The 72,089-nt window shown below is 37.0% G+C and overlaps 1 long non-coding RNA gene across 1 annotated transcript; it reads right to left on the bottom strand.

Annotated features, from left to right (window-relative positions):
* Positions 1-12,564: 12,564 nt before the first annotated feature.
* LOC140515348 (uncharacterized) lies at positions 12,565-38,166 on the bottom strand. The gene is made up of 3 exons (XR_011970985.1): positions 38,081-38,166; positions 31,479-32,173; positions 12,565-19,603 (listed from the first exon to the last, which is right to left on the bottom strand). It is a non-coding gene; the product is annotated as an uncharacterized lncRNA (long non-coding RNA).
* Positions 38,167-72,089: the final 33,923 nt, after the last annotated feature.

The following is a 72,089-nucleotide window of genomic DNA, read 5'->3' as shown; positions in this document are numbered from 1 at the left end:
TAACAAAACTAGAGATCATAGAAATAAATGGAGTCTTCCTTCTAGTGATATGTAGCATCTATTTAAATCCATCAGCAAGCATTACATATAATGAGGATAAGATAGAAGTATTTCCAGTAAGATCAAGGATGAAACAAGTAGGTCCATTATCATCACAGTTATTCAATATTGTGCTAGAAATGTCAGCTTTAGCAATAAGAGAAGAAAAAGAAATTGAAAGAATTATAATAACGAAAGAAGAAACAAAGTTATCACTCTTTGCAGATGAGATTATGATTTACTTACAGAACCCTAGAGAATCAAGTTAGAAGTTATGTGAAATAATAACCAACTTTAGCAAATTTGCAAGATATAAAATGAAGCCATATAAATCACCGGCATTTCTATCTGTTACAAATAAAACCCAACACCAAGAGATAGAGAAATTCCATTTAAAGTTCCTGTAGACACTATGAAACATTTGGGAGTCAACACATCAAGAAAAACCCAAGAATTATACGAACGCTATTACAAAACACTTTTTACACAAATAACTTCAGATCTAAATAACTGGAAAAATATCAGTTGCTCAAGGTTAGGCTGAGGTAATGCAATAAAAATTATAATTCCACCTAACCTAATTTACTTATGTGATGCCATTCCAATCAGATTATCAAAAATTATTTTATAGAGCTAGAAAAAATAATAATAGAATTTATCTTGAAGAACAAAAGGTGCAGAATACCAGGGGAATTAGTGAAAAGAAAGGCAAAGGAAGATGTCCTAGCCATACCATATCATATATTGTATAATAAAGCAGCAATCATCACAACTACATGGTATTAGGTAAGAAACAGAGTGGTGGGTGAGTGGAATAAGTTAGGTACACAAGATGCAGTAGTTAATAACTATAGAAACTTACTGTTTGATTAGCCCAAAGACTTTAGCTTCTGGAATAAGAACTCACTATTTAACAAAAACTACTTGGAAAACTGGAAAATAGTATGGCGGAAATTAGGTATAAAACAATATCTTGCACCTCATACCATGACAAAGTCAAAATGGAACATGATATAGATATAAAGGTTGATACTACAAGTAAATTAGGAGAGCAAAGGATAGTTTGTCTGTCAGATCTATGGAGAAGGGAAGAATTTATGACCAAACAAGAGATAGAGAATATTATGAAGTGCAAAATGGATAATTTTGATTAAATTAAATTGAAAAGTTTTTGCACAAACAAAGCCATTGCAAAGAAAATTAGAAAGGAAGCAGAAAGCTGGGAAACAATTTTTACAGCCAGTGTCCCTGATAAAGGACCTGTTTCTAAAATATATCGGTAATTGAGTCAAATTTATAAGAATACAAATCATTCCCCAATTCTCTAATTAATAAATGCTCAAAAGATATGAAGAAATTAAAGGTATCTATAGTCAATTGAAAAAAGGCTCTCAATCGCTGTTGATTGGAAAAATGCAAATCAAAACAACTCTGAAGTATCACATCACACCTATCAGATTGGCTAACATGACAAAACAGGAAAATGACAAATGTTGGAGATGTAGGATAATTGGAACACTAATGCATTGTTGGTAGAGCTGTGAAATGATCCAACCATTCTGGAGATCAATTTGGAACTATGTCCAAAGGTCTATAAAACTTCATACCCATTTATCCAGCAATACCACTTGTAAGTCTTTATCTCAAAGAGATCATAAGAATGGGAAAAGGATCCTCATGTACAAAAATATTTATAGTAACTGTTTTTATGTTGGCAAACAATTGGATATTGGGGGATGCCCATCAAATGGGAAATGGCCAAACAAGTTATGTTTTATGAATGTAATGGAATATTTACTACGCTGTAAGAAATGTTGAGCTGGCAGATTTCAGAGGAACCTGGAAAGACTTCCATGAACTGATGCTGAATGAAGTGAGCAGAACCAGGAGAACATTGTATACCGTTACACTAATCTTGTGCCATGATTAAGTTTGATAGACTTGGTTTTTCTCAGCAAGGTAAGGATCTAAGACAATTCCAAAAGACTCATGATGGAAATTGCTATCCATGTCCTAAAAAAAAAGAACTATTGAATCTGAATGCAGATCAAAGCATACTATTTCCTCTCTCTCTTTTTCTGTTTTGTTTCTTTTTTCTTGTAGTTTTTTCTCATTGGTTCTAACTTTTTTTTAGAACATGACTGGGCAGCTAGGTGGTTCAGTGGATAGAGCACTAGTGAAGGAGTCAGGAGGACCTGAGTTCAAACTTCACCTCAGACACTTGAAACTCACTAGTTGTGTGGCCTTGAGCAAGTCACTTAACCCTGATCGCCTCATGCTGGGTCATTTCCAATCATCTTGATGAATACCTGCTCACTGAATTCAGATGGCTCTGGAGAAGAAGTGAGACTGGTGACTTGCACAGCCCTCCCTCCCTCAAAACAAAGTCAAGTGCAAGTCATGTCATCATTGTTCTGATGACATGGTCTTCTTTGGCAACAAAGAACGAACACACAGAACATGACTAATGTGAAAATACATTTCAAATGAATGTGTATGTTTAACCTACATTCAATTTAACATCATCTTGGGGAGGGAGGACTGGAGAGATGAGGAGAAAATTTAGAACTCAAAACCTTATGGAAGTGAATGTCGAAAATGGGAAATAAATAATAAATAAAATGGTGCTTTATTATGTATTATATATTAGTTCAAATGATATAACACATAAAGTTGTTGGCAATCGTTTAAAAAAAAGATGCATTGGAAGATTTACTGAAAAACCAAGTGTTATAGGGCCTGAAAAGTCAGAAACCCCTGCTCTGAACCAACCATCTGAGCCACTGAACAGAGGAGGAGGGACATGCAGCCCAGCCCTGACTCAAAACACTTTCTGCTACACTCAGCTCAGGCGAGATGCCCGTTTACTTCTCACTTCCTACAGGAAAACACAGCCTGGTATACTCCACCACTTTGACACTCTGTTCTCCTAGCACACACAATCAGGCACATTTCTAGCAAGACACAACCAAGGGAAGCCACACAATTTCTCCTGAGATTCAAACCACATGGCAACTCCCACAAAGGTCCAAATCCCTAGAGAGAATCTAATCTGGGCATTTCTTTCCTCTATCATGTCTTTTTTTGTCTTCATTAATTAAAAAAGGATGGTATTTTTGAAGAGAGAGATGAGAGAGCTGGTTCAAAATGTGAAAGAATTCACTTAGACCTTCTCTGTAGCCATTGAGAACTTTATTGATGCAAAAGTAGTGGGCCTGAGATTTAGCAAGGAGCTAAACAAAGGCAGTGATATAGGAAAAGGGTCAAACTTATATCGGATGACTTTAGGGTTTCCTTGTGGGGATTGGACATCTAGGGTAAGTCTGGCAAGATAAAGAAATCTTGCAAGATAAAGGCACAAAATGAGAAGTATGAATGACACAGGATAAGGAAATCCCATTCCCCAGGATGAGGGATGGGGGCAGGGAATTTTTTGTTCCCCCCTGGATGAGGGGAGGGGACAGGGAATTTTATGGTTCAGAATAAAGGAAAATTGTGGAAAGGGGAGACTTTAGGGCACCAAGGGCTTCTCAAAGTCAACCAATATTATTTTAACTCTCAAGGCACTGTTTCTATCCACATCATTCCCCCACTCAACCACGATGTAGGAGAATTCTTTTGGAAAAAAGATGCAGAGGTCATTGTCTTCGGTAACTGCTTCCTGCTGAACCGGGACCAAGGGTCCACTTCAGGGACCAGAATCGATTGGGGAGGAGTGATCAGTGTGGGGTGCAGAATGCAGTATCAACTCTCTCCAGCGTGGTGACAGGCAAGTCACTTGGTGGCATCAAGGGCGGAGGTTGACATCCTAAAATTTGTTTGGCATAGGGTGAGAATCAGGAATCAGGTAAGCTAGAAACAGAAGTGGCTCAAGGTGGGGTCCAGAACACAAGTCCCCAAAGTGAGGGGCTTCAATGCATAGTCTTCTTTGATCACCTTTCTGTATAGTCACTCCCTGCATCTCATCTAACATCCTGCCTCCTACTTGCTTCTCTGCCTCAGCGTTACTGTCTGCTTCACCATCCAACTCAAATGCTTTTGGGAGAGGGCAAAGGCACTGTCCCTGCCTGAGTGGGGGTGGGGAGGAGAGTAAAATTAGACTGAAACAGAGTCCAGGGGATGAAGAGAGTGTAGAACAGGTATCCTTGTTGCATGACCATCTGCACGTGGACAGCATAGTCTAGGAGACACAAATCTGACAAACAAGTTCAATATGCAGGCCCCAGATAGAAGGAGCATTAAAAGTGATGCCAGAAAAGAGGAAAAGCAAAGAAACTAAGAGCCCCGTTATATTATTATTTACTTTTGATATACAGGATTTTCTGATCTTGTTGTTTTCTCAAATGTTTCCAGTCCGATTCCAATTCCTTTTGGAGGATCAGGAGCCAACTCTATACTCTAAACAACACTTTACAGGTAGAAGCTTTCTACCCTTGAACTTAATAGTTATACAGACGAATTTACTTACAAGAGACTGACGTACTCCATGGTTACCAAAAAAGACTTGGGAGGATTAAGTAATTGATTCCAAAACAGTGCGTAGCAATAAGTTGCATATAAAAGAACATGTTTGTACCACAGACCATAGGACACACAGTATAAACAGGTATTAATTTCACAATAGTAACAAACTTTGAATGAAGACTTTTCCATTGACACAAAAATATTCCGTGTTACCTCCCTCTAAGAAAACTGCACTGAAGTTCTTTTCCTCAAACTGAAGATGTTTATGATCTAGTTTCAGTAATTAATATAATAGCAGGTGTGTCCTTCATTCAGTTGTACCAGTGCCCAGTTATTCTAACATCATTTTAAAACATTTAAGGACCTTATTCCATACAGACATAGATCTAGTAGCAGGCAGATGGCTATGTCAAATAACCATTTACTAAGTTGTTTAACATATAAAAAGGAATATATTCTTAGGCTGAATAGCTCACATCTTAAACACACAGTTTAATGTAATAGTTCAAATGTATCCCAGCCTTAGTCTACGGGATAATGATTCAACATTGTGTTTGTACCTTCGTTTCACAAGTTTCTTTTCCCTTTGTCTGTTTCCCTATCATTCAGAAAAAAAAAAATTCTCTTCCAGGGATTTAATCTTTCACATGGCTGTGCAGGAGTACTAATTTGCCCAACTGGGTTATAGAATAACTACCCATTCAGATTGACCACTTGTTTTGACTACAGAAAATTGCCATAAAAAGGAAAAACAAGGACATTACTAGATAGATCATCACAGTTCTGAGAGCATATAATATCAATTCTACCTCACTGCCAGACTCAGGAAGACTCAGGTGGGAAACATTCCTTTTTAAAGGAACACAATGGGGAAGCTGAGCCAGGAAGATCCCACCCTAGGCAGAAGCTAGAATTGTCCTCTCAGCTGTTCCAGAGGAAGATCTCCACCTGTAACAGTCACATTTTATCTGAGTAGCTTGTGGCATTTCTCTCAGATGGTTTATTATTGACTACTGATGGATTTTTATGACCCATCAGATAACTCAAAACATAGTTCATTATAGTCCCAAGAGTTTGTACCTCAGACGGCAATTTTCACTAATCAAAAATTTACCGGGATTCACATCTCTAATTTTAAATTTGTCCTGCTGCAAAGGTCAATTACTAGTGATCATTTGTATATATATTTCCAAATTCTCACCAAAACAAGTTCCTTCTTTAGAAACTCCATGACTACTCAGTAGGAATTCTGCTACACAGAAGACTATACAGGCCAGATAAGAATTTATGACTACATGGTTCCAAAAATCCTTGTTTTAGTTAACAGCCTCATAATCTGAGAGTAGAATTCTTAATCTAACAACATCTAGATTATAAGAGAAATTGCTTTCATAATAACAAAGGTAAGCAAAATTACACAATATAAGAAAATTCAGAAATATAATTATACCACAAGCAAATAACATATATTTAAAACTTGAAACAGAACCAATTCATTACCCTTCAGGTGACCATAACTTAGTTGAATGAGCAAATCAAAATCTGAATTCATAATCACTAGTGGTAACATTTTAATTTCTAAGGCCCAATAGTCTTAGCACTTTAAAAGAAACAATTATTACCCATAAATTCAGGGATTTTTGCTAACCTAGAGGCAACTTGCAGGGAAGTCCTGCTGAGTCCAGCTGCAAGAATCTGGTGGCGAATAGGCCAGGAGAAAAGGGTGATCCTGTAGGCATGGGCATGGGGACAGGGAGTATTGGGGTGCAGAGGAAAGGGAGCACCCGCAGAGTACCCAGTTCCATAGTGATGAGAGAAATGAGGGAATTAGACTTACCCTTCTAGATAGGGCTTTGGAAGGTGTGCCCAGGTTCATGACCTCCAACCCCTGAACCGAGAGCCTTCCAGTCTTGGCTGGAGAGGAGCTGTAGTTCTTTATCTCTTTTATCTTTGAGGCTTAGCAGACTAGAAAATGCATATCCCACAGCAGAGGGGAAGAACAGGATAAGGACAGAGAGAAGGCTTACATCTAGGCAGTTTTTCCAGGCTCAAAGGCCCACTGACCCATCTCCCCCAAGTGTCCCAGGGGAGGGGAACAACACAGGGCACAGAGATCCTGAAAGTGGGGCACAGGGGCTCCCAAAGAAAAATGGATGCGGAGGTCAACAGGGCACAGAGGACCTGAAATCAGGGTGCAGGTACTCCCAAAGAAAACCAGGTACAGAGGCCCACTTACCCACACCTCCCCCCCACCCCCACAACGTCCCACAGGGGAGAGGAAGGAACAACACAGGGTAAACCAAGGTGCAGGGGGAACAGCAGAGCAAAAAGTCTTTTCAAGCAGAGTAAGGTGCCTTTTCCTTAGGTTTTGGAGACCAAATTTTTTACTAAGCATATTTTGTTCAGAAATTCCCTTCACAAATTACTTTTCTAGATTATACTGAGGTCAGGCTGTGTCACAATGGAACACTAGCTGCTTTTCCTTAAGATCTCCTCCCCGAATTCCCCTCCTAAAAGTCTCCAAGTAGCCTCTCACCCTGCGCAAACACATTCCTTTATACGAGGGTCCACAGTATAACTGACCGCCCAGAAATCAGTGGGGCTGCAGACATCGCTGGCAGTGTCTGGGCACTCCAGAGGTCTCACTGCTTAGGGAGACTGTAGGAGCTGAAAGATCTGAGGAAGAGAAAAAAGAAAAGGGCACTTACCTCTTATCCCAGTGGCTAGGAGAAGATCATAGGAGTCCAATTAATAATGGGACTCCCAGGTTTCTGCACTATAATGTTGAAGAGAGAGATGGGAGGGCTGGTTCAAAATGTAAATGAATCCACTTAGACCTTCTCTGTAGCTATTGGGAGCTTTATTGATGAAAAAGCAGTGGGCCTGAGATTTAGCAAGGAGCTAAACAAAGGCAGTGATATAGGAAAAGGGTCAAACTTATATAGGATAATTTTAGGATTTCCTTATGGGGGTTGGACATCTAGTGCAAGTCTTGCAAGAGAAAGAAATCTTGCAAGATAAAGGCACAGAGTGAGGACCATGAATGACACAAGATAGGGAAATCCCATTCTTTAGGGTGAGGAGTGGGGAAAGGGAATTTTATGTTCCTCCCAGGATGAGGGATGGGGACAGGGAATCTTATGGTCGAGAATAAGAGGAAGTTGTGGTAAGGGGAGACTTTAGGGCAGCAAGGGCTTCACAAAGTCAATCAATATTGTTGTTAGAGATGAACCTGACCCACAAAAAAAGGTATCAAGAAAAATTTATTTAAAATAGGGTTCAGAGGAGGGAAGGCCTTCTACCTCCCTTCCCCTGAAGGAAAAGGGTAGCTTCCAGCATGGCCACCAGAAGTACTATGACCAGGTCAGGGTGAGGCAGGACCCTTATAGAATTCTGAACTTTGAATTTCTGTGATACCTTCCCCTGGCCATGTGACTTCATGTTCTCCCTGATAGGCTTTCCCTCAAACAACCTATTGAGCATGAGCAGCAGTTTTCTGACCTTCACCTCATTGTATTAGGTCACACACCCCCATCCACATGCGGAAATAAAACGTACATCCGGTTTTCCCACATGATTTTAACTCTTAGGGCACTGTTTCTATCCACATCAGTATTATTTAATTATTGTAAGCATTCTTTTGTTTTAGATTTTGAATTTCAAATTCTCTTCCTCCACCCACTGATAGGCAAGCAATATGATGTTAATCATAAATATGAAATCATGAAAACCTATTTCCGTAATATCCATATCCAAAAAAAGAAAGAAAAATAAAGTGAAAAGTTATACTTCAATCTTCATTCTGATTTCATCAATTCTCTCTCTGCAGGAGGATAACATTTTTTCATCATGACTCCTTTGCATTCTCTTGATCCATTACATTGATCAAAGCAGCTAAGTCTTTCATAGTTGATCATCATTACAACACTGTTGTTACTGTGCGAAAGAATCTCCTGTTTCTCATCATCTCATTTTGCATGAGTTCATAAAGTATCTATGTTTTTCTGAAAGTATCTTCCCTGGATCATTTTTTTAAGTTTCTGAAAAGAATGTTTAATTAATTTGAATTAACCCTTCACCCCCACACAAGTAACATTTCTTGTACATTACATTGTCAATGTTTTATAACTAATCCCTAGTTAAGTCCAAAATCAAAAACAATTACATCCAAGCTGACACCTAACAAAATGGTAATCAATAAAGCAAAATACACAAAAGCTTTCAGAGTTCACAAATGTTATAACAGTGAGACTAGTGATTGAAGAACAGTGCTATTTTAAAAGTTATTCCAACAAGAAGTATGGGAGCATGCTGTGCTTCATAATTGTTTGCTTTGGATCAATACGTTGGAAAATCAGTAGCAGTTTATCACTAGACAATAAATTATGGGGTTGCTGACTAATTGCACTTGAATATCAAAACAAGGAAAACAAAAACAACAAACCCATGAACTGCTTTGTTTTCTCAAAACATGCCCCTTACAAAGTCATCTAAAACACTTAATTTAAGTGAGTCATACACTCATTCTCCATTAGTTTTTACATTTAAAAAAAAAACAGTACTTTTCTTCACGGGATATCATTTTTTTTTATGTCTGAACTTTTGTTTTTCTTTTAACACTCTTAGAATGTCTACCCCTGAATCACATAGTGAAACGTTATCAGTGATTTCTTTTGATTTGTGCATAAATTGGATTCAAGTGAGGCAGAGTTGCACGAAGTCGTTAACCTCACTCTCTCCTCCTATGTGATTGTAAGGAGAAGAGACAGACAAGATGTGAGAGTGACAAAGGCAATGTGTGGTTCAGAGCGCTAGACCTATCCTTTCCAAGCTAAATATTCACATTCGTCAAAAGCATCACCCCCAAGGCAAAATGACTCCCCCCAAAATTAATATCAACAAATTAGAGCTCTTCTCTAAACATGAACAGTTTGTTGCTAATTTGGAGGGAAAATTGAGTCAACACACAGATGGCAGCAATGGAGCAGAAAAGAAGTGAGAAGCTTTCAGAAATTTGTTGTACAGCACTGTATTTGGTCATCTGGGTCACAACACTCGCAAACACCTAGACTGGTTTAATGAAAATGATGGGGAAATTCAGAAGCTACTAAATGAAAAACGAGTACTTCACAGGATTTACCAGCAAAATAGTTCACCCACCTCTAAGAAGGCAGCATTTAATTCCATCAAAAGCAAAGTACAAGTAAAGCTTAGAGAGATGCAGTATTCCTAACCTAGTAAGAAGGCAGATTAAATTCAGTTTCATGCTGATAGTAACAATCCAAAACACTTTTATGATTCCCTGAAAGATATTTATGGACCAAAAACCTATGGTGCATCAGAACGACTCAGTGCTGATGGAGCCACATTGTTAAGTGACAAGGACATGATCCTAGAGAGATGGACTGAACACTTCCATAGTGTTCTCAACAGACCATAATCAATCAATGCTGAGTCCATTGACCGTTTACCTCAGGATGAAGTCAATCCCTCCTTAGCTGAACTTCTAACTAAAGAAGAGGTTTTGAGGGCTATTAGGCTCCTTTCATGTGGCAAAGCACTTGGTGTTAATTCTATTTCAGCTATGATTTACAAGGTAGGGGGACCATTGCTCACATAGAAGCTGACTGAAATTTTCCAGGTTATATGGCAAGAAGAGGTTATCCCCCAAGAGTTCAAGGATGCCTCCATTGTCCATCTCTATAAAGGTAAAGGGAATAGATTGTCCTGCGACAATCATAAGGGGTTTCTTTCTTAGTCATTGCTGGCAAAATTCTTCCTAGAGTCCTCCTTAACAGGCTGATCCTTCACCTGGAAGATGGCCACATACCTGAGAGCCAGTGTGGCTGCAGAAAGGGCCAAGGAACAGTCGATATGGTGTTTGCTGCCCAACAACTCCAGGAGAAATGCTAGGAGCAGTACAGAGGTCTGTACGCAATGTTTTTAGATCTGACCAAGGCCTTTGACACTGTTAGTCGTGAGGGCTTATGGAAAATTATGTCAAGATTTGGTTACCCAGAGAAGTTCATCAATATTGTACGTCAATTTCATGAAGACATGTTTGTCCATGGACAATACTCTCGTGCCTTCCCAGTCACCAATGGAGTGAAACAGAGCTGTGTGCTTGCTCCCACGCTTTTTAGCATGATGTTTTCAGCCATGCTGACAAATGCTTTCAATGAGGATGAACATGGCATCAAGGTCAACTATCGTACTAATGGTAAGTTCTTCAATTTGAAAATGCTACAAGCCAAGACCAAAGAGGAGGGAGTGTTGGTGCATGATTTTCTGTTTGCAGATGATTGTGCACCCAATGCAGCCTCTGAATCTGACATGCAACAAAGTATGGATCAATTCTCTGCTGCCTGTGCTAATTTTGGCCTGATAATTAACACCAAGAAAACACAGGTGCTCCATCAGTCACCACCATTGAAATCATTGGTTACAACAAATGGAGAAGTTTTGAATGCTGTAGATAAGTTCACTTACCTTGGTAGTGTACTTTTCAGGGATGTACATATTGACAATGAGGTTGATGCACACATTGCCAAAGCTAGCTCAGTGTTTGGGAAGCTCTGAAGAAAAGTTTGGGAGAAAAGAGGTATTAGAATGACTACCAAACTGAAGATCTACAAAGGTGTTGTGCTGACCTCATTCTTATATGCTTGTGAAACATGCACAGTCTATGAGCGCCATGCCAGGATACTGAATCGTTTCCATTTGAACCTTCTTAGGAAGATTCTGAGGATCACCTGGCACTATAAGTTACCAGACACTGAAGTCCTTGTTCTAGCTGAACTGCCAAGTATTCAAACTATACTTCAGAGAATGTAACTCCGATAGGCTGGCCACATTGTTCGAATGCAAAATGTACACTTGCCAAAAAGACTATTGTATGGAGAAATCAAATGGGGCAGGTGATCACATGGTGGCCAGAAGAAGTGATACAAGCACACTCTCAAGGTCTGTCTCAAGAACTTTGAATTTGACTGTGCAATAAGGGAGACACTGGCAGAGGACCACTCAGCATGGCAGCCCACATCAGAAAGGATGCTGTGTTCTTTGAGCAAAGCAGAATTGAGACAGCACAAAGTAAACTCAGGATGCACAGATTTGGGATATCCACCCCAAATATTCACATGGACTGTCTGTGCCCAACCTGTGGTAGAGCATTCTGCGCTCATATTGGTCTGATCAGCTACAATTGGACACACTGAAATTTCACTTTATCATGGTGATATCATTTTGGTCCTCTTCAAAGACGAAGAACAACAACCAACTCCTGAACATTTTGATCTTCTAGGCACTACACAATGAAGTTGCCTTTAAAAATCACAGAAGTGATTTAGGGATGGCTAAGATCTCTTTTAAATCCTCTGTTGCATTCCGGTTTAAAATGCAGAAGTTATTTGTTATTTATGGGCCTAAAGCAAATTACATCCAAATGCATTTTCCAAAAAAGCCAACGTTCACAACAGCATTTTTTAAAATAAAAGAACTTGTAAAGATTAAAAGGGGAAGATTTAAAGAAAATTTGAACCTATAAACCTTCTAAATTCTTTTTCAAGTTATAAATGTTAATAGGAATTGCATTAACATTGTAATTACACAGTTACAGTAGAGTTTGTCCATGTTTAATATATGTAATTTACATTTAAAAGAAGTTAAATAACTTTAGAAATATATTCTCTAATTTAATTGGCCCCTAAATGCTTTCCCTCCCTTAAACATTAGTTGAACTTTGCCTTTTTCTGTATCACGGATTCATTTTGACTCTTCCCTCCATCCCCTTCAATGAATTACTTTAAAACTGTAACTATTGTAATATTTAAAGTTTCATTTTTCTAAAGTGGAATCCAATATTCTTTGCATATATATTACTTTTTAGAGTTGGAGGTAGTGGAGGGAAAAACTCGAAGTTCATAAATTGGAAAGAATGTTACGAACAGAAAGAAATAAAATTTTAAGGTTTAATGAAAAGTTTAAAGTTAAAGAAGGTTAAAATGATTTTGAATACATATAATACTATCTACAATAAAAAGGCAGAAAACACAGGGGAAATTGAAAGCTATAATTCTGAACTCTTCTTAAAAAATCAAAAATCTTTAGAATTCATGATATGAAAATAAAAATAAAATGAAAAAAGGGGCAATAATATGACCCTAATAAGAAACTTCTTTTTAATAAAGAATCCCAAATCAAACAAAGTTTCACAAAATTTCATCTTTAACAAACACCCACTACATATCAAACACACATCCTACCATTTCTGTCTTTTAGGTCATTAGACTGCCAAAGATTCACACAACGTACATTTTACTTCTCCATGGCCTCTAGGTCTAGCAGACTTAGTTGGAAGTCAGAAGTATTATAGAATCTGTAGTCACTGGAATGATTTCTGTTCTCATCTGTAGCAAATGACTTAGAGCTAAGCCAGTCAGTTTTTACTTATATACATATATTTCCATCATAAAAAAACTTAACATGCTACTATGCTCTCTGCTTTTACTGCAGTGTGTTTGGTGAAGCTTCTGTATGGTTCAACATATTAAAAAACATCTTGATTTTGGAATGATCCTTTTTTTTTTACTGTTGCGTGATGGATTTAACATCAAATCAATTTAAGCATAAAACGGCAACTACTTTGTATTGTATAAACTAATTCACAGCTATTAGGAACATTTTCTTAATCTAAACCAATACAAAGCTGCAGGAATGATAAATAGCAGTGCCATAGAAGGGAAAAAAATGAACAAGTCAATCAAATGACTTTTGATCGGTGGCCCTTCATTATTTGTCTTTCTCGCACACCGAAGAGATTATGTTCTTTGAGCTTCCCGTGTTCCGCTGCAACCAGCTGTCTCTTAGCTCTTTCCGTTATCATCTTGAATTGTGGAAATAAGGGCATCAGCTGAACTAAAGGTTTCTTCCGGTCTGATGTACCAGTGATGACCACACTGAGGACAGATTTCCCCACAGAAGTTCTCTCTGAAGGTGGCACAATGGGAGTTCCCACAGATTTTGAGGGATCTTGTAGCATGGCTTCCCTCCTGTGCTTAAAGCCATCTTGGGGACATCTCCCTGTTCCAAAGAGGCCCAAGCACAACCAATCCCAGGAGAGAATTTCCACGGCAGATTCTCTACTGCTTGGCCAAGACAGTGAGCTGTGGGCATGCCGAGCTGTTCGGAGCCCCATCCAGAGCCCCTCACCACTTTATCTCTTCAGAAATATGGCAGGGGCTCTGTCCCACTGTTTGCTCAGGGCTCTGGGAAAGCTGAGCCCAAGGAAAGACTCCGGGAAAGCCACCAACAAACTCAGGGTAACAGTTCCCCCTGGCCAGCCGAGAGTGGGGGGCAGAGTGTTCAGAAGGTCGCGAGGTGGGGGAGAGACCAGGGGCGCGTTTAACTCCCGCCCATTGGCCCCTCCAGAGCACTGCAGGTGAATGGCATGAGACAGAACCTCTGCATGCCTCTGCCCCAACAGAAGCCACTATAGCACCCCCTGTCATTTCTTATAGTACAGTAGTGCTCCGTCACTACCACGTGCCTCAACTTGTTCAGTTATTCCCCAGGTGAAGAATATCCCCACAATGTCCAATTCTTGGCCCCCACAAAAAGAGCTGCTATCAACTCTTTTGTACCTATTGGTCCTTTTCCTTTTCCCTTGGTCTTTCCTGGACACAGAATTGGTAGCCTTATTGGTGGGTCACAGGGTATAGGACTTTTTCACAATTCTTTAATTTTCTGACCAGCCTCAAATTCTTCTGAACTCTAGGGTGTCTGCCATTGTTGTGACAGGATGTTGACAAGCTTTGGTATTCATGAAACAGTGTGGGAAACCGGAAATTTCACTAGACCTGAAGTCAGAAGAAAGGTGTGTCTGAATCCCACCTCAGACACTTTGTCCTTTGACCTCTCTGGGCTGCAGTTTCCTCACTTATGAGTATTTTATCTTACAAGATGGAGCTCATAATATAGTAACAGCTACCTTGGTGTGTTTTTGTGAGGCCCCAATGAGACAAATCTGTGCATAGTTTAAATAGATAACCCCTAGTGAAATAGGATCTTTTATTGTTTTTGTTTTAGTGTAATCCAAAAGTATAATGCCTCTATTTGAATGTGAGAGGATCTTTCCCATCCATTGTACAGCCTGGGAAAATTTGTAAGAAAGTCCATGCATTTTGTTAATGAGGTGCTGGTTCTCAAGGGGTGTGATGCCCCCTGGCTCCAAAATGTGACTTTTAGGATGAGGTTTTACTTTGAGGCTTAGTTTTAGTAAGAAAGATTGTGTCAGATGAGAATTCTGGGAATCCTTTAAGGAGTCCCCTCGCTTTGAGCACCCAGATGTCGTGCTTCCATCTCTGGTAACTGGTCAGATAGATGCATCTGTCTGTTGAATTATGGTCAGACATTTTGGAAGCATGTCTGTTGACTTTTGATTTCTCTGTATTTTCTTTAAGGTTCAGGGTGTTGATTCCCCCCAACTAGAGGAATGATATATGTGCTTGGTTAAAGGACTCATATATGTTCTTGATTAAAGTGATTGTTAACCCCTCAAAAGTTGCCTTTCCTTTTATGAATGCAGATCTAAGAACCTTGATAACAGGTCCGACTGTGTATGTTGGGGTGCTTACTGTTACATACCTTGCCGCTCTCCATTTAAAATCTTGTGCGTGACCTTGGGCAAATTACTCCTGGAAAATGAGAAGATTGGATTAGATGGTCTCTCAGGTCCCCCCCATGGAAGACTTTAAAGGAATGACTGAGTAGAGAGATACCTAAGGCCACAGAAGTACACTGTACATGTGAGAATATTAGCAATGCCTGAAAGGAGAAAGATGGCTTTGTTCAGAATGAAATGTATCTGTCTAAGAGGAATGCAGAACAGGGTTCAGGGGCAATGAGATGAATGAAAAGCCTGAGAGGTAGAGTTTCTGGATAATTAATAATCAGTTCATCAATTAGGTTAGCTAGTTAATAAATTGATAGTCACTGATTTCTTTTCATAACCAAAGACAAAACCATGGAAGTTACTTAATGCTTCAAAACCTTTGGAAAAATAGTTGCCTCAAACAGGAGAAAATCAATCCTGATTGGTTCACAGTACATGAAAGGTTGGATATGTTAATATGAGAAGGTGGGCTCAAAGTCTTCAGCTCCACCTGTTGAGAACATGGCTTGATAATGAGACTCAGTCACCTCCAACAATCTGGACAAAGGAATCCATTTATACTGAGACCACTCTGGCCAAAAGAGTGCTTCTGCTTCATGATCTGGGCTAACCTAAACCACGTGGGGGGCTGGTCAGGTGTAGACTTAAAGGTTTAGGGATTGAATTCACAGAGATTACATTCCTTTTACACTACAAACAGAAGTAAGATCTTCTAGCTGGTTGAGGTCCTTGCCCAAGATCAGGGAACAAGTTTCCTGAGGATTTGAATGTCTCATTTATTAGCAATGTCCTTCAGAGACTGACTGACAGAGGGGTTGCTGCCTGAATGAGGAAATAGAGAGAAAATCTTAATCTTAATTTAATAATTGGTTATGAATAAAATAGGAAGAATCATTTCTCTCAGAAAGAAGATAAGGTCTTGAAATTAAAAGATGGACTGGAATCCCAGACTTCCTACTGCATACAGCTATAGCCTCACTCTCTGATTTTGTATACTGTTAGAGTTATTGTTTATGGTTTTTTTTTTCTAACTAGCCTTGGACAGGGCAGTCAGTTGGTGCAGTGGATAGAACACCAAGTTTAAGTCCAGATAGATCTGAGTTCAAGTCTGTCCTTGGATACCTATTGTTTGACCCTGGGCAAGTCAGTTAACCCTTATTTGTCTCAGTTCCTCATCTGGAAAATGGGAATATATTGGAGAAGGAAATAGCAAGCCACTTCAGTCCATGCCATCACATAAAGTTGTGCATCACTGAGTGACTGCACAACAACACCCTGGGACAGATGGACAAATATTTCCCTGAATGCCTGATTTCTCACTGGTCAAATCTCAGTTACACTTGATCTTCCTTCCATAAATTTCCTTCAAGACAAAAATCAGTCTTTTTTTGCATTCATGTCCTCAGAATTTTTGACAACTTTGGCTAGATAAATTAAGACTTTATCCCCCTAACCACAGCGGAGGGTAAAAGCAGCTCAATGTCGTCCCCACTACTATGAAACCTTTTCCTGTACCAGTGTGCCCTACTGTGGGGCACGCACTGCTCTAGGTGCTAGGAGTCTAAAGATAAAAAGGAAGCAGTCCCTGCCCTCAGAGAAAAGGACATTTTATTGATGGAGACCAACTCTGTATGAATAATACAAAACTCAATAAGCCCGGCCCTTAGAAAGAGGAAGAAGAGACATCTCACCATTCCTTTCCAGAGGAGAAAGGTCCACAGGGATGGCAGCAGGAATTTATTTTCAGATACTGTTAATGGATTGATTGTTTTAACTGAATTTTTCTTTCAAATATTTCTTCTCCTGTAGGATGGCTCTTCTGCATACTTTTGTTGTTCAGTATTTTTTCATTCATATCAGACTCTTTTGGGATTTTCTGGGCAGAGATACTTGAGTGTTTTGGTATTTACTACTCCAGATCATTTAAAAGGTAAGGAAACTGAGGCAAAGAGGATTAAGTGACTTGTCCAGGTCTTATAGCTAGTGTCTGAGGCTGGATGTGAATTCAGGTCTAGTTGATGCTAGGCTCAATGTTTTATCCACTGAGCCACCTAGCTGCCCTGATCTCTGTCTAGTAAAGCACTGTAGACATATGAACCATCTATTAATTAAGGCTCTTAGAGTGAATGGCCAGGGGCCAGAGAGCTCAGCTCTAATGGGGACCCTCCCATCCAGCATCACTGACTCATTACTTCTTAAGCATTTTGTGAAGCAGGCCCCTACCTGTCTTGCATGCTAAGCTCTATCAGCTTCAGTTTCCTCCTTTATAAAATGGGGATGACTCTGGCATTCCCTACCTGACCAGACTTCTGTAAAGAAAGTGCTAAATCCATCTCTGAGATGTACATAAGCATGAGTTGCTCTGTCATTACTATTTTCTCAAGGGATCTCTGTCCTTGGAATAGGAGAGAGAGGAGAGGGAGGCAACTAAGAGGAACATGTGCCAGGAACAGTAACTGCCAAAAAGTGAGTCCTGCAATATAATGTTAATGGGCTGATAAGATCTACCCTGTACATTAATAGGTCTCACTTGGAGAGCATTGGGGGAGGGACTTGTCTAAGGAGGAACTTGTTTAGAGGGAGGCTTGTTTGTAGGAAGGCTTCCACACCTCTTGGTACTAAGTTGATTAGGCACTGAGTCAAGAAGGCTGTGATGTCTTTTGGCTCTGAGAAGTGTATATATACTGTGAGTTGGCATTTTGCTTTTGGGGGTTTGCTCATGAGAACGACCTTTTGATTTCCTGGTCAAGACTCTGTTCAAAGTCCCCAGTTGCTCGAATGTAAAGACTTTCTCAATTCAATGACATATGTAAAGTGTATAGAAATCTTACTTTGATTCAGGCAGTCAGAGCCCTGTCTGTTAGTCTTTATGGTAATTTCTAGGATAGTATTTTCTCTGACATTCAGGGTTTTCACTTTTCCCCTGAACTAGAGAATGTAATTAAAGAAAATTGTTGACCCCTTAAAAGTTGGTCTCCTTTAAGAAAAACAGATCTAAGAACCTGTGCTATCAGATCATTCTGGGTGTTTCAGGGTGCTTGCTGTTAACATTCAAGTACAGCAAATACCAGGGAACACTAGGCATGCAGGGAGACTGAGGCCTGGGAAGCATAACTTACACAATGAGGTGGGAGAGGAAGCCTGGATCCTGGGTCAGCAAGAGATGGGCAGGGGCAGGTGGGAGTGGAAGCAAGAGAAGTGAGAAGGGATTTCACATACCACTCAAAAGATATGGAGAAAAAAGCCTGCCCCAACCAAAGGGGAGACAGTCATGCTACCTCAAGGACTCTGGGGACACAGAGTCTGCAGACATTAAACAAATAATGTCCCTCTAAGAAGAGAAAGGAAGAAAAGAGATTTGGCAAAGAGAAGATCATGAAAACACTACATAAAGGGCCCACGAGTAGCAGAAAGCTCCCTGGGAACAAATTCTGTAACCCAGAAGCAAATCGTCTATGGAGAAAGGATGGAGCAAGGCACTAGTCTATTTGCTCTTGAAAGAGACCTTGTTGAATATCTAGGAGACAAAAGTAAAGAAATGGGAGTGTCTTCCCCACAACCCCATCAAAACCGTCAAAGCAGATGGTTCACAGGAGCTTTGGATTTTAGAACTAGAAAGAACCAAAAGTCACCCTTTCATTTCCTACCTGAGACACAATGAATCCTCTCTCTTGTATCCCTAATAAGGGGCCATCTAATCTCTGTTTCAAGTTCTTCAGTAATGGGGACGTCACTACCTCCCAACTTAGGTCATTCCTTTGGAAAGTTCAGTTTTTCATTGTATTAAGACAAACCTGTATCTCTGCAATCAATTCATTAATCAATCAATCCTAGAACTATTTATTAAGCACCTACTATGTGCCAGATACTTTATCTTTCACCTTGACTCTAGTTCCTTACTCTTAGGTCATGGCAAAGTCCAATCCCTTTGCCATGTGACAGCCCTTCACATATGCGAAGACAGCTACCACTGCCTCTGCTGTCTTCTCTTTTTAGAGTGAAATGCCACCCACTTAAAGATTCATGGAATTTAGAGCTGGCAGGGTCCAATTTGCTCTAGGAAACAGGCCTGGAGAGGGAGGTTCAGTGACTTGTCCACGGTAACACAGGCTGTAGGGAATAGAGCTGAAATGCAATTGAGGTTCTGACTCTACATTCAGGGATCCTTCCACCACACAACCCTTCTGTTTTCATCTTTTCGTCGTAGGGTCAGGATTCCAAGCCCCTCACCATCCCCGTCTGTCAATGTCGTTCTTAAATGTGAATCCTAGAAATGAACATGATATTTTAGGTGTGGTCTGACATAGACAGTTGCTTCTATTCTTGTCATGATTCTTTTATCCAGCCCTGTGATTTCACTGGTGTGGGAGCACTCCGGTTTGGAGAGTTCTGCTGCTCATGTCAATCACTCAGGGATTCAGGAATTTCCTGGAACACAGAAGGGTTAAATGATTTGCTTATGGTCACATGGCCAAGTCAACAAGCAGAACTTGGACCCATGTCTTCTTGACTCCAAGATAGGCCCTATATTGTCTACCCCAGGCTCCATCCCATGCTTCTATTAATGCAACATGTATTCATCATAGCTAAGGAAGCTATGGGCCAGCCATTGAGCAATAGACAAACAGACAGCAGTACACACACACACACACACACACACACACACGCATCTTCATCCTCCAGCAGCCAAAACTCTACTCTGGGCACCCTGGAACTGCTATTTGCCTGTTTCACCTCAGGCTGTTGCTGCTTCTGGGTCTCCACAGAACCATAGCCACCACAAGTAGGAAACAATGAACAGTTACCCCAGCCCCAATACTTTTCTTTTAATTTATGAAGATCATCGTGCCAACTATGCACCCTGATGCATCCAGGATAGTCAGTTAACACAGGATCTTAAATCTGCTTTTCTCAAAGAAAAACAACTTTTGAGGGATCAATAATCTTCTTTAATCACACATAACAACAGAGAAAATACAAGCAGAGGAATAAAGAACAACAGACAGGGTGTCTAACTGTCTGACCATAAGCAAGACGTACATCACAGATCAACAGACTGATCCAACTGTCTGACCATTACATAAATACATAGTTACCAGAGAGAGAAGCACTGACATCTGAGTTTTCAACACGGGAAAGGAGGGAGGGGGTAGGAAGGTTCTTAAGAGTTATCCAGCATCTCATGTAGCACAGGAATCTTTTCCAAAGTGTATGCCCCCAAGAAGAACCTCACCTCAGAGTATATATACACTTTTCAGAGCCAGAAGGAATCACAATCTTCTTGCTTCAGTGACCAAATAATAAATTAATAAAAGGTGTGAAAGCTTTCAAGCAAACAAACCTCTCTATAAGCAACTTTCCCTTTAAACAAGTTCCTCTCTCACAGAGCTCTGTGTGAGGCATACCAATGGTCAGGGAAGATTTTTAACTCCCATTAACAGAAATGCTATTAACATTATAGGTATGCATAGACAAAAGGCATGGATATACATTGAATTTGATGTGAGGATAAAAAAAAAATCTAATTAGGCAGTGAAAAGAGTTTATACTGGGAGAAGAGTAAAGAAGGAGGTAGACGAGGGTAAATTACATCACATGAAAAGCCATAAAAACCTATCAGGGTAGAGGGAAAGAAGGGTTGGAGATGAGAACTGTTTGAGTCTTATTCTCATCAGATTTGACTTAAAAAGGAATAGCATAATCTGTTAGATATAGAAATCTAACTTACACTACAGGAAGTAGGAAGGGAAAGGGGAAAGAAGAATGGGTGAATAGTATGAAGGGATGAAGTAGTAAGTGTAAAGGGGAAGATAAGGGAGAGGGTTAGTAGAAGGGAGGGCAGAATGAAGAAGTCTGTGGTCAAAAGCAAAACTCTAGTGAAGAGGGGAAAGGAGGAAGGAAAGAGAAAAGAATAAACGTGAATAAAGAGAATAGAGAGAAAGACACAGACAGTAATCATATCTATGAATGTGAATGGGATGAACTCTGTCATAAAATGGAAGTGGGTAGCAGAGTGAATTAAGAACCATAATGCTAAAATATCTTGTTTACAAGCAACATATCTGAAGCAGAGGGATACACAAAGAGTAAAGGTAAAAGGCTGGAGCAGAATATATTACTCTTCACTTGGATTAAAAAAAAAAAAACATGGGTAGCAATCCTGCTCTCAGACAAAGCAAAAACAAAAATAGATCTAATTAAAAGAGATAAGGAAGGAAACCACATCCTGCTAAAATTACCATAGACAATGGAGTAATATTAATACTAGACAAATATGCACCAGATGGTACAACATCCAAATTCTTAGATGAGAAGTTAAGGGAGTTGCAGGAAGAAATGTATAACAAAACTATGCTAGTGGGGGACCTGAACCTACCCCTCTCAGAACTAGTTGTCATTGTTGTTTGTCTTTCATTCTCAAAGAGGGCCATGACATCAGGGATGTGATGCCATAACATTCCAGTGACTTGGATTTAAGTGAGCATGGGCTGTGAAAAGTAACCAATCTCACTCTTTCCACCAGAGCCATCTGGATCCAGTGGCGAGATACAGATAAGGATGACAGGAGATAGCCCTAGATGTAATGGGACACCTTAGTCTTTTTCGGTTAAGGTCTTTAGAAGGTCTCAGTTTGCTTGAGGAAGAGCCCATTTAGTGATTTGGGCTAGGTAAGAAACAAGGCCAAGAATGATCTCTTCACCTAGTTTAAGAAAAAAAAGTCTGGGAGGGGAAGACCCTCAGGGTTTCTGGTCAAAACAGAAACAATTGATATTTACTGAATGTTCACTCTGTGCCAATCTGGGCCCAAGCAAGGGGAAAGGGCAACTCAACCTTATATACAAGTCTTGCCTTCTTGATACCAAATGCCAGTCGTATAAAAGTAGATCACAATTTTTTTTTGCCTCTCTTTGTATCCTTCTCACTTGACACTGTGATTGGCACATAGGAGGTAATCCACATTCTTCACCTGAAAAAATGAGGGGGTTGAATTTCAAGAACTCTTTTCAGCTCTAAATCTATGATTCTATTACTAGATGGCCTTTAAGATCTTATTCCCAGTCTCTTTAGGTAACCCATTTCATATTTAAAGAGGTCAAATTATCAGGTTTTTCCCCCTTACACTGAGCAGAGACCTGTATATTTAAGTTATTGCTTCTTGTTTTACCCTCCCAGACAGATCAAAACAAGTCTGAGAGATGGTGTGGTGGAAAGACTATTGTTCCACTTCAGTTCAGTTCTACAAAACGTATCTAATAGCGATGTTCAAGACTCTGGGGGTCAGAAAGAAAAATAGTAAAGTTCCTGCCTTCAAGAAGCTTACAAGTTATTGGAGGGAGAAGAAACAACACATACACAAAATATATACAGAATAAAGTAGAGACTGGAGTGCAAGTGGATAGAGGACCTGAGTTCAAATCAGTAATGACCTTGAGTAAGTCACTTAAATTCTCTAAGGTCTCAGTTTCCTCATCTGTAAAATGGGGATGATAGAGGTTGTTGTGAAGATCAAATGAGATATGAGTCAACACCTAGCCCACAGTAAGTACCCCACAAATGTTAGCTACTATGATTGTTATTGTTGTTCTTAATTGTCATTATGGCATGGTTGTAAGGGGAATTATAATCAAAGATACATAGTAAAATATGTGGCCTTGAAATCTAGACTGAACAGTCCTGGACTTGCCATACAGATCACTTAACCTGTCCGGAACCTACTTCTTCACCTGGGAAAGAAGGGAAATGAACTGGGGCCCGAGTCCCTGGGGTACTTTCCACTCCTTGAAGTGAACTAGTGAATAATCCATGTCGGTCCCATGGTCTGCCCTCACTTGCCATGACACCTCTAACCATAAAATCTAAACCTAATCACAAAATAAACAAGAAAGATGTTAAAGAGATGACTAGAATTTTATATGAGTTAGATATGATTGATCTCTGAAGAAAACTGAATGGAGAGAGAGGGAAATATATCTTTTTCTCAGCGGTATATGGCACCTATACATATATTAGGGCAGAACACGTATTAGGGCAGAACAACCTCATAATCAAATGCAGAAAGGCAGAAATATTAAATGCATCCTTTTCAGATCATGATGCAATAAAAAGCACATATAATAAAAAGCCATGGAAAGATAGACTAAAAATGAATTTAAACTAAATAATCTAATCCTAAAGAACGAATGGGTCAAACAACAAATCATAGCAAAAATCAATAACATCATCCAAGAGAATGACAATGGTGAGACAACATTCCAAAAGTCATGGAATGTTACAAAAGTGATTCTTATGTAAAGTTTTATATCTTTAAATGCTATGTGAATAAAATAAGAGAAAGAAGAGATCAATGAATTGGGCATGCAACTGAAATAAGTAGAAAAAGAACAAATTAAAAATTCCAATTAAATATCAAATTAGATATTTTGAAAATTAGAGGATAAATTAAGAAAACTGTTGAACCAAGAGTTGGTTTTACTGAAAAAAAAATCAATACAATAGAAAAACTTTTGATTCATAGACAAACTCCCTAAGAAAAAAATTACGAAGACCAGATGGTTTTATAAAGAAATTCTATCAAATATTTAAAGAACAATTAATTCCAATACTATGAAAACTATTTGGGAAAATAGGCAAAGAAGAAATCCTACAAAATTCTTTCTATGATACAAATATGGTGCTGATACCTAAACAGGGAAGAGTCAGAACAGAGAAAGAAAATTATAGACTAATTTCCGTAATGAATATAGATGAAAAATTTTAAATAAAATATATGTAAAGAGATTACAGCAACTTATCTCAAGGATAATACACTATGACTGGGTGGGGTTCAATATGAGAAAAATCATCAACATATTTGACCATATCAATAACAAAGCTAACAGAAATCATATGATTATCTCAACTGATGCAGAAAAGTATTTGAGGAAATACAACATCCATTCCTATTCAAAACACTAGATAGCATAGGAATAAATGGCGTCTTCCTTAAAATGATAGGTAGCATCTATCTAAAACCAGCAGCAAGCATTACATGTAATGGGCATAAGCCAGAAACATTTCCAAGGAGATCAGGGGTGAAAAAAAAGGATGTCCATTATCCCCACTGTCATTCAATACTGTGCTGGAAATATTAGGTTTGGTAATAAGAGAAGAAAAAGAAATTGAAGGAATTAGAATAGGCAAAAAAGAAACAAAACTATTACTCTTTGAAGAAGATATGATGGCATACTTAGAGAATCAATTAAAAAATTACTTGAAGTAATAAACAAATTTAGCAAAGTTGTAGGACATGAAATAAATTATCAGCATTTCTATATATAACTAACAAAGTCTAACAATAAGACACAGAGAAATTTCTTTTCAACTTACTGTGGATATTATAAAATATTTGGGAAAATCCACCTGCCAAAACAAACCCAAGAATTTTATGAACACAATTACAAAACACTTTCATGCAAATAAAGTCAGATCTAAACAACTGGAAAAATATCAGTTTCTCATGGATAGGCAGAGCTTATATAACAAAAATGACAATTCTACCTACATCAAATTATTTATTTAGTACCACACCAATCAAAATATCAAAAATTTATTTGATAGAGCAAGAAAAAAGTAACAAAATTGATCTGGAACAACAGAAGTTCCAGGATATTAAGGGAATTAATGAAAAGAAATGCAAGGTAAGGTAGTCTAGCTGTACCAGATCATAAATTGTATTATAAAGCAACAATCATCAAAACTACTTGCTATTGACTAAGCAATACAATGATGGATCAGTGGAATAGGTTAGGTACACAAGACATAACAGCCAATAACTATAGCAATCTACTATTTGATAAATTTAAAGACTATAGCTTCTGGCACAAGAACTCACTATTTAACAAAACCATTTCTAGTGGGCAGAGTGACCATGGTGGAATAGAAGCAGGGAAGTGCCTCACCTCTTCTCCCAAACCCCTAAAAACACCTGCAAAAAAATGACTCTGATCAAATTCTAAAGCAGCGAAGGCCAAAGAATGATAGAGTGAAAAATATTTCCTGCCCAAGGCAAAATGCAAGGCTGACAAGAAAGGTCTGTTGAACCAGGCTCAGAGCAGAGGGCAGTCCAGCGTGTGCCACATGGGCTCAGAAGGATCTAGAGCAGGCCTCTGAGTGCTGAGTCTCTGGCAGCTGAATTGGTTCCCAGACTTCTCAACCCACCATATTTAAGACAGCTTCAAAGGTCATTGGGAAAGTTCTCTCACCTCAGTGAGAAAGGAACATGATCTGGCCCCAGCCCCAGCCCCAGGGCAACTGCAACCACAGTGGTAGCTCCTTCTGGAGCTCTCAGGCTATGGAACATAGAGGAATAGAGTGGCTGATATGGATCACAGTCTTTGGTGGTGGTTCTGGGGCAACGTGGAGTTCTGGCAAGGCAGAACTGGTGGTGGTTGTGGAAAGGGAATACTACTCACAGTTCCTGGACAGAAAAGAGTGCTTATGGTTGCTCACAGACCAGAGTGCAGGCCTGAAGAGGGGTAAACACCTCTACTTTGATCATACCACTTGGAGGAACTTAGAATTTACAGGTCCCTAGAGATATCTCAGAAAACAGTTGCATAAAACCCATGAAGCTTGGGGTAATGCAGTCTCCACTTAACAAAGAACTGAAAAGTAAAGTCGTTGGTTGGGAAAATGAGCAAAAAGGGAAAAAATAAGGCTATAGAAGGTTATGTTCTTGGTGAAAAGGCATTTTCTTATGATGAGGACAATCAAAGAATACAAGGGGAGGAAGACAGAAAGGTCAAGGCTCCTACATCCAAAGCCTCCAAAAAAAAATATCAAGTGGTGTCAGGATATGGAAGAGGTCAAAAAGTATTTTGAAAAGCAGGTAAGAGAAGCAGAGGAAAAATTGAAAAGAGAAATGGGAACAATGCCAGAAAATCATGAAAAATGTATCAACAGCTTGCTGAAGGAGACTCCAAAAATACTGAAGAAATAACAACTTTAAAAATAGACTCACCCAAATGACAAAAGAGACCCAAAAAGCCAATAAGGAAAAGCATGCCTTAAAAAGCAGAATTGGACAAATGGAATAGGAGGTCCAAAATTTCGCTGAAGTAAATAATTCCTTCAAAATTAGAATGAAGCAAATTGAAGCTAATGACTCTATAAGAAATCAAGAAATTATAAAACCAAAACAACAGAATGAAAAATAGAAGAAAATATGAAATAACCCACTGGAAAAACAAGTGACCTAGAAAATAGATCCAGGAGAGACAATTTTAAAATTATTGGACTACCTAAAAGCCATGATCAAAAAAAGAGCCTAGATATCATCTTTCAAGAAATTATTAAGAAAAACTGCTCTGATATTCGAGAACCAGAGAGTAAAACAGAAAAGGAAAGAATCCACTGATCACCACCTAAAAGAGATCCCAAAAAGAAAACTCCTAGGAATACTGTAGCCAAATTCCAGAGGTCACAGGTCAAGGGAAAAAATATTACGAGCCAGAAAGAATTAATTAAAATATTGTGGGAAAACACTCAGGATAATGCAGGATTTAGAAGCTTCTACACTAAAGGATTGTAGAGCTTGGAATACTACATTTCAGAGTTCAAGGGAGCTAGGATTAAACCCACAAATCACATAACTAGAAAAACAGAGCATAACTCTTCAGGGAAAAAAATAGAATTTCAAAGAAACAGAGGACTGTTTCAAAGAAATGGAGGACTTCCAAGCATTCCTGTTGAAAAGACCAAAACTGAATAGAAACTTTGACTTTTAAATAGAAGGATCAAGAGAAACATGAAAAGGTAAACAGGAAAGAAAAGCCATAAAGACTTATTAAAGTTGAACTATTTACATTCCTGCATGGAAAGATATTTGTTACTCATGAGACCTTTACCAGTATTAGGGTAGCAGAGTAGTTAGAGGGAATATATACACACATATATGTTTATATATGTGTACATATATATGTATGTATGTATATGTATATATTTGTATGTGTTTATGTGTATGTCTGTGTATATTACATGTGTATGTTTGTATACATGTATATATATGTGTGTGTGTGTGTTTACATATGTATTTTTGTATGTATCGTATAGACAGAGGGCACAGGGTGAGATACATATGAAGGCAGGATACCTAAAAATAAAATTAAGTGTTGAGAGGAATGAACTAGGAGGAAAAAAAAGGAGAGGCACAATGTAGTGAATCATATCACATAAAAGAGGCAAGAAATAACCTTTAAAATGGAGGGAATGATGGGGGAGGTGATAGGGAATAAGTGAGCGTTATTCTCATCATATTTGGCTTTAGAGGGAATAACACATTCAATTGGGAATGGAAATCTGTCTTATGCTGAAGGAAGGCAGGGGGAAAGAGAGTAGGAAAGGGAGGATATCAAAAGGGACGGCAGATTGGGGGAAGATGTAATTAGAAGCAAAAACTATTGTGGGAGGTTAGGTCAAGGGAGAAAATGAAACAAATGGAAAGCAGAACAGGATAGAGGGACATGTGGTTAGTTTCTCACAATATGACAGTTATGGAAGTGTTTTGCATGGTTACACATGTATGATCTATATTTAATTGCTTGCTTCCTCATTGAGGGTAGGTTGGGAGGGAGGAAGGGGGAGAATGTGGAACTCAAAGCTTTAAAAATTAATGTTAAAAATTGGTTTTGAATGCAACTGGGATATAAGTTGTATAGGCAATGGGGTATCGAAATCTAGTGTGCACTATAGGAAAAGAGAGAGGAGGGAGTAAGGAGAGGGATGATAGAAGAGAGGGTACATTGGAGCAAGGGGTGGTTGGTGTCTATGCTGTTTTGGGGTGGAGAGAGGAGAGATGGAAAGAAATTTTAGAATTCAAAATCATATGGAAGAGAATGTCGAAACTGAAAACAAATAAATCATATTAAAGAAAAAACTGCTGGGAAAACTGGAAAATATTATAGCCAAAACTAGGCATTGACCAACATTTACACCATATACCAAGATAAAGTTTAAATGGGTACAGGATTTAGACATAAAGGGTGATACCATAAGCAAATGAGGAGGACAAGGAATAGTTTACCTGTCAGATCTATGGAGAAGGGAAGAATTTATGACCAAACAAGAAACAGAGAATATTATAAAGTGCAAAATGGATAATTTTGATTACACTAAATTGAAAAGTTTTTCCACAAAGTCATTGCAAATAAAATTAGAAGGAAAGCAGAAAACTGGGAAACAATTTTTACAACCATTGTCTCTGATAAAGGCCTCATTTCTAAAGTATGTAGAGAACTGAGTCAAATTTATAAGAATAAAACTCATTATCCAATTAGAAAATGGTTAAAGGATATGAACAGACAGCTTTCAGATGAAGAAATTAAAACTATCTATGGTCATATGAACCAATGCTCTAAATCACTATTAGAGAAATGCAAATCAAAACGACTCTGAGATCCCACATCACACCTATCAGATTGGCTAACATGACAAAAGAGGAAAATGGTAAATTTTGTAGAAAATGTGGGAAAATTGTAACACTAATGCATTGTTTGTGGAATTGTGAATTGATCCATCCATTCTGGAGAGCAATTTGGAACTATTCTCAAAGAACTATGAAGTTGTGCATCCCCGTTGACCCAGCAATATCACTTGTAGGTCTGTACCCCAGAGAGATCATAAAAATGGGAAAAGGATCCACACGTACAAAACTATTTATAGCAGTTCTTTTTGTAGTGGCAAAGAATTGGAAATTGAGGGTATGTCCATCAATTGGGGAATAGCTGAATAAATTGTGCTATATCAATGCAGCAGAATACTATTGTACTGTAAGAAATGATTAGAAGGTGGACTTCAGAAAGGCTTATATGAAGTGATGCAGAGTGGATGAGCAGAAACAGAACCTATTACACAGTAACAGCCACATTGTGTGATGACTGACCTTGATAGACTAAAACCTTCTCAGCAATGCAAGGATCTAAGACGACTTCACGTCTTACACTCAAGATGGAAAATGCTATCCACCTTCAGAGAAGGAACTTTAGAGTCTGAATGCCGATGGAAGCATGCTATTTGCTCTCTTTTTCTTTTGTTGTTTTGTTTTGTTTCTTCTTTCTCATGGTTCCTCCCATTAGCTGTAACTCTTCTTTATATCATGACTAATGTGAAAATATGTTTAATATGAATGTACAGGCAAAGTGCATATCAGATTGCACATACTAATTTACTTATTCAGAGCTTTACCAATCAAAGTACCAAAAATTTATTTTATAGAGCTACAAAAAAATCATAATTCACCTGGAAGAACAAAAGGTAAAGAATATCAAGGGAATTAATGAAAACAATGTGAAGGAAAGTGGCATACCTGTAGAGACTTAAATCTATATTATAAAGAGGCAATCATGTGAACTCTTTGGTACTGGCTAAGAAATAGAGTGGTGTATCAGTGGAATAGGTTAGGTATACAACTCCTATAGTCAATGACTATAGTAATCTACTCTTTGAGAAAGCCAAAGACTCCAGCTTTGGGGATAACAACTCACTATTTGAAAAAAAAACTGCTAGAAAAACTGAAAAACTGTATGGCAGAAACTAGTTGTAGTATATACAAAGATAAGGTCAAAATGGGTAGATGATTTAGACATAAAGGGTGACACCATAAGCAAATTAAAAGCGCAAGGAACAATTTGTGTGTCAGATCTATGAAGAAGGGAAGAATTTATGACCAAAGAAATAAAGTGTTACTAAATCAAAAATGGATAATTTTGCTTGGGTCAAATTAAAAAGGGTTTGCAGAAACAAAACTAATGCAATCAAGACTAAAAGGAAAGCAGAAAGCTGTAAAACAATTTTTATAGCCAGTGTTTCTCATTTCTAAAATATATGAAGCTCAAATATTTAAAAAAAAAACAAAAGTAAAAAATGGTTTTTACTTGTAATTGGGGAAAAATAAAATACTAAGTAAATATTTTTTTTTTAAATGTAAGAGGGTCAGTCTTCAAACCCTTTACATAATGTGAATTTATCCATGGATGTGGAAAAGGGCAGGAAGGAGTTGGGAAGGGGCTGTACTCCCATTGGAGAGGGGCTGACATATGTTTGAAGGATACATGGGGGCTGAGTACAGAGAAGCAAGAGCAGGAGACAGCTGTTGGGGCCAGCCACATGAAAGCCTGGCTGGAACTGAAAGGAAGAACAATCCAGCAGTCAAACACATGGGGCTGGACACAGAAACATTCAGGAGAAGACACACACATTGGCACCCCAACATGGATGGACAAAACACCAAAAAACAGAGACCAAACTCTCTGGTGGGTAGGCTTCTGAAACCAAGGTCTCCTCTCTCAGCACTGGAGATCTTAAGCCAAACCCTGATCCAGCAGAGGTGATGTCTGTCTCTTGGCAGGTCGGTTCTTCTACTTTCACTTGGAGGATTTTTTAAAAAGTTCTTTCTGAGAGTTTGGGAGCAAGAACAGAAAGAGATCCCAGTACGGTATGGTAAAGTTTACATGGGAGTTCTTTTGAGAATGCAGAGTTCTTATAAAATTCCTTACACAAAGTCCAATTTTCAAAATATGAATTTATGTAAAGCAAGATCTGCCTGTACCCCTTTCTATTCCCATTCAGTTTTCTCCAGAGGTCTTTCATATGTATGTTTTTAAAGATTCTATTCTGGTTTCTATTTTATGTTGCTACCTGTTTCCATCTTATGAGTGAGTTTATCCCATTCACAAGGTTATAATGACTAACTATTCCTTTCCCTCCATCCTATTTTCATCTGTTTCTCCTTCTCTCTCTCTCTCTCTCTCTCTCTCTCTCTCTCTCTCTCTCTCTCTCTCTCTCTCTCTCTCTCTCTCTCTCTCTCTCTGTTGATTCTGTCCCTCCCTTAATGTCTATTTTCCATATGACCACCGCCTTCTTTTACTTGGCCATCTTTTTGTCACTACTTTTTCTTACTCCTTCCCCTACTTATCTGAAGGCTAAGATAGATGTTTTGACCAACTGAATAAAGATATATTTTACCTTTTTGAAACAATTACCCCTGACCATTTCCCACTCCAAAGCTCTTCTGTGAACATCTATTTAATGTGACATAATTTTCCCCATTCTTTATTTCCCTAATACCACTTTTTCCCAGCCTATTCATATTTCTCGCTTACATCATCCTCACCTAATTGGTTCAGGCCCAAACCCTCTTTCGAGGTAGAATCCTTCTACCTATCAAATAGTGATAAAAATCTTAGAAGATATGCATATCATCTTCCTTTATAGAAAAGTACACAGTTGAACCTTTTTGAGTCACTTATGATTGGTCTTTCATACTTACCTTTTAAAGCTTCTTTTGCGTCTTGTATTTGAAAGTCAAAGTTTTTCATCAGCTCTGGTCTTTTCATCAGGAATGCTTTAAGTCCTCTACTTTATTAAATATCCATCTTCTCCTTCAATGTGTTTCTATAGAGAGATCCTGTCGTACCTGGAATGCTCCCAGAGAGAGTGTCTCCTGCCACAGGTGTCTTTTCCTCTGAGTGTTCTGAAGGTAGACGTGTTTCCACAGAGAGCAAGCCTCTAGTAATTGGTATAAGAAAGAGACTGGAAAGTCTTTATGGACAAAGGAACCAACCCTTTTAAGAGAAACAAAGATGGGATCTCAGACTGCACTGGGCAGGCTTTAGAACCCACCTATGTTTCTCTTAAAAGTTAATTTCTTTGCCCAGCAGAGCTTCCCAGTTTCTTTATTACACTAGAATGTTCCCAGAGAGAAGTTCTTCTGAAACAAGTACCTTTTCCTCTGAGTGTTCTAAGGTGAGATGTGCATCCACAGAGAGCAAGCCTGTAGTAACTGGAAGGTTCTCAGAGCATGTCTCCACCTATAAGTATCTTGTCCACTGAGTGTCTTGAGGGTAGATGTGTTTCCACAGAGGGCAAGACAGTAGTAACTGGAATATTCCCAGAGAGAATGTCTCCTGCCACAAATATCTTTTCCTCTATGTACTTTATAGTTGTGTTGACTGTTTTTCCTTCCTAAAACAAAAAAGAAATACCACTTATCACATAGCATGTATCTCGTGGAGGAAGAGAGGGAGAGGGAGGGTTACATTGGATACCATTGTATAAGAAACAGGAAACATTAATGAATTTTTTTCAATCAGGTCAAGAATCTAAAGATTATCAATGGAGAGGTGGGAAGGGGAAATAAAGAGATTTTATGTGCAGAGTATTCCTTCCACTGATGCATCTTCAGCATCAGGGCTTGACTTGAGACCTCCATAGCCAAGACAGGAGAATTCTGGCTGCTTTGCCCATTTATCCATGTGTCTGGCATCCATCTCTCTGTCTTCTGTCCATGTACACTTAGGGACTGTGTATCTCTCCTCGGTCCATTTGTCATAGCCTGTCCTGTCCTCTGTGTGACAGTGTCCAGCTTCCACATTTCTGTCTCCTGCATGTTCTTCTTCTCAGTTCTCTCCAGGACCCCAACACCCTCCTGATCCTCCTCCTACTCTCAGTTCTATGTCCTTGGCCCCCATGGGTCCTTGAACTTTCTCCTGCCCCTCTCCCTTCACAGGTGCATGACCTCCTTCCTCTACCCCTACCTCCCTTGTAGCCAGATCTGTGGGCAAACTCACATTACTTTGAAAGAGTTCTATTTATAGGTTTACACAATGGTTCACTTATGTAAAATGAGAACTTTCTGTAGTTAATAAAAACAGATGGCATGAAAGTAAAGCAGTGTGGCAGAAATTTGATAGAAGATCACCAGCTCACATCACATATCAAATTAAACTATAAGGGATTACACGAATTAGAAATGTTAGGTAAAATAATCAAGTGATATCTCATGAAAATTATAAAGAAGAAATATATTTATAATAATTAATATTTACTCTAGTTTCGACCTACAACTCATTAATTCATTCATTCAATAGGTATAGATTAAACTCCTCCTCTGTGCTGGGCACATAGAAAGGTAGGTGGCCTAATTAAGCAATCACCAACTCTTTCTTTCTTAATTACCTCCTGCATAACAGGTACTGTGCTTGGTTCTGGAGAAGCAAACACTATTAAGGACACAGTCTCTAAGGACTAGAAGCCTATGCTCTAATGAGACAGAAAACACACAAAATTATATAGAGAATAAACACAGATAAAGGCAAAGTACAAGGCTGTCTGGGAGCTAGGTCACTAGCAGCTGGGATCAGGAAAGGCTTCATGGACTAGGTGATGCTTGAACTGTGTCTGGAAGGAAGAGACAGATTCTCTGAGACCTAAGGATAGAGATTCAGCTTCAGAGTAAGGAAGGCTCATAGTTGAAGTCCTGCTTCAGATTCATGTTAGCATCCTGGCCATAGTCAAGTCACCTAACCTCTTAGTGCTGCAGACAACTCTCTAAGATCACAGACACATTTAGATGGGTTGTCAGCCTTACTGAGGAGACAGAAAGATGAAAGAGTTTTTGACATGGAACACTCTGACTTGACCTTGTCTGGGGTCATATAACTAGCAAATGCTTGAGACTGGAATTGAAATCAGATCTTTCTAACTGCAGGTCCAGTGCTCTAACCACTGAACCACCCAGATGAAGGAATTCAGAGAGCCCAGAAGACTATTGCCAAGTCACTGTCCAGGAGGCTGTCTTGAGAGAAAGAAAAGATCAGAAAAGAGCTCATTCTCAGTGCACTAAAATTCTACAAATGCTCAGTTCCTTCTAAATTCACCCTCCACCCTGAGGAAAACTCTAGTTGTCCTACCTGAGTAAAGAATTTCCTAACCTTATGTTAGGTGGATGCAAGGGTCTCGGAGCAAGACCTATCACCCACAGAGAATGTAAACTACCTTTAATGTAAACAACAAGAGCAGCTTCAGCTACCTCATGGGAAAATTTGGAAGAGGTCTGGACACTCCATTGCCTATACAGATTTCCGGGTCACAGTTCAAGGCCAGAGAGGAGCATTTTTTGGCAAGAGGGAGTAGGGACTCTGAGGAACAATGTTACTTGCAATCCCAGTGGCACAGGAGTACTGAAGGGTAAGATCAAATGGAAGCAAAGACCCTGAGCAGTCCCGAGGGATCAGAGGTTCTTCCTGGCTAAGATCCAGAGCACAGACCAGGAAATCTGTGACCGAACCTAGTGAGATCTGATGACTTTGTTGAAAGATCAGACATCACTCTCCTGATGTCATTGGTCCTCTTCCAGAACAATTAACAACACAAGAACAACAACAACAAGGTAATATCAAAATGAGAAGATTTAGATGTGAAGGGTGATAACATAAATAAATTGTGGCAGCAAGGTATAGTTTTTATCCCTGTGAGATCTATGGAGAAGGGAAGATTTTATTACCAAACCAGAGACAGAGAACATTATGAGATATAAAGGGGACAATTTTAATTGTGTGAGAAATGAACCCAAGTAACAAACTCCCAATTGTGAGAAACATGCTCACCTTAAACAAAGAACAATACTTGCTGTGAAATCAGGAAATCTTTTGCTAATCTTTATATTCATGCCCCCTGGATGAACAGGTAGCTCCCAAGGAAAGCTATAGGAAGACTTTGTTCAGACCAATCCCAGCCTTTTATACTGTTCTGAATTTTGGATTTCCTGCCCACCATCCATTGGCCCTGTGACTTCATGTTCTCCCCTCTGATAAGCTTCCCCTAAAACAGCTCATCAAGCCTGCACACACGTTTCTGACCTTTAATCTGACCGTGCTATATAACAACTCTCATCACTTAAAGCAGGGAATTTTAACCTGGAGAAATAATTTTTTTTTCCTTGTTTCCCACAATTTTATTACATATAAAAGGTTTTACACAAACAAAACCTATGCACCCAAGATAAGAAATAAAACAGAAAGCAGGAAACAAATTTTGCAACTGTCTTCGATAAAGACCTCATTTCTCAAATATATAGAAAACTGCATTAAATTTATATGAATTCAAGTTCTGATAAATGGTAAAAAGGTATTAACAGATAGGTTTCAGATAAAGAAACCAAAGCTATCTGTACTTATAGGGGGAAAAATGCTTAAATCACTACTGATTAGAGAAATGCACATTAAAACATCTCTGAGGTACTACTTCATGCCTATCAGATTGGCAAAAATGGCATAAAAAAGAAAATAAATGTTGGAGGGGATATGGAAAAATTGGGACACCAATGCATTGTTGGTGGAATTTTAAGTGATCCAATTATTCTGGAGAACAATTTAGAAATATGCCCAAAGAGGTATAAAACTGTACATACCCTTTGATCCAGCACACTCAGAAGAAAACTTCATCAGTACTGAGAATCTTGAAACTGTATGAAATGAGATTTTTGTACCTTAACTGGACAATTTTATTGACTGTTTACTGATTGTCTTTGTGTCCTTTATCTGTAAGATCTACTTAACAAAGGCAACTGTCCTCTTTGGTTTGGTCAGTGTGTTGATCAATTTCTTCCTTCCCATCCCCTCTATTGTTACCCATCACAAGTCCCAAAACCTGTGATGAGGTGTTGGCCATATCAGTTACTGATTCATTGAGAAAGCTACACCTCTCATTAGAATCAGATGGGAGAATGTGAGAAACGATTATTAATAACCAATATTTTGGAGATTCAGTGCTTCCTCCCGCCCCCTTCTTCCCAATTCCTGACTTTACATTCAATCTTTCTTCAGAACATTTCTGATGAGACCATTTTGAATCTTTTTATCCTTGGTCAGCCCCCACACAAGTTTACAAGTAATTTACAATCTAAGGTAGGGAAAGCCATTAAGTTCTACTCAACTTTGGGTGGAGACAGATTCTTTTGTCTAGATAGCCCATGAAGGGATTGGGTGGTCTGATAAAGGAGGCATTTTCTCTGTCCAGAGGGGAAGTGCTGATGACTTCACATTAGACCCACTTAAAAAAAAGACAAACATATAAACTTTTCACCCCAATCCCAAAGTAAGTCCAGTTACAAACTGCAACTCTCATGCATGCATGCATGCATGCATTCTGTCTGCTTTGAGAGAAAAAAAACATGGATACAAGCTAAATAAATAAATGAATGAATGAAATAAAACCATTTTTCAGAATGGCTGGACCAACTCATAGCTGCACCAACACTTTATTATTTACCTGTTTTCCCACAGTCTCTCCAACAATTCTGTTTGTTTGTTTATTTTGTTATAAGTTTACCAATCAACTCATAAAGGGCCATGAGTTGTTCTCCTAATTATCTGTCTACTCATCTTCAATGTCAATGCCCATGACTCATGACTATGAAGGAGAATGTCAAAGTTTCTTTCATTTGAATTTTCCTTATTATTAGTAATTTGGAGCATTGTTCCATATGTTTGTGAATAATTTAGATTTCTTCCTATGAGAACTACACACACACACACACACACACACACACACAAACAAACACATATATTTATATATTCTTTCACTTCTTTGACATGGTATCATTTGAGAAATTCATTTTTCGTTTCTAATTGAGAATTGGTTCTTTATATACCTTACATATTAAAGAAACCTTGGGGAAATGTTTTTTTCCCCATTTACCAGCTTCTTCTGGTTTTAGCTGCATTAATTTTCATTTTACAGAAATAATTAAATTAGCTTATATGATTGCAATTTAAATGATCATTTTTTTACCTCCTAGGATCCACTCTATATCTTCTTGGTTACTGGACTCTTCTTCTATCTATAGATGAGAAAGGTAATTTCTCAATTCTTGAATTTTAAAACAATATCTCCCTTTATGTCTAAGTGATGTATTCATTTGGAGTTTATTTTGTTTTATACTGTGAGATGATGGCCTATATCTATTTTCTACCATAGTGCACTTTAGTTTTATCAGAAGTTTTTGTGAAAAGTGAGTCCTTAGTCCAGTAGTTATTGTCTTTGGATTTCTATAACACAAATTACCAGCGTCATTGTTTCAAAATCAAATAAATAAATATGTGTAGGTGCTGGTTTTATGAAAATATTAGTGGAGGAGATAAACTATTAGTTAACTTGATTAACCAAAAGAAAACCAAATGACCACTCTCAAAAATGAAAGAGTGAATGCATCACCAATGAAGATGAAATTAAAGCAGTGCTTAGGAGTTATTTTGCTCAATTATATGCCAACAATACCTACAATCCAAATGAAAAGGGGGAAAACTTAAAAAAATATAAACTACCAGTGTTAACAGAAGAAGAAATAGAATACTTAAATAGCCCTACCTTAAAAGAAGGCATTGAGGCAGAACTATATTCCCTAGGAAAAAATCCCCAGGACCAGATGAAGTAAAAGTGAATTTTACTAAACATTAAAAAAAAACAAAAAAACATTTCATCCCAATAATATTCAAACTATTTAAAACAACAGGTAAAGAAGGATTCTTATTAAATTCCTTTTATGACACAAACACTGTTTGGACACCTCAACATGTGTAAGGGAAAATAAACACACCAATCCATTCTTGGTAGAGATGTTAAATGACTTATCCATTTTGGAAAGTAATTTGGAATTATGCTAAGTAACAAAAATGCCCAAAGCCTTTAACACAAGGACTCCGTTACACTCCAAGGAAGCCACTGATAAGAAAAAACGACCCCATGTACTCCAAAATATTGATGACATCACTTTTTGGGACAACTACATATTGGAAAGAAAATAGATGCTTATCATCTGGGTAATGGCTAAACAAGGAGTGGAACATGAATGTCATGGAATAGTGCTACAATGAAATAAGAAATGATGTGTGTGATAAATACAGAGAAGTATGGAAAGATCTTTGTGAATTGACACAAGGTAAATAAAGCCAAACCAAGAATAAACTATATATGCACAGCAACTAGAACAATTTAAGTGGAAAAAAAAGACAAAAATAAAAGTATCTGTAACAAAATGTTAAACATCAAGGGGGACTGAAAAGGAAACATGAGAACAAACCATCACCATACCCTATCCAGGAGGTGAGAGGTCCACAGGTGTTACACATGACACACCTTGTCCTGAGTGCTTTCATCATTTGTGCTTTTCTTTTCCTCCCTAAAACAAAATATACAATTGTTACATAGCCTATATCTCAAGGATGTGAGGGGGAGAGATACATGGGATGTACTGGTGACGTGAGAAACAAAAAACAGCAATAAAAATTTTAAAAGAACTCAAACATCTCAAGAGAAATAATGGAGGAAAGAAAGGGTTTGGGGTTAGTAATTATCAGTAGCAGATATGAAACTAAACTACAGATCAGTGATTATGAAAACAATTATTGTTGTTAATCCTGTCTGACTTTTCCTGACCCCATTTTGAGTTCTCCTAACAAAGATACTGGAATGGTTTGCCGTTTCTTTCTGCAGCTCATGTGCCAGATGAGGAACTGAGGGAAAAAGGGTTAAATGACTTCCCAAGGCTCAAACAGCTAGTAAGTGTCTGAGACCAGATTTGTACTCAAGGAGATGATTCTTCCTGACTTCGGGCCCCATAGAATGCCTAGATGTCCAGAAAATAATTTGAACTTGTTACAAATTGAAAGTTTTATCAATGGAAAAACTAGGTATGCAATGTACATAAGCAAACAAATAAAACGGGGTTTGACCCAAAGACAGAAGTTGTGGGGGGCGAGGCATAAGAGGTACAGGGGAGTAAACAAAAAAAAAAATGGGATAAAGGAAAAGCAGCCTGCCAGAAATATTTTAGGACATTTAAATCTCTCACCATTTATCGAATCAAACTACAAATGGCTGCATGTATTAGGTGTAAAAAGGAAGTAACAGCAAATTAGAGGAGTGAGGAGGAAATTACTTTTCACATCTCTGTATAGGGGAAGAGCTTATAACAGAACAAGCAAAAGAGAGAATCACAAAAAAACAAAATGAATAATTCTGCTTCTACAAAGTGGAAATATTTTTGCACAAACATATCAAATGCAGTTAAAATGAGTAGGGTATCAGTTAAGTAAGGAATAACATCTTTGCAGTACAATTCTCAAAGGACTATTGCATAAGCAATATATAAAAGGAACTGACTACAGTTTCCAAGATTAAGAGCCATTCTCCATTAGATCAAGGAATATGAACAGGAAATTTTCAAAGGAAACAGATCAAGCTATCAATCACCTTATGACAAAAGACTCCAAATCCCTCACAATGAGAGAAGTGCACATTAAAACAACTCTTGTCTTTCAGTCTGAAAATAACAGAAATCCATAGATTCAGGGACAGCTCCCTCTTTCTGTTCCACCACAAGGTACAGAGAAATGCCCCTTTCACCTGGTTCTGGTTCAAACCAGAATAAAAAACAAATATACCGTATAATTAAAGGACAGACACCAAAGGAAAGAGGGGATATGGAGAAGGGGAAGGGAAGAGTTTCTAGACTGTCTCCTCTCTTCCCAGTCCAAGGCCAAACCAAGGATGGGAGGATGGGAGGAAGAAAGGACATAAACGTCCACCTGAGGAGGGGAGGGAGTGTCCCCAAAATCTTCTCCCTGCTGGCCTTCATCCCACCCCCCTCAACCCCAAGCCCATTCCCCCCAAACTCCAGACCTCCAGACAAAGGGTAGGGCAGGCAGGAAGTCCCAAGCAGGAGCAATCCTGGAGGAGCAGGCACACACAGGTTCACCCCTAAACACACACACCCATAGCTACAGAAATCTACACACCCACACAGACACAGACATACACTCACAAAGACACACACAGAGATGATACTATCTACATACACAACATGCATAGAAAAAGATATAGATACTCGCAGAATCTTCCACACACCCTTACACACATCTTCCCGGGCACTAAGTGAAGCCAATTGGGGAGGGGCTGAGTCGGCCTCATGAAAAGGTTGGGGGAGAAGAGAAGAGAAGAGATGGAGAAGAAAGGGAGGAACTGAGACAGGAGCAGGGGAGGGGGCACGTACCTAACTCACAGCCCCTTAGGCACTAGCAGGACCCTCGGGATCCGTCAATCTGTAAGATGGGGGTAAGACTGGGGTAACAGAGGGGAGGGAGGTGGAGGAGGGTAAGGGAAGTGGATGAGGGGCAGACCGACCCTGAGCTGCTGGCCCCACTCCCATCCTCCTGAGACAGACTCACACTTACCAGGGTGGGAGGGACCGGGCCCCGTGACGTCACTTAAGGGCGGGGCTAACCTCCTCCCACAGCAGAGGGGGAAAGAAGGAGGGAGGGGAGGAGTGCTCTGTGACGTCAGGCCCAGAGCAGTGCAGATCCCTCCAACCGTTGGCTCTCTCAGCCCCATCCACCAGCCTGGCTAGGGGAAGGTGCCGCAGTGTATCTTCCACCAGGAGGTGGGACCCGGGCTGAGCAGGGTCCCAGGTTCCTGAGGGCAGGTTACTGGGGCTGGAGGTGGGGGGTAGCAGCTGAGCTCGGCTTGGGGTTGTGAAGGGTCGGCCCCTTTACAGAAACTGGGAGTGGGAGGACAAAGAGGGGAGGGAAGGTTCAGGGAAGGGCGTCCTAGGCTCCACAAAAGGGAAGAGCACTGCAGCTGTAGCCTCCTTTCTGCAGTGAGAGGAGAACAAGATCAGGCCAGACAGGGAGGGACAGGGGGGTGTCCAGGAAGGCAGAGCGCATTTAGGGTTTCTAAAAGCGATTCCATTTCACACTGAATGTGAACATCCACCAGTCACTTATTGGCCTGAATCAGATTCTCTGGCGGAATTCCTGTTTTTCCTACTCTCTGTCTCTAATGTGAGAAGTCCTTATCCCCATTTTACCTTAATAGAAATGAGTTATCTAGGATTTATGCAACAGCTTAGGTTACAAGATATACCTACAGATATAAAATTACCACTAAAATTACCAAAGACACTGGAGGGCTCTGCAGTATATCCTCCAGTAATCCTCCTAATCTGAGAATATTCACACATACTTCAGAGGGAGACCATGGGGATATGTTAGCCCAAACACGGGCAGAGGTGTCATAGGGGCTAGAGCATGGGGCCTGAAGTCAGGAAGACTCATCTTCCTGAGTTCAAACCTGGTATCAGACACCTATTAGCAGTGTGACTATGGCAAGTCATTTAAGCCTCTTTGACCCATTTCCTCATCTGTCAAATGATCTGTAGAAGGGCATGTCAAATCATTGCTTCGAAAACCCTAAATAGGGTCACAAAGAAATGCAAAAAACTGAAAAATGCCCTGAGACAGAATCATCCTGTGGGTCTTCAAAAATATTAGGTGCATCATTGTCAGATGTATCCAGACACACACTGGTCACCTGTCATCACCACAGAAGACAGTGTATCCTCTATCATCCTCAAAGAAAGACTAAAAGACAGATGCTCCGCAAAACCTAGGTCCAAGGAGATCACTTCTTAGAAAACCTCATACTTCCTGGAGACTCTTTGCTGTCCTATCAGAATAATGAAATACATGGGCCAAAATCCCCTTTCATTTCTTTTTCCCAATCTAAAAACCATTGACAGTGAATTGGTAAAGTGCTGCTGTCCCATTCAACAAGGTATTTTGAAATTTCAATTCTAAGACCTGAGTGATAGGATATTGACAGGGAGGGATGGTGAGGGACCTGGAAACCTCACCCTATGAGAAAGGAGGAGGGATCATATGGTGGAAGCAGCTCTGAATCCAGAATCAGGACCTCAGTTTGAACTCCTACTATACTCCCTACTGCCTGTAAGATACTGGGCAAGTCACTGATCCTCCCTCCCTAGAACTATTTAAACTACAGTTTAAGCTGCTAGCTCTAAATTCCATGAACTTACAAGTGGGGTGGCATTTCACTCTGAAAAGAGGACAGTGGAGGCAGTGGTAGCTATTTTTAAATATCTGAAGGACTGTCCCAAGGTAAAGAGATTAGATTTTAGTGTGACTTCAGAATGAAGAATCACAATCAAATGGAAAGATAAAGTGCCTGGAATGCAGTGGGTGCTGAGTAAATACTTTGGGGCAGGGATGATTGTGGGAGTAGAGCCAAGATAGTGAAGTAGAAGCCCAGAGCTATCCCACTCTCCCTTCAAAGCGCTTAAAATAACTCTAAACAAATTCTAGAGCATCAGAAGCCACAAAAATGACAGAGTGAAACAGATTTTTTAGTCCAAGACAGCCTAGAAGGTGGACATGAAGGATCTACTGCACCATGCTCTAAGAGTGGAGCCAAGCATGGGCTAAGCCAGCACAGATGAGACTGGAGCAGACTTCAGGGCACTGAATCACGGGCAACTGTTATTTCCAGGTTTCTTAACCCACAAACACTAAACACAGCTTCAAAGGTCAGTGAGAAAGCTCTTTCACCTGGGTTAGAGGGAATCTTGGTAAATCCCCAATCCCAGCCCCAGCCCCAGGCTGTCACTGCCTCAGTATCAGACACTTCTGGAGTTCTCAGGCTACATACAATGGGAATTCGAGCGACTGATCTTGGTCTCAGTCCTGAGTGGTGGTCCTCAGGTGAGGAGGAGTACTGGTGGGGTGGAGCTGGTTGTGGCTGTGGAGAGGGGATCCTACTCTCAGTTCCAGGACAGAAAAGAGTGCTTTTGGTTACTCACAGAGCAGAGTAAAAGCCAGGAGAGAAGTAAACAACTCTCCCCTGACTACACTATTTTTGAGGAACTGAAAACTTACAGGTCCCTATAGATATCTCAGAGAACAGCTGCACAAAACTTCTGAAACCTTGGGTAGTATAACCCCCACTGGACATACTACATAACCCAAAATGCCCAAAAGGGGGAAAAATAAGACTATAGATGGTTACTTTCTTGGTGAAAAGGTATTTTCTTCCATCTTTTCAGATGAGGAAGAGCAAAGCATCCAACCAGAAGCAGACCAAAGCATACAAGTGGAGGAAGACAGCCATTTCAAGGTTCCTGTATTTAAAGCCTCCAAAAAGTATCCAATGGTCTCAAGTCAGGAAAGAGCTCAAAAAGAATTTTGAAAATCAAATACAAGAGGTGGAGTAAAAATTAAGAAGACAGCTGAGAGCAATATAAGAAAATCAAGAAAAGTGAGTTAACAGCTTGCTAAAGGAGACCCCCAAAATACTGAAGAAAATAGCGCCTTTAAAAATAGACACCCAAATGGCAAAAGAGAACCAAAAAAAAAAAAAAAAAACAATGAGGAGAAGATTGCCTTAAGAAGCAGAACTGACCAAATGCAAAAGGAGGTACAAAAGCGCACTGAAGAAAATTGTTTTTCACAAATTAGAATGGAGCAGATAGAAGCTAATGATTTTATGAGAAATCAAGAAATTATACAACAGAACTAAAAGAATGAAAAAATAGAAAGCAGTGTGAAATATATCATTGGAAAAACAACTGACCTGGAAAAAAGATCCAGGAGAGACAATTTAAATTTATTGGGGTGCCTGAAAATCATAATCAAAAAAAGAGCCCAGACATCATGTTTCAAGAAATTATCAAGGAAAACTGCTCTGATATTCTAGAAGAAGAGGGCAAACTAGAATTGGAACGAATTCACCAATCACCTCCTGAAAGGGACCTCAAAAGGAAAGCTTCTAGGAATATTGTAGCCAAATTCCAGAGTTCCCAAGTCAAGGAGAAAATACTACAAGCAGCCAGAAAGAAAACAACTTAAGTATTGTGGAAACACAATCAGGATAACACAAGATTTACCAGCTTCTATACTAAGGGATCAAAGGGTTTGGAATATGATATTCCAGAGGTCAAATGACATAGGATTAAAACTAAGAAACACAGACCCAGCAAAACTGACTGTAATAATAGAAGGGAAAAAATTGATTTTCCACGAAATAGAGGACTTCTAAGCATTCTTGTTGAAAAGACCAGAGAGGAATAGAAAACCTGAAATTTCTAACAAACAATTAAGGAAAACATGAAAAGGCAAACAGGAAAGAAAAGACAGAAGACATAAGGGATTTTTGTGGTTGAACTCTTTACACTCTTACATGCAAAGATGATATTTGTAACTTATGAGACCTTTTTCAGTATTAGGTTAGTTAGAAAGTATACACACACATACATATATAAAACATACAATATTATATAATACATATTACTAATATATATGTGCATACACACATATGTGTATATACGTACATACATCCATACGTGTGTGTGTGTGTGTGTGTGTGTGTGTGTGTGTGTAGGGAGAATACCTAAAAAATAAAATTTACTGTTGAGTGGAATGTACTAGGAATAAGAGAAAGGAAGAGGTAGAATGTAGCAAATCGTCTCACATAAAAGAGGGAAGAAAGAGCTTTTACCATGAAGGGAAGAAATGAAATGGAATAAGTGAGCCTTACTCCCATGAATTTTGACTTAAGGAGGGAATAACACACATTAAGTTGGATATGGAAATCTATTTAACCCTGCAGGAACACGGGGGGAAGTGGATAGGAGAGGGAAAATAATAAAACAGCAAACTGGGGAAAGGAATAATCAGAAGCAAACACTATTATGGGAGGGCAAGTCAAGGGAGAGAATGGAATAAATGGAGGGCAGGATAAGACAGAGAAATGTGGTTAGTCTTTCACAAGACAACTATAATGGAATTGTTTTACATGGCAACACATGTATGACCTGTTTTGAATTTCTTGCTTTCTCATTGAGGGTGGGTGGAGAGGGAGGAAGGGAGAGAATATGTAACATAAAGCTTTAATAATAAATGTTAAAAATTGCTTTTGCATGTACCTGGGAAATAAGATGTACAGGCAATGGTGTATAGAAATCTATTTTACCCTACAGGAAAATAGAAGTGAGAGAGATGGAATGGGATGGGAATATAAAGGAGGGCAGAATAAAGAAAGAGATGCATGGAGCACATGCTGTACCAGGGTGGGGACTGGGGAGAGACAGAGAGAAAATTTTGAATTCAAGTTCAAATTCTTAAAACACAAAATTACAATTAAATTCTTAGAAAGGAGAATAAGAATTAGTCTTGAAGACAGAATTAGAATTATTCTTAGAACACAGATTTAGAATTAAAGTCATAGAGCACAGACTTAGAATTAAAATCTTAGCACACGGAATTAGAATTAAAGTCTATGAACACACAATTAGAATTAAACATGAGCATCCTTACTCAATTCCTTCTTCAAAGGGAACCTACCACTGGCAACCCGAGGTGGTTCTCAGGGGTCTTTGCGCTACCCATGGAGTCTTTCTGTAATGTTTTCATGATCCCCTAACTGCCAGATCTATTTTCTATCTTTTTTTCTTAGAGTAACATCATTTGTTTAATATTTGCATGCTCTGTGGCCCCAGGGTCCTTGAGGCAGCACTAGTGTCTCCTCTCTGGCTAGGAGAGGCTTTTTTCTCCCTGTCCTTGCTCTCTGTCTCCCTTCATTACAATAATATGCAACCTCCCTTCTCACCTCTCCTGCTCTCATTCCAAGCTGCCCCTGCCCTTCTCTTGCTGGCCCAGATTCCAGGCTTCCCTTCCCACTTCACTGGGATGGCCATCCTTCCCAGGACTCAGTCTCCCTTCATGTGTAGTGTTCCCTGGTATTTGATGTACTTGGGGTATTTATTCATCTTTTAGTCATTCCTGTTCTTGCACAGGCTTCCTCTTAATTGTCTCCCTCTCCTTTCTTTCCTATTCTCAGGACAGAGATCCCTTGAGACAAAAAGAATGATAGGATAACTCACATTTCTTTACACCTTAGAGATGGATATAGCACTTACTTTACGTTAGCTCTGTAAGGTTGGTAATGCCAGTATCATTCCCATTTTACAAATGACGAAGGTGAGGCTGATAGAAATTAGCATACAAGTGGCGCAGGAGCCTAAATGAGAAAACGGAAAAGAAGTTATGAGTCAGTGCTGCTGTAAGGGAGGGCCCCAATCAGAGCTGAATCCTATGTCCCCTTCCCATTCACTCTAAGAGCCTTTAATAATAGGTGGTTCATATGTCTGTCTATAGTGCTTTACTGTACAGAGATAAGGGTAACTAGGGGCTCAGTGGATAGAACTTTGAACCAGTCATCAGCAAGATCCATATCCATATTCATATCCAGCCTCAGACACATACTAGCTATATGACCTAGGCAAGTCACTTAATCCTCTTTGCCTCAGTTTCATTACCTGTTAAATGAGCTGGAGGAGGAAATGGCAAATCATTCTAGTATCTCTGCCAAGAAAACTCCAAATGTGGTCACAAACAGTCTGACGTGAATGAAAAACCACTGAACAGCAAAAGTATACGGAAGAATGATCTTACAGGAAAAGAACTAGGTGGGAGAAAAATTCAGTAAAAAGAATCAATTCACTGACAATGTCTGAACAAAAATTCCTGCTGCCATTCTACGGACTTTGCATCTCTGGAAAAGGGGTGGTGAGATTTCTCTTCTTCCATTTTTAAGGGCTAGGCTTAGTGCAGTTTTGTATTACTCATACAGAGTTGGTCTCCATCAATAGCAAGTCCTTTTCTCTGAGTGCAGAGACTGTTTCCTTTTTATCTTTGAACTCTTAGCCTCAGATCAGTGCGTGCCTCAGAGTAGGCTTTTAAAAAATATATTTTTTGAACGACTGAGTGCCATTGGAGTTTATGTTACAGTCTTTTTCTGAACCCTAATGGTCAAAAAGAGATAATGAAGAATACTGCAGCACCATCTTTTCGGACATCTCATCCTCAAAATACTCATTGCAGAACTTAGCAACCTTTTGGTGGCATCTGTTGAATAGGTCAGAGAGTTATCTGTTATACAACTGAAATCCTTGTCTTGTGACCAGTGTAGATGTTATGCTTTTAGTTGGCCATCTTGTATCCAAACCTCCAATGCACTTTAAACCATATTTTTTAATTTAATTTTATCCCATGTTACAGCTCCTTCCTGGTTAAGCAGTCAGAATGGAACTAATAAAGCCCTAAATTTAAGAAATGAAGAGAGGACTGAATTCCATCAGTGTCAGCATGGATTCAGACTAAATCATCACCATCAAATTAATCTATCATTTTTCATGTTATCAAATGTGGCCTGACACAGGATAAACCCTCACAGCTGTGGTGACAGCAATGAGCCCTCAAATGTGGTTCAGTGGATAAAGTCTGAATGTTGCCCAGACAAAGGAGTCAAAAATTGTAAGGACTTAAATGTTAGAAAGGCAAAGAACACAAAAACCTTGCTCTCTGTTTTGAAGGAAATTGATAAGGAAATATCCGGTTTGAATGAGACTTTACCAATGTGAAATCAGGCACTCAGGGAAATATTTGTCCACTTGCCCAGGGCTTATTGCTGTTCAGTTGCACAGCAATGTCCTACTTTTTGGGATGCCATGGACTCTCATCCATGGAGCTTTATTAGAACAATATGGTAGTGGTTTGATATTTCCTTCTCCATTGTGTTCCCATTTTTCAGATGAGGAGCTGAGGCAAATAAGGATCGCATGGCTAGTAAGTATCTAAGCCAGCACTTAATCCCTAGCTCCAAGTCCACTGCCCCACATTACTGCCCTGTCTAAGGCTAGTAAGAAAACAAAACAAAACAACAATAACACTGTGAGTATAGAAAAGCAGAGTGAGGCTGCAGGTTGTAATCATTTTCTTTAGTAGTAAGGTTGCAATTCCAGTTCAGCTTTTCTACTTTCAAATCTCATCTTCTTGCTAAGAGAAGTAATTTTTCCTATTTTATTAATAACCAATTGTTAACTTAGAATTTAGACATTTCCTCTCTATTTCCTCATATAGGGATCAGCTTCTGTAAGACAGTCTGAAGGATATTGATGATAAATGAGATTTTCAAATACTCAGCTAACATACTCTTTGATCTTGGGTAGAACTCCCACCAACTAGAAGACTTTACTTGTGGTTACAGTGTAAACAGAATATAATCTTGGGCAATTCCAGCCCTATAGAGTGAAGTTTATGCACTTGTAGCCCCTCATTGTGGCTTAGGGCACACCAGGAAATGAGGGAGAAAGTCAACCAAACTGTCCTGTGGAGAGATGGACTTCTTTTTCCAGATTGCTGTGAGTGACTGAGTTTCATAATCAAATCATGCTCTTAGCAGGAGGAGCTGAAGACTTTTATCCCTTCTCTTCATTAATACACCCTCCCCCTCATTAACCGTTCAAGAATCAGGGTTCATTTTCACCTATCTGAGGCACCTCCTTTTCCAAAAGTATATAAGCATTCAGTGATCACCATGATCATGTGATCGCCTTTGGTTGTGGAAAGAGACCATTGAACGTCAATTTATTGATTATCAGCTAGTTTAATTAATAAATTGATTATTAATTACCCAGAAATTCTATCTCTAAAACTTTTCATTCATTTCTTTGCCCCTGAAGCATGTTCCCCATCTCTCTCCAACTGATACACTCCATTCTGAAAAAAGTCATCTTTTTTCTATCAGGCACTGCCAGAATTCGAAATCGGTTTCTCTCTTCCTAGTAATTCCTCTAAGGCCTTCAACTGGTCCAAAAGATTATATCTATTCAACCTACTCAATTTATAGGTGAGGAAACTGAGGCTCAGTGAGAAGTGATTTACTTGACATCGCACACAGGAACAAAGATCTGGTGCAGAAAGTGATCTCAGGGGCGAAGTAATGAAACCTTCTCATTCTATCTGGGAACTGAAGCTCAGAAACCTTAAATGACTTGACCAGGATTACACAGGTCATCAGCGACAGAGGCAGGATTGGAGGCGAGGCCTCTTTGACTCCAAATTCAAGCTCCTTCCACTCTCCCACAAAATGACCCCATTACCAATCTCCTCTTCTTCTTTCTGTGCCCAGGTAGGAATGTTGTTATCAAAAAACAAATTCTATTTTAGTGACTCCAAGGCGAAGGAAATGTGATGGAGAACCAAAGAGTAAGTCCATTTAGTTCTGGGAGCCACTTTACGATAACAGTTTCCAGGGAGCACTGTTCCATCAATCCTCATCCTTCTGCTGTCTCATTCTCTGTCTTCACCTCTCCTCAGAGCCTTGCCCTGTGCTGAACAGGCTCAACAAATTGGATTTTTCTAGAATGAACTGACTTAAAAAAAGGGAGAAGATACTCCTAACTCAGACTTTCTTTGTGCATCATATGCTCAGTGCTTTCTCTAACTTGTTCAGGCTAAGAAATCACTGGTAATTGTCTCAACTTTTCCACATAGACAAAGTTCCTGAAGATTTTTCTTTGCATTCTGTCCACTTCCAGACCTTGAAATGGAAAGTAGAGCAAATAATAAAGTAACAAATATTAAAATAAAGGGGAAAAAGTAAGTAATCAAATGGATAATTAATACTTGATAAACTTCTTCTCCCCTGCCCCAATTCCTTATCTGTCTCTCATAGTTAAGGCCCAGTGATTTCCTATTCACCTAATCTGAACTTCTCCTTCCTTTCTTTTATCAGCCACAATATATGAACTGTCCCCTGAGCCACTATCTTCTCAGGAATCTACCTCTCACAACCTGAATGTTTCCACCACATTGGTCCACTCACTTCTCAAGGTGGATGAACATGGGCAGAATCATTTCCTAACTAGTTTCCTGCTCCCTGTGGGTTCCCCCAACTCCAGCTAAGGTACTTGGGGGGAAATGATTGATTCTGGGGAGAAAAAACACTATGGACACCTTCCCCATGGGAGTGATTGCAGTAACATGACTGTGAGGGTTTAGAGCATCTTAGATGTTGTTGGTACCCCTTTATTTGTGGAGTCTGCCATAAAGAACGTGCAACTGTTATTTACTCATGTTTTGGTGGAAAGACAAGAGGAGTATCTGTATATGGATTTATCCAAACAGAAGTATCTGTGCTGTTTAATATAATATTAGAAATGCAAGCAGTAGCAATGAGACAAGAAACACCAAATGAAGGAATAAGCAGAAACAAAGAAAAGAAAAAATTGTCACTCTTTGTAGAGGATGACATAATTTACTTCAAAATTCTGAACAGGCAATCAAAATTGAAATGTAACAATCAATTCTGTAAAGATTCAAGATACAAAATAAATTCCCATAAACTAGCAGTATTCCAGTATGTAAACCAAACAGGAAGAGTTAAAATGAGAAATTCCATTCAAAATATGCAAATAAAATATACATTTATGATTGTATCTACCAAATTCTCAAATCAGCTACAAAGGACCTGTATGGTAGGTTGCTATCTATGTTTACAAAGAGAGCTGAAAAATATGCGTATGTGTAGTATAGTTTTACACACACACACACACACACACACACACACACACATACTTCTGTCTTATAATATCCTTTTTTAAGGTAGAATGGGGAGGTTAGGAGAAGAAAAAATAAAAATTGCACAGCAGAGAACAAAAAAATTTTGCAAGCGAGACAAAATAGCAGTGTAGCTTTAAACAGTTTGAAATGGAAATTCATGGTTTTTATTGAATCCCCTTTTTATGCTGTGCTGTGTACATGGAAATGTTCCTTTTTTTGTCTTTTTATATTCAAGTTAAAAATGAATTTGAAGAGTTTTTAGAACAATCCCATGAAAAAATGCTCTAAATCATCATTGATGAGAGAAATGCAAATGAAAACCACTCTGAGGTACCTTCTCACAAGCATTCAATTGCTAATGTGATAGAAAAGGAAAATGACAAATGCTCAAGGGGATGTGAAATAATGGGAAACTATCACAGTATTTTTTGAGCTGTGAATTAGTCCAATCATTCTGGAGAAGTATTTGCAACGACACCCTAAGGGCTACAAAATTGTATATCCTTGGACGCAGAAATAACATTACTAGGTCTGTATCCCTAAGAGATTTTTTTTAAAGGGGGAAGGAAACTATTTATAGAAAAATATCTACAGTTACTCCATTTGTGGTGGCAAAGAATTGGAAATCAAGGGGATGACCATCAAATGAGAACTAACTGAATAAGTTGGGGTATGTGATTACTATGGAATACTAGTGTGCTATTCAAAATGACCAACAGAATGGTATTAGAAAATCCTGGGAAGCCATATAGGAACTAATCCAAAGTGAAATGAGCAGAACCAGAAGAAAAATGTACAGAGCAACAATAATAATAATAATCGATTGTGAAAAACTTAACTACTCTGATGATCCAAGACAGTTCCAAAGGACCCCTCATGAAAAAAAATGCTATTCCTCTCCAGAGAGAGAGAAAGAACTGATGAACTCCGAGGGTATATTGAAGCATAGTTGTTGGTTTTTTAACTTACTTTATTTTTCTTGTATTTTTGTGTGTTTTCATTTGCAACACGGAAAAAGGACAAAAAATGAAAAGTCAGACTTAAAGGGGATGTGGGAATACAGATACAGAAATATATTGCAGGTGAAGCAATGGAAAGACAATCGTTTTGGAAAGCAATTTAGTAATGCAACGGAAGTTACAAAAATGTCCACACCTTTAAAATAAACTCAGTTCCTGGCCTTACACAACAAGGAAGTCATTAATAGGGAAAAAAGGTCTCCATATACACCAAAATATTTTTGACAGCTACAAATTGGAATCAATACAGATGCACATCAACTGGGAAATGATAGCTAAACAACATACGGGCATGAATAATGGAATATTGCTACTATGTTTTAAGAAATTATGGGAGTGGTGAGAACAGGGAAGTATGGAAAACTCTTTGTGAACTGACGCAAAGTGAAGTAAGTAAAGCCAAGAAAATAGTATATATATATATATATATATATATATATATATATATATATATATATATATATATATATATATATATATATATATATATATATATATATATATATATATACATATATATATATATATATATATATATATATACAGTAAATACATTTTAAATATAAAGATGACACATAAAAAAGTAAAACTACCTGTTACAACATGTTAAAGATGAGGTGGGACTACAAACAAAAATGAGAAGACACCACCAATCTACCCTGTCCAGAAGATGAGAAGTCTACAGGTTTAACACACTGAACACTTTTTCCTGAAGGCATGAAACAGTTCTGATCCCTCTTTTTCCTCTCCCTAAAACAAAACAAAAAATCCTATTTGTCACATGGCATGGCTCTGAAGGATGAGGAGAGTAAGAGATACACAGAATATCTTGGTGAGGTAAGAAGCAGAAAACTTCAATAAAAGTTTTTTTTTTTTTTTAAATAGGTCAAGTATAAGAACAGGGGTGAAACAAGGATGTCCACTGTCACCACCGTTATTCAATATGGTACTAGAAATGTTAGCTTTAGCAATAAGAGAAGAAAAATAAATTGAAGAAATTAATATAGAAAAAGAAGAAACTCAGTTATCACTCTTTGTAGATTACATAATGATATGCTTATAGAATCCTAGAGGATCAAGTGAAAAACTACTTGAAGTAATAAACAACTTTGGCAAAATTGCAGCTTACAAAATAAACCCACATAATTTATATGTATTTCTGTGTATTACTAACAAAGGCCAACAGCAAGAGATAGAAAGAGAAATTTCATTTAAAGGTAGGGTGGACACTGAAATATCTGGGAGTCTATTTGCCAAAACAAACCAAGGGACAATATGAACAGAATTACAAAACACTTCTCACAAAAATAAAGTCATATATCAGTAATTAGAAAGACATCAGTTGCTCGTGGATGGGCCAAGCTAATATAATAAAAATGACAATTCTACCTAAATTATTTTATTTATTCAGTACCATACCAACCAAATTACCAGAAAATTATGTTCCAGAGCTAGAAAAATAATATAAAAATTCATCTGGAAGGACATAGATCCAGAATATCAAGGGAATTAGTGAAAAGAAATGCTAGAGAAGGTGGCCTAGTCATACCAGATCTCAAATTGCATTGTAAGTAAACAATCATCAAAACCACTTGGTACTGGCTAAGAAATAGAGGGGTAGAACAGTATCGTAGGTTAGGTACACAGGACATAGTAGTCAATAATTTTAGCAATCTACTGTTTGATAAACACAAGGACTCCAGATTCTTTGATTAGAACTCAGTTTGATAAATACTGCTGGGAAAACTGGATGGTAGTGTGGTGGAAACTGGACATGGACCAATGGTTGACAGCGTACACAAGAATAAAGTCCAAATGGGTGCATGATTTGGGTATAAAGGCTGATACTATAACCAAATTAGTGGGGCAAGGGATAGTTTATTTTTCAGATTTATGGAGAACGGAGAAATGTTTGACCAAACAAGAGATAGAGAACATTATGAAGTGAAAAATAGATCATTTTGATTGCATTAAATTTAAAAGTTTTTGTCCTTCTGCAACTTATTTGGTAGATGGGTAACTTAGAGAAACAGTGTTAGGTGGCTGGCCAAGGGTCACACAGGTATTACGTATCTGAGGCCAGATTGGAAATCAAGAAGATGAATATTCTTGACTTCAGGATCATTGGGACACCTAGCTGCCTGGAAAACAATTGGAACTTGTTAAAAATTGAGAGGCTGATCAAGGGAAAAGTTTCCATATACTATTTGTGGAAGCCAAAAAAAATAGCATTCAATAGATCAAGCAGTTGTGACGGGGTTTAAAAAAAAAAAACGGATGGGAGAAGAGAAATGCAGTTTGCCAGAAATTTGATAGGACATCAACACCTCACATCATTATACAAGTGGATATATAAATTAGACGTAAAAGGGGAATCAAGAGCAAATTAGAGGTTTGTTCCTACTGGCCTCCACTTACCCCCCTCCTCCTAAGCTCCAAACCTCCTGGACTGGCTGGAAGCTCTAGGCAGGTGCAGTTCTGGAGGAGCAGGTGCATACGAGTTCACACATACACTCAGACACACACACACATACATATGCACCATGTACACACAGACATATGCATGATCCTACCTAAACACAGAACACATGCTTAATCAAGTGTATAAATACTTCCACATCTTCCACACTGGATGAGTTCACAACTCTACTAACAATACATTAATGTTCCAATTTTCCCAAAAGTTCTCCAACATTTGTCATTTTCCTATTTTATCATCTAAGCCTGTCTGATAGGTGTGGTGTGATACCTCATAGTTATTTTGATTTGAATTTCTCTAATAAAAAAATGATTGAGAGCCTTTTTCGTATGAATATAAACAGTTTTTATTTCTTCACCTGGAAACTTCCTGTTCATATGCTTTTATTATTTATCAATTGGGGAATGACTTGTGTTCCTATTAATTTCACTCAGTTCTCCATATATTTTAGAAATGAGGCTTTATCAAAGACACTGGTTGTAAAAATCATCTCCCGAAAGCTTTCTGTGTTACTTTTAATCTTTTTTTGCATTAGCTTTGTTCGTATAAAAACTTTTCAATTTAATGTAATCAAAATTACCCATGCTGTATTTCATAATGTTCTCTATAGGGGGCTTACTAACTAAAAGTGTTTGTTTGGCCAGAAGAGGACTCTGGGAAAACGCTAAGGAGCCCTTGGCTTTGAGTATCCCAGATGTTCCCTCTCTCGTAAAGATGTATGTATGTTAATGATCAGACATTTTGGGAACATGTCTGTTGAATTGTAATTTCTCTGTATTTCTTTGAAGTTCGGGGTGCTGACTCACCTGAAATTGGTGAATGATATATGTGCTTGGTTAGAGGAGTCTTTGATTAACCTGTGATTGTTTGTTTTAAAAAAAGTAATTGCTTGATTAAAGTGATTGGTAACACCTCAAAAAAAGTAATGTTCTCTAGCTTTTTGTTGGTCAAAAATTATTCCCTTCTCCATAAAACTGATAATTCCTTTGTCTCCTAGTTTGCTTATAGCATCACCCTTTATGTCTAAATGATGTCCTTATTTTGATCTTATCTTGGTACTCTGTATAAGATGTTATTTTGTGTCTAGTTCTGGGCATAATATTTTCCAGTTCTCCCAGCACTTTGCTGTTAAATAGTGAGTTTTTATTCCAGAATCTGGAGTCTTTGGGTTTATCACCAGTAGATTACTATAGTCATTGAATATTGGGTCTTGTGCACCAAACCTATTCCTGCACCAAACTAATTCACCGGTCTGTTTCTTAGCTAGTACTAAGTATTTTTTTTTCTTTCATTTTGAACTTAAATTCAGAAAGATAGAAAGGAGAACACTTTCATGTACAAAATACAGCATAAAAAGAGGATTCAGTATAAAACCTTAACTTTACATTTCACATCGTTTACTTTTTTTGAAAAATCATATAATAAATAATACACTTCATTTTTAAATCTACCCCATTTTTCTGTATTTACTTTTAATTTTTTTTCTCTGCCATACATTTTTTACGTTTCTTTCTCCCTCCCTCCCCAGCCTGTCCTAGAAAAGGCTACAAATATATATAAAAGTAAAATCATGCTATACATGTTTCTGTTTGTCAGTTTTTCTCTGGATGTGCATAGCATTTTCTTTCATAGGGCTTTTGTCACTGATTTTAATATTTCTAACACTCAAAATTGCATTAGTCATTCAAAATTATTCTTAGAGCAATATTGCTGTTACTGTATGCAGCAATCTCTTGGTTCTGTTCATTTTACCCTTCATAATTTTATGCAGCCCTTTCCATCTTTTTGGTAAAATCAACCAGCTCATTTCTTATAGTATTCCATCACAACCACATGCCAAAAATTATTTAGCCATTCCCCAATTGATGTGCATCACCTGAATTTCTAGTTCTTTGTCATGACACAGAGAGTAGCTATAAATATTTGAGAACATAGAAGTTAATTCCTTTCTCTCTAATCACCTTGAGAAAGAGACCTAATAGTGGTATTGATGGATCAAAGAATGTAAGCAGTTTCATAACTCTTTGGGCATTATTCCAGATTGCTTTCCAAAATGGTTGGAACTCTTTACATTTCCAGAAATAATGAATTAGTTTTTTCCACTTCCCCTTCATTTATAGTTTTCATATACAGACCTCTTGCTGGGTGAAAGGTTTTGCATGGTTTTATAGTCCTTTGGGGATAGTTCCAAATTTTTCCACAAAGTGGTTGGACTAATTCACCACTCTACCAAGAGTTCACTACTTTCCCAATTTATCTTCGTCCCCTATAGCATTTGTCACTTTCCTTTTCTGTCATTTTAGCCAATCTGATAGGTGTGAAGTGGTACTTCAGAGTTGATATTATTTGCATTTCTCTAACCAGTAGTTAGAGAATTTTTTTCCCACGGGATTACTGTTAGCTTTAATTCCTTCTTCTGAAAACTGACTGTTTATATTATTTGTCGTTTTATCAATTGGAGAATGATTCATTTTTTAAAAATAAAGTAGACTCAATAAGTTCTTTATTTCAGAAATGGCATCTGTCAGAGAAACTTTCTGTGAAATTTAACCATTTGCCTGCTTTCCTTCAAATTTTGCTTACATTAGTATTTTTTTAATTTCTGCACAAAACTTATTTTTTCAATTTTAAGTAATTGAAATAATCTATTTCACTTCTCAAGATCCTCTCTCTCTTGTTTATATGTATTTTTTCTTTTTCTAATATATTTTTAGTTTTCAACATTCATTTCCAAAAGATTTGGGGTTCCAAATTTTCTCCCGTCTCTCCCCTCTCCCCACCCCAAGACACTGTGCATTCTTATTATCCCTTCCCCCAATCTGCCCTCCCTTCTATCACACCCCCCACTTCCTTTATCCCCATCTCCTTTATTTTCTTGTAAGACAAGATATACTTTTATACCCCATTACCTGTATTTCTTACTTCAAAGTTGCATTAAAAACATTTTTTAACATTTGTTTTTAAAACTTTGAGTTCCAACTTCTCTGCCTTCCTCCCTCCCCACCCATCCCCACTGAGAAGGCAAGCAATTCAACATAGGTTATACATGTGTAGTTATGCAAAAGATTTCCATTATAGTCATGTTGTGAAAGACTATATTTACCTCCATCTTCTTCCTGCTTCCATTTATTCTATTCTCTCTTTTGACCTTGTCCCTCCCCAAAAGTGTTTACTTCTAATTACCCCATCCTTCTATTTGCCCTCCCTTCTAATATCCGACCCACACCCCACTGATCCCCTTCTCCCCTACTTTCCTGTAGTGTAAAATAGATTCTTATACCAAATTGGGTGTGCATGTTATTCCCTTCCTAAGCCACATGTGATGAGAGTAAGTTTCACTTTTCCCCTCTCACCTCCCCCCTTTTCACCTCCATTGAAAAAGCTTTATCTTGCCTCTTTTATGACAGAAAATTTGCCCCATTCCATTGCTCCCTTTCCCCTTCCAATAAATTTCTCTCTCACTCCTAAATTTTACTTTTTAGATATAACCCCTTCCTATTCAAGTCACCCTGTGCCCTCTGTCTATATGTATATAGTCCCTTCAACTACCCAAATACTGAGAAAAGTGTCAAGAGTTACAAATATTATCTTTCCATGTAAGAATGTAAACACTTCAGCTTTAGTAAGTTCCTTATGATTTGTCTTTCCTCCTTTCCTCTCTTCTTTCCTTTTCATGAATCTCTTAACTCTTATGTATGAAAGTCAAATTTTCTATTCAGCTCTGATTTTTCATCAAGAATGCTTGAAAGTCCTCTGTTTCATTGAATGACCTTTTATTCCTCTGATGTATTATACTCAGTTTTGCTGAGTAGGTGATTCTTGGTTTTAATCTTAATTCTTTTGACTTCTGGAATATCATGTTCCAAGCCCTTCAATTCCTTAATGTGGAAGCTGCTAGATCCTGTGTTATCCTGATTGTATATCCCCAATACTCGAATTCTTTCTTTCTGACTGCCTGCAATATTTTCTCCTTGACCTGGGAACTCTGAAATTTTGTTAAAATATTCCTAGGAGTTTTCTTTTCAGGTCTCTTTCAGAAGATGATCAGTGAATTCTTTCAATATTTATTTTACCCTTTGATTCTAGAATATTAGGGCAGTTTTCCTTGATAATCTCATGAAAAATGAAGTCTAGACTCTTTTTTTGATCATGACTTTCCGGTAGTGTCATAATTTTTAAATTGTGTTTCCTGGATCTATTTTACAGGTCACTTGTTTTTTTCAATGAGATATTTCACATTGTCTGCTATTTTTTCATTCCTTTGGTTTTGTTTTATAATTTCTTTATTTTTCATAAAGTTATTAGTTTTTATCTGCTCAGTTGTAATCTTTAAGGAATTATTTTCTTCAGTGAGCCTTTGGATCTCCTTTTCCGTATGACCAAGTCTGCTTTTAGGGCATTCTTCTCCTCATTGGCTTTTTGGATTTCTTTTGACACTTAGGTTAGTCTATTTTTTAAAGTGTTATTTTCTTCAGCATTTTTTGGTTCTCCTTCAGCAAGGTGTTGACTCGTTTTTTACGATTTTCTTCCATCACTCTAATTTATACAATTTTTGCTCTACTTCTCTTACTTGATTTTCAAAATCCTTTTTGAACTTTTCCATGGCTTGAGAACAATTATTTTTCTTGGAGGCTTTGTATGGAGGAGTTTTGACTTTATTTTCTTCTGTTTGCATGTTTTGGTCTTCCTTGTCACCAAAGCATGATTCTATAGTCTGATTCTTTCTTTGGTTTTTGCTCATTCCGCCAGCCATTTACTTGACTTCTGAGATCTTTGTCATTGTAGTTCTCTGCTTCCAGTCGGGGTAGGATGTGTACTGTTAGTCCCTCGATCTCTCACAACCTGTGGGCCTAGAGCTCCAGAAACAGTTGATGTCTCTGCCTCTGATGCTATTGTGGCTGCCATGGTTCCTCCACCCACTTCCCCCTCAGCCACCTTGGGGTACCCTAAGACTCCATGACAAGTATTACCCCAGAAACAATTTTGCTCTGATTCCATGAGTGGGAAAACCCAATAAATCCCCAGACACTAGAAGTATTTGCCAGTGTCATGGAATATGTCCTGCATGAAGTTGAGATAGGAAAGAGATACTTTCTTGATAGTGACGATCTATAGGGAAACAATGAGGTAATTGAAAAGATCCTCCAGGTATTATTGGGCTTGCTAAATGAGGCCCATGGTCAGTCAAAAGAGATAACTCTAACCACCGTCCCAGGAGATGGTACAAAGTACATGAAAACAAAGATGGCACAGTGATTCTGTATTCTAAGACTTTGATTCTAATTCTGTGACCTAAGAATTAATTCTAATTGTGTGATCAAAGACTTTAATTGTATTTCTTTGTTCTAAGATTTTTATTAGAAGTCTGGAATCTAAGACTTTAATTCTAATTCTGTTTTCTAAGATTGTAATTCTAATTCCCTGTTCTAAGGAATTAATTCAAATTCTGTATTCTAAGATGTTAATTCTTATTCTGCATTTGAAAATCTTAATTCTAAATCTGTGTTCTAAGACTTTAATTCGACTTCTGTGTCCTGATTAATTCCAGTTCTATGTTCAAAGACTTTATTTCTAATAATGTGTTCAAGGGTTTTAATTCAGTGTTCTAAGAGTACTTGTAGATCTGTGCACTTAGATTTTAATTCTAATTCTGTATTCTAAGATTTTATTTCTGTTTCTGTGTTTTAAGACTTTGATTCTAATTCTGTTTTCCAATACTATAATTCGAATTTTCTGTTTTAAGACTTTTATGCTAATTATATGTTCTAATATTTTAATTCTAATTCTGTGCTCTAAGGATTTAATTCTGCTTCTCTTTTAGAAGAATAATTATAATTCTGTATTTTAAGACCAGTTGTAATTCTTCTTTCTCAGATTTTAATTGTAATTCTGCTTTTTTACACTATTTTAGTTTTGTGTTCTAAGACTTTCATTCTAATTCTGTGTTTCAAAACTGTAATTTGAATTCTGTGCTCCAAGATTTACATTCTAATTCTGTGTTATAAGACTAGCTTAATTGTATGTTCAAAGATTTCAATTCTAAATCTGTGGTCTGATACTTTAATTCGAATTGTGTGTTCTGAGATTTTAAATCTACTTCTGGGTTTAATACCTTGATTCTCATTCTATCTTATAATATGTTAATTCTAATTCTGTGTTCAAAGACATTCATTTTAATACTGTATTCACAGATTTTCATTCAAATTTAGCGTTCTAAGACTTTGAATCTATTTCTTTGTTCTCAATTGTAATTCTAATTCTCTGTTCCAAGACCTTAATTCCAACTCCGTATTCTAAGATTTAATTTAATTCTGTGTTCTGAGACTATGTGCTATAACTAATTATAATTTACTATTCTCATGCTGTAATTCTCACTGTGTTCCAAGACTTTAATTCTTATTCTGTGTTCTAAGAATTTCGTTGCAATAATCGGTTCAAACAAGTTAATTCTAACTCTGTGTTCTAAGATTTTAATTCTAATTCTGTGTTCTAAAACATTTATTTCAATTCAGCTTTCTAAAACTAATTGTATTTCTGCTTTCTGAGACATGAATTCTGATTCTGTGTGCTAAAGTTTTAGTGCTAATTCTTTGTTGAAAGATTTGAATTCTAATTCTATGTTCTGGCATTCTAACTCAGTGTTCTAAGAGTAATTGTAGTTCTTTGTTGTAATACTTTAATTCTAATTCTGTGCTATAAAACATTCATTCTAACACTGTGCTTGAAAATTTTATTTCTAAGCCTGTGTTCTAATATTTCAATTCTAATTCTGCATTCTAAGGTTATTCTAATTCTGTTTTGAAAAATAAAAATAATTCGGATTCTGTATTCTAAGACTTTAATTCTTTTTCTGTGTTCTAAGACTTTAAATTCCATGGTCCAAGGGTTTCATTCTAATTCTGTATTCTAAGACTAATTTTTCTTCTGTGCTCTAATATTTAAATTCTAATTTTGTGTTCCAGGATTATAATTCTGTGGTCTAAGATTGTAATTCTAATTCTGTTTGAAAATTTTAATTCAAAATTTGTGTTTTCAGACTTTAATTCTCATTCTGTATTACAAAACTTTAATTCGAATTTTCTGTTCTAAGACTTTCATGCAAATTCTGTGTTCTAATATTGTATATTCTGTATTCTAATATTGTATATATCTAATATTCTGTGCTCTAAGACTTTAATTCTAATTCTCTTTTCTAAGAATAATTCTAATTCTATATTCAAAGAGCAGTTATAGTTCTTCTTTCTAAAATTTTAATTGTAATTTTGCTTTTTAAGAATATTTTTAACATTTTATTCTAAGACTTTCATTAGAGTTCTGTGTTCTAAGACTTTAATTTGAATTCTGTGTTCCAAGACTTTCATTCCAGTTGTGCATTATAAGACTAGTTCTAATTGTGTGTTCAAGGACTGAATTCTAAGTCTGGGTTCTAAGACTATAATTCTAATTCCATGTTCAAAGATTTTAATTCTAATCGTGTGTTTTAAGACTTTAATTCTAATTCTATTTAATAATACCTAAATTCTAATTCTGTGTTGTAAGACTTTATTTCTACCTTTGTGTTCTAAGACTTAAATTGTAGTCCTTTGTTTTAATATTTTAATTCTAGTTCTGTTTTCCATAATTTAATTTTTATTCTGTGTTCTTAGAACTATTCTAATTCTGTTTTCTAGTAATAAACTCTGAATCTGTGATCTAATACTTTAATTCTAATTATGTGTTTTAAGACTTATTATAGGGCGCAGAGCCAAGATGAGGGAGTAGAAAGACGCATATACTCTAGCTCTTCCCACACTGCCAATAAAATACCGTAAAAAATGACTCTCAACAAATTCTAGAACAGCATAAGTCACAAAAAGACAGAGGGAAAGATATTTCCAGCCCAAGGCAGCCTGGAACTCTGACAGGAAACATCTATCTCATGTAGCACAGAGTGCAGCCCTTGGAGGCCAGACAACAGAGACAGAACTGGAACAGGTCTCTGTTGGAATCCTCAGCAGCAACACTGTTTCTCAGATCCCTCTACCCACAAACACTAAAGACATTTGAAAGGCCAGTGAAAAAGCTTTTTCTAGTGGGTAAAAAGGCAGCAGGGTCTTCCCCCAGCCGCAGCACCAGGCAGCAGCAGCAGTATACAATTTTGAAGTTCTCAGTCTAAAGTCCCAGGAGGAATTGAGCCTCTGATCTGGGTCTCACTACTGAGGGACAGTCCAGGGGTGAGGAAGAGTGCTAGCCGACTTGGTGGAACTGGTGGAGGCTCTGGAAATGGAATTTTACTTGCAGAACTTAGGCAGAAAATCTTTGATAACTCCCAAACTAGAGGGCAGGCCAGGAGAGGAGTAAAATCCTCTCCTTTGATTGTGCCACCTTGGAGGAAATGAGAACTTGCAGGTACCCAGAGTATACCTATCTCTTGACAAAAGACTCAAAAGTCAAGTAACTGTCTGAGAAAATACTCAAGAAAGAGAAAAAATAAGACTATAGAAGGTTACCTTTTTGATGAATAGGTATTTTCCTCCATGATTTCAGGATAAGAATAATACTTACGACCAGACTTCCAAAATAAATATCCAGTGGTGTGAGGCCATGGAATAGCTCAAAAAGGATTTTGAAAATCAAGTGAGAGAGGTGGAAGAAAAACTTGGGAAGACAAATGAGTGTGATGCAAGAAAATCATGAAAAGTGAGTCAACAGCTTGCTCAAGGAGACCCCCAAAAATGGTGAAGAAAATAACACCTTTAAAAATAGACTCACTCAAATGACAAAAGAGACTCAAAAAGTCAATGAGGAGAAGAATGCTTTAAAAAGCAGAATTAGACAAATAGAAAAGGAGGTTCAAAAGCTCACTGAAGAAAATACTTCTTTAAAATTAGAATGGAGCAGATGAAAGCCAATGACTTTAGGAGAAACCAAGAAATTGCAAAACAAAACCAAAAGAATGAAAAAATGGAATATAATGTGCAATATCTCATTGGAAAAATAACAGACCTGGAAAATAGATCCAGGAGAAACAATTCAAAAATTATGGGACTACTTGAAAGCCATGATCAAAAAAAGAGCCTAGACATCATCTTTCATGAAATTATCAAGGAAAACTGCCCTGATATTCTAGAACCAGAGAGCAAAATAAATATTGAAAGAATCCAGCCATCACCTCCTGAAAGATATCCAGAAAGAGAAATGCCTAAGACTATTGTAGCCAAATTCCGGAAACCAAGAAATCACAAAACAAAACCAAAAGACTGAAAAAATGGAAAATAATGTGAAATATCTCATTGGGAAAACAACTGACCTGGAGAATAGATCCAGGAGAGACAATTCAAAAATTATGGGCCTAGCTGAAAGCCATGATCAATAAAAGAGCCTAGCCATCATCTTTCATGAAATTATCAAGGAAAACTGCCCTGAGATTTTAGAACCAGAGGGCAAAATAAATATTCAAGGAATCCACAGATCACTGCCTGAAAGAGATCCAAAAAGAGAAACTCCTAGGAACATTGTGGCCAAATTCCAGAGTTCCCATGTCAAGGAGAAAATATTGCAAGCAGCTAGAAATAAACAATTCTAGTATTGTGGAAATACAATCAGGATAACACAACATCTAGCAGCTTCTACATTAAGGAATCGAAGGGCGTGGAGTATGATATTCCAGAAGTCAAAGAAACTAGGACTGAAACCAAGAATCACCTACCCAGTAAAACTGAGTATAATACTTCAGGGGAAAAATTGATCTTTCAATGAAATAGAGGACTTTCAAGCATTCTTGATGAAAAGACCAGAGCTAAAAAGAAAATTTGACTTTCAAACCCAAGAATGAAGAGAAGGATGAAAAGGTAAACAGCAAAGAGAAGTCATAAGGGACTTACTAAAGTTGAACTGTTTGCATTCCTACATGGAAAGACAGTATTTGTAACTCTCGAAACTTTTTTCAATATCTGGATAGTCAGTGGGATTACACACACACACACACTCACACACACACACACAAACACATACACACACATAGAGAGAGACACACACAAAGCACAAGGTGATTTGAATAGGATGGGATCATATCTTAAAAAAGTGAAATTAAGGGGTGAGAGAGAAATATATTAGGAGAAGAAAGGGAGAAATGGAATGGGGTAAATTATCTCTCATAAAAGAGGCAAGTAAATGACTTATCAGTGGCGGGAAAAGTGGGGAGGTGAGAGAAAAAACGTGAAGCTTACTCTCATAACATTCGACTAAAGGAAAGAATAAAATGCACACTCCTTTTGGTATGAAAAACTATCTTGCAATACAAGGAATTGGGGTAGAAGGGGATAAGCAGGATGGGGGTATGATGGAAGGGAGGACAAATGGGAGGAAGGAGCAATTAGAAGTCAACACTCGTGGGGAGAGACAGGATCAAAAGAGAAAATGGAAGAAATGAGGGCTAAGATAGGATGGAGGGAAATATAGTTAGTCTTACACAGCAGAACTATTATGGAAGTCATTTGCAAAACTACACAGATATGGCCTATATTGAATTGCTTGCCTTCCCAAAGGGATTGGGTGGGGAGGGAGGGATGAAGATAAGTTGAAACTCAAAGTTTTAGATACAGCTGTTGAGTATTGTTCTTGCAACTATGAAATAAGTAACACAGGTAATAGGGTATAGAAAGTTATCTTGCCCTACAGGACAAAAGAGAACATGGGGATAAGGGAAGGGAGGCATGTTAAAATGGAGGGCATATTGGTGATAGGGGCAATTAGAATGCTGGGCGTTGTGGGGTGGGGAGAGGGGACAAATGGGGAGAAAATTTGGAACCCAAAATTATGTGGAAATGAATGTTAAAAACTTAAATAAATTTATAAAAAGAAAAGAAAATGTTAATTCTAGATCTGTGGTCTAAGACTTCAAATTTAATTCTGTGTCCTAAGACTATTTCTTACTCTGTGTTCTAGGACTTTAATTCCAAGTTTGTGTTGTAAGACTAATTCTAATTGAAGTTTGTAAGAATCATTCTGATTCTGTGTTCTAACACTTTAATTCTACTTTTTTGTACTAAGACGTTAATTGTAAATCTGTTTTCTAAAAATTTCATTCTAATTCTATGTTCTTAGACTAATTGTAATATTTTAATTCAATTTCTATGTTGTAAGACTTTAATTCTAATTCTGTGTTTTAAGAATTTAATTCTAATTGTTTTTGAAAATTTTAATTCTAAATCTTTGTTTTAAAACTTTAATTCTAATTCTATGTTCCAAAACTTTAATTTGAATTTTCTGTTCTAAGAATATAATGCTAATTCTGTGATTCTAATATTTTAACTCTAATTCTGTGCTCTAAGCCTTTAATTCTCATTCTCTGTTCTATGAATGAATGTAATTCTTTATTCAAAGGCCAGTTTTAATTCTTCTTTATGAGATTTCATTTTAAATCTTCCTTTTTAGACTATTTTTAATTCTGTATTCTACAGCTCTCACTGTATTTCTGTGTTTGAAGACTTTAATTTGCATTCTGTGTTCCAAGATTTTCATTCTAATTACGTGTTATAAAACTAGGTTTAATTGTGTCATCCAAGATTTCAATTCTAAATATGTGTTCTAAGTCTTTAAATTTAATTCTGTGTTTTTGGACTTTAATTCTAATTCTGTTTTATAATATTCTCATTCTAATTCTGCATTGTAAGACTTTATTTCTACCTCTGTGTTATAAAACTAATTCTAATTCTGTGTAATATGACTTTCATTCTAATTCTGCATTCTAAATATTTAAATGTAATTCTGTGCTCTAAGACTTAAGTTCTAATTCTGCGTTCTAAGATTTTAAAACATATTTTGTCTTCTAAGACTTCAAATCTAATTCTTTGCTTTAAGATTTTAATTCTAACACTGTTTTCTAAAACTTTAATTTTTATTCTTGCTTCTAAGAGTAATTCTCATTCTGTTTCCTACTTTTATTCTAATTATGTGTTGTAAGACTTATTGTAATTCTGGGCCCAAGACTTGAATTCTACTTCAGGTTTTTAAAATTTTAATTCTGATTTTGTGTTCAAAGATTATAACTATAATTCTGTGCTTTTTGACTAACACTAATTTGGTGCATTAAGAACTTAATTCTAATTCTCTCTTCTACGATATTATTTCTAATTCTGTCTTTTAAGATATTATTTATAATTCTGTGTTCTAAGACTTTACTTCTGATTCTGTGTTCTAAGATGAATTCTAATTCTGTTTTGTAAGAATAATCCTGATATTTTGTTCTAAGACTTTCATTATAATTTTGTATTTGAAAATTTTATTTATAAATCTGTTTTCCAAGACTTCAATTCTAATTCTGTGTCGTAAGACTAATTCTAATTCTATGTTCTAAAACTTTATTTATCTGTTCTGACATTGTAATTCCAATTCTGTGTTCTAAGACTTTAATTCTAACTCTGTGTTCTAAGATTTTATTTCTAATTCTGAGTTGCAAAGTTTTAATTCTAATCCTGTTTTCTAAGAATAATTCTAGTTCTGTATTCTTAGACCAGTTATAATTATTCTTTCTAAGACTGTAGTTGTAATTCTACTTTTTTAGATTATTTCAAATTCTGTGTTCTAAAACTTTCATTCTAATTCTGTGCTCTAAGACTGTAACTAATTATCTGTTCTAATACTTATTCTAACACTGTATTCTAAAATTTTAATTCTAGTTCTCTATTCTAAGTCTAATTCTCTATTTTAAGTCTAATTCTAATTCTGTGTTCTAAGACTTAAATTCTATTTCGTTGTTCTTAGACTTTCAATCATATTCTCTGTCCTAAGATTTTAATTCTATTTCTGTGTTTTAAGATTTTAATTCTAATTCTGTGTTCTAAGACTAATTCTAATTCTGTTTTCTAGAGCTAACTCTGATTATGTGTTCTAAGACTTTAATTGTAATTCTGTGTTGTAAGACTTATTCTTATTCTGTGTCCAAGACTTCAATTCTAATTCACTGTTCTAAAATTTTAAGACGAATTCGGTATTCAAAGACTTTAATTCTAATTCTGGGTTCTAAGACTAACACTAATTTTGTGCTCGAAGAATGTAATTCTGATGTGTTCTAACATTTTAATTCTAGTTTTGTCTTCTAGAACTCATTCTAAATCTGTTTTCCAAGATATTAATTAGAATTCCGTATTCTAAGACTTCAATTGTAATTCTGTGTTCTAAAACTAATTGTAATTCTGTGTTCTAAAGCTTTAATTCTAATACTTTGTTCTAGATTTTAACTCTAATTCTGAGATCAAATACTAATTCTAATTCTGTGCCCAAGAAGTTAATTCTATTCTCTCTTCTAAGACTAATTCTATTGGTGTGTTCTATGACTTTCATTCTAATTCTGTGTTCTAAAGTTTTAATTACAGTTCTGAGTTCTACTCTAAATCTAATTCTGTGTTCTAAGACTAAATCTAAATTTGTGTTCCAAGACATTAATTGTAATCCTCTGTTGCAAGATTTTAATTCTAATTCTGTGTTCAAAGACTTGAATTTTAATTCTGTTTTCTCAGAATAATTCTAATTCATTTTTGTAAGAATAATTCTGATTCTGTTTTCTAAGACTTTATTTCTTCTTCTGTGTTCTAAGCTTTTAATTCAAACTCTGTTCTAATAGTTTAGTTTTTATTCATTGCTTGAAGATTAAATCTAATTCGATGTTCTAAGATTTGAATTCTAATTCTGTGTGCAAAGATTTTAATTTTAATTCTGTGTTCTAAGACTTAAATTCTAATTGTGTTTGAAAATTTTAATTCTACATCTGGGTTCTAAGATTTTAATTGTAATTCTCTGTCCTAAGACTAATTCTAATTATGTTTTCTAAGATTTTGCTTAGCACCCTCACTTCTAAGGTCTTAATTGTAGTTCTGTGTTGTAATACTAATTCTAATTCTTTTGTCTAAGTATAATTCGAATTATGTGTTCTAGAAGATTAATTCTACTTCTCTGTTCTAATACTTTAATTCTAATTCTGTGTTCTAACTTTTAAATTCTGATTCTGTGTTCTAAGGTGTTAATTTCAGTCCTGTATTCCAAGACTTTAATTTTAATGCTGTATTCTGAGATTTTAATTTGAATTTTGCGCTCTAAGACCAATTTTGTGTTCTGTGACTAATTATAATTCTGTGTTCTAAGACTTTCATTCTAATTCTGTTTTCTAAAACTAATTGCAATTCAGCTTTCTAAAACATTAATTCTGATTATGTATGCTAAAGTTTTAGTTCTAATTCTTTGTTCTGAAACTTCAATTCTAATTCTGTGTTCTAGTATTTTACTTTAATGTTCTAAGAGTAATTCTAATGCTGTGTTCTAACACTAACTTTTATTTGGTGTTCTATGATTGTAATTGTAATTCTGTGTCTTATATCCCAGAAATAGAAGGAAAGACTTTGGACACTTAATTAGAATTGAAATCTTAGAATACAGAATGAGAATTAGTTTTACAACACAGAATTAGAATTAAAGTGTTAGAACAAAGAATTAACGTCTTAGAAGACAGAATTAGAAACAGTTTTAAAACACAGAATTACAATCAAATTCTTTGAAAATAGAATTAGAATTAGCCTCAGAAGACCGAATTGCAATTATTCTTGGAACACAGATTTGGAATTAAAGTCTTGGAACTCAGAATTAGAAATAAAATGTAAGAAAACAGAATTAGAATTAAAGTCTTGTAATAGAATTATAAATAGTCGGAAAATACAGAATTACAATCAAATTCCTAGAAAGAAGAATTAGAATTAGTCTGAGAAGACAGAAATATAATTTTTTCTTAGAAAACAGAATTACAATTAAAATCTTAGAGCTTAGAATTAAAATCGTAGAACAGAATTAGAACTAATGTCTTTGAACACAAAATTAAAATAAAAAGCTTATGACACTGATTTATAATTAAAGTCTTGAAACATGGAATTAGAATTAGTCCAAGAATATAGAATTAGAATTGAAATCTTTGAACACAGAATTCAAATTATTGTCAAAGAAAAAAAGTTATAGAATTGGACTTACAAAACATAATTAGATTTAACGTCTTAGAATAGAGAATTACACATAGTCTTAAACCACAGAATGACAACTAAACTCTCAGAAAGACGTATTAGAATTAGTTTTAGAACACAGAATTAGAATTAAAAACTTAGAAAACAGAATTCCAATTAAAATCTTAGAATACAGAATTAGAATTAATGTCTTAGAACACAGAATTAGAATTAAAAACTTGGAACAAAGAATTGGATTTATGGTTTTCGAACACATATTAATCATAATCGAACATAATTAATCATAGAACATGGAATTAGAATTACTCTTAGAACACAGAATTTCAATTGAAGTTTTAGAACACAATGTTAGAATTACAGTCTTAGAACCCAGAATGAGAATAAGAGTATTAGAGCACAGAATCTGAATTACTTGTAGAACATAGAATTAAAATCTGAGAATATAGAATTAGAATTAAATTCTTAGAAGACAGAATTAGTACTAAAAGTTTGGAAGTCAGAATCAAAATTGGTGTCTTAGGATCAGAATTGTAATTAGTCTAAAAGAACAGAATTAGATATAAAGTTTTTCAAAACAGAATTAGAATTATAATCATAGAACACAGAACTAGAATTAACTTTTTTAAACACATTATTACCATGAAAACCTTAGAACACACAATCTGAATCAAAATCTTGGAACAGAGAATTGGAAATGCAGTCTTACAACACAGAATCAGAATTATTCATAGAACACAGAATTAGAAATAGTTTTAGAATGCAGAATTAGAATTAAAGTATTGTAACACAGAACTAGAATTAAAATCTGAGAACACAGAATAAGAATTAATCTTAGAAAACAGAATCAGAATTATAATACAGAATTAAATCAAAGTCTTATAACTCAGAATTACAATAAAAACCTTAAAAGTTAGTATTTTAATTAAAATCATTGGACACAGAATTAGAGTTATTCTTAGGACATAGAATTAGAATTAAAATCCTAGAAGACAAATTTAGAATCAAAATTTTCAAACACAGAATCAAAATTAAAGTCTTTGAACATAGAATCAGAAGTGAAATCTTAGAACGCAGAATTAGAATTAAAATAGTGCAACAAAGAATAAGAATTAGTCTTAGCACATAGAACAAGAATTATTCTTAGAAAACAGATTTTGAGTCACTGCCGCAAGAGGGCTGAACAGGAAAACCTTGGGGGGTTCTGAGGAAGTAGCAGCATGGCGGGATAGTAGCTCAGGGTGAGAGTCCAGCGGATACAAACAAGTGAGAGCTGTGGAAAGAGCCCCACATATCCACAACAGCTGCTTCTGAGAATTTCAGGACTCAGATTAAATGTCTGAAAGTTACCAACTTGAACATCTGGGAGTCAAAATGGTGGAGTGATCAGTAAATGCTCTCTTCCCCTCCCCTTGTTGACCTTGAAAGAACCATTTTGTATTTCATAATGCTTTTGATCTCTTCTTTAGTCATATAAGTCTTTCCAGGCCTTTCAGAAGTCTTCCTGTTCATTTCTTATGGTGCAATAGTATTCCATTACATTCACATAACATAGTTTATTCAACCATTTCCCAATGAATGGACATACCCTTGATTTAGTTTTTGGCCTCCACAAAGTTCTACTGTAGATATTTTTGTACATGTAGGACCCTTTTCCAATTTTATTATCTCTTGTGGATATAGTCTTAGAAGCAGTGTTACTGGGTCAGAAAGTATGCACATTTTTGTAGTGGTTTTGAGTATAGTTCCAAATTGCTCTCCAGGATGGTTGGATCACCTCACAGCTTCACCAACAATGAGTTAGTGTTCCAACTCTCCCACATCCTCTCCAACATTTATCATCTTCTTGTTCTGTCATGTTAGCCAATCTGATAGTTGTGATGTGGTACTTCAGAGCTGTTTTGATTTTCATCCCTTTAATCAATAGTGATTTAGAGCATTTTTTATACAACTACAGATATCTTTAATTTCTTCCTCTGGAAAACTGCCTGTTTATATCCTTTGACCATTTATCAATTAGGGAATGACTTGCATTCTTTGTACATTTGACTCGGTTCTCTATATATTTTAGAAAGGAGGCATGTATTACAGACTGTAGTTGCAAAAATTCTTTCGTGGTTTTCTGCTTCCGTGCTAATCTTAGTGGCATTGGATTTGGTTGTGCAAAAACTTTTCAGTTGTATCCCATCTCGGGGGGGAAGGAGGGGGGAGGTGAAGGGGAGGGAGGAAAAACAATAAAAAAGAAAACAGATTTTGAATTAGTCTTAGAATACAAAATTAGAATTATAGTTTTAGAACACAGAGCTCGAATTACAGTCTTAGAACACAGAAATAGTATTAGAGCCTCAGAGAGTAGAATTAGAATTACTCTTAGAAAACTGAATTAAAATCCTAGAACACAAAATTAGAAATAAATTTCTAGAAGATAGAATTAGGACTAAAACTTTAGAACACGGAATCAGAATTAATGTCTTACAATCAGAATAACAATTAGTCTTAACAAAACATAATTGCAATTAAAGCTGTTGAACACGGAATAAGAACTAAAATCATAGAACACAGAATTTGAAGTAAAACCTTGGAACAAAGAATTGAGATTGCAGTCAGACAAGACATAATTAGAATTAGTCACAGAACATAGAATTAGAATTAACCTCTGAATAAAGAATTTGAATTAAAATCTTGGAATACACAATTAGAATTAAAGTATTGAAACACAGGATTAGAATCAAAATCCTAGAGCACAGAATAGAAATTACTCTTAGAACACAGAGTGAAAATTAGTCTTATAACAAAAGAATTAGATTTAAGGTCTTAGAACACAGAATTACGGTTAAAGACTTAGAAGTTAGAATTCCAATTAAAATCAATGAACACAAAATTGGAATCATTCTTTAGACAGAGAATTAGAACTGAAGTCCTACAACACAGATTTCGAATTAAAATTTTCAAACACAGAATCAGAATTAATGCCTTCAAACACAGAATTAGAAGTAAAATCTTACGACATAAAACTAGAATTAAAATCATACAATACAGAATAAGACTTAGTCTTGGAACATGGAACAAGAATTATTCTTAGAAAACAAATTTTCAGTTAAAGTTTTAGTACACAGGATTAGAATTAAAGTTTCTAACTTTTCTCCCTTCTTCTCTCCCCACCCATCCCCACTGAGAAGGTAAGCCATTCAATGTAGGCTATGCATGTGTAGTTATGCAAAAGACTTGCATAATAGTCATGTTGTGTAAGAATAACTATATTTCACTCCATCCTATCCTGTCCCCCATTTATTCTATTCTCTCTTTTGACTTTGTCCATCCCCAAAAGTGTTTACTTATGATTGCTCCGTCTTCCCATTTTCCCTCCCT

The sequence above is a fragment of the Notamacropus eugenii genome, chromosome X, assembly GCF_028372415.1.
Source record: "Notamacropus eugenii isolate mMacEug1 chromosome X, mMacEug1.pri_v2, whole genome shotgun sequence".
Lineage (NCBI taxonomy): Eukaryota > Metazoa > Chordata > Mammalia > Diprotodontia > Macropodidae > Notamacropus > Notamacropus eugenii.
This window is presented reverse-complemented; position numbering and strand designations above follow the sequence as displayed.